The 61,149-nt window shown below is 44.2% G+C and overlaps 1 protein-coding gene across 1 annotated transcript; it reads right to left on the bottom strand.

Moving 5' to 3' along the window:
- Positions 1 to 10,905: 10,905 nt before the first annotated feature.
- On the bottom strand, positions 10,906 to 46,217 carry LOC126291860 (uncharacterized). Its single transcript, XM_049985581.1, has 4 exons — positions 46,149 to 46,217; positions 27,219 to 27,386; positions 14,867 to 14,959; positions 10,906 to 11,047 (listed from the first exon to the last, which is right to left on the bottom strand). Exons 1-4 carry the CDS (start codon positions 46,206 to 46,208, stop codon positions 11,015 to 11,017), a joined length of 354 nt encoding a protein of 117 aa, XP_049841538.1. The 5' UTR covers positions 46,209 to 46,217; the 3' UTR covers positions 10,906 to 11,014.
- Positions 46,218 to 61,149: the final 14,932 nt, after the last annotated feature.

Below are 61,149 nucleotides of genomic sequence, written 5' to 3'. Positions count from 1 at the left end.
GTGAATATTTTAATTACAAGAACTGTTTTACCATTGTATTAGTCGCCGTTGCTGACGTAAAATATAACTATTGATAGATGGAAAGGAAGAATATCAGATAGGGGATGGGTGGGTGTGGTGTTTAGCAAGCATGTATTGAGCCATAAAATCACAAATAAATCATTGAAGATTCCTGAACCAAGACTGTTATCGTACAGAACGCAGAAAGTTACGTATTATTTATTCGGCGTTGGAGCATTCGTCCATCAGGAAGTATTATGAAAATTTATTTATTTAGGATATCATGAAAAAGGATCTGAAGAGAGAGTATAGGACTACTGATTCCGCAGAGCGAGATGATCAGTGGAAAATCTATTTCGTAAACTATCTTAAGTTTCTCGGGTTATGCTGTGAAACAAGTCTCTTCTAGTGCAAGCATTTTGTTTTCTATATTTTGGGAGGAGCTAGTATGGACCATAATAAAAAAGTCTATCCGGCATGGGTGGCCGAGCGGTTCTAGGCTCTACAGTCTGGAACCGCGCTACCGCTACGGTCGCAGGTTCGAATCCTGCCTCGGGCATGGATGTGTGTGATGTCCTTAGGTTAGTTAGATTTAAGTAGTTCTAAGTGTAGGGGACTGTTGACCTCAGTTGTTAAGTCCCATAGTGCTCAGAGCCATTTGAATTTGAAAAAAGTCTAATAAACATGGGCTCTGAAATGTATGCCTTAAGTGTTATGCGCATTTGTTCAGTAGAAGAGATGTGTTTCACAGTACCGAAGATAAGCAATTGTTGATAGGTCTTAAGTATGCATGTTATACCCCATGTTTACTGGATATTTTTGCATATACTATAGTGTGTTTTCACTGTATCGTTTAGCCTACTGATTATCATACATCGTACACTACTGCCCATTAAAATTGCTACACCACGAAGACGACGTACTGCAGACGCTAAATTTAACCGACAGGAAGAAGATGCTGTGATATGCAAATGATTATCTTTTCAGAGCATTCACACAAGGTTGGCGGCGGTGACGACACCTACAACGTGCTGACATGAGGAAAGTTTGCAACCGATTTCTCATAGACAAACTGCAGTTGACCGGAGTTACCTGGTGAAACGTTGCTATGATGCCTCGTAGAACTGACATGTGGTTACATTTTCGCGCAATTTGGGTGCATATATCCTGAGAAATCAGTACCCAGAACGACCACCTCTGGCCGTAAAAACGGCTTGATACGCCTGGGCATTGAGGCAAACAGAGCTTGGATAGCGTGTACAGCTGCCCATGCAGCTTCAACACGATAGCACAGTTCATCAAGAGTAGTGACGACGCATTGTGATGGGTGGTTGCTCGGCCACCATTGACCAGACGTTTTCAATTGGTGAGAGATCTGGAGAACGTGCTGGCCAGGACAGCAATCGAACATTTTCTGTATCCAGAAAGGCCTGTACAGGACCTGCAACATGCGGTCGTGCATTATCCTGCTGAAATGTAGGGTTTCGCAGGGATCGAATAAAGGGTAGAGCCATGGGTCGTAACATATCTGAAATGTAACGTCCACTGTTCAAAGTGCCCTCAAAGCGAACAAGAGGTGACCGAGACGTATAACCAATGGCACCCCATACCATCACGCCGGGTGATACGCCAGTATGGTGATGACGAATACACGCTTCCAATGTGCGTTCAAAGCGATGTCGCCAAACACGGATGCGTCTATCATGTTGCTCTAAACAGAACCTGGATTCATCCGGAAAATTGACGTTTTGCCATTCGTGCACCCAGGTTCGTCGTTGAGTGCACCATCGCAGGCACTCCTGTCTGTGATGCAGCGTCAAGGGTTACCGAGCTGATAGTCCATGCTGCTGCAAACGTCGTCCAACTGTTCGTGCAGACGGTTGTTGTCTTGCAAACGTCCACATCTGTTGACTCAGGGATCGAGACGTGGCTGCACGATCCGTTGCAGCCATGCGGGTAAGATGCCTGTCATCTCGACTGCTAGAGATATGAGGCCGTTTGGATCCAGCACGGCGTTCCGTATTATCTTCCTGAACCCACCGATTCCATATTCTGCTGACAGTCATTGGATCTCGACGAACGCGAGCAGCATTGTCGCTATACGATAAACCGCAATCGCGATAGGCTACAATCCGACCTTTATCAAAGTCGGAAACGTGATGGTACGCATTTCTCCTCCATACACGAGGCATCAGAACAATGTTTCACCAGGCAACGCCGGTCAACTGCTGTTTGTGTATGAGAAATCGGTTGGAAACTTTCCTCATGACAGAACGTTGTAGGTGTCGCCACCGGCGCCAGCCTTGTGTGAATGCTCTGAAAAGCTAATCATTTACATATCACAGCATCTTCTTCGTGTCGGTTAAATTTCGCCTCTGTAGCACGTCATTTTCGTGGTGCACCAATTTTAGTGGCCAGTAGTGTATGTCTGTGATGCTATCTTTTTCCACTAAAAGAAACTCAGTGGCGGTTCTCTGCTTGAAACACATCTCCTTTGCAGACGCCATTTTGAAAGCTAGTTATAGCGTCGGTACCTACTGGAATTTCATGTAACTATAGGCAAGGAAGTGGGAGTATTCAACAATGTTGCACAACATATTCCACAGTTTTTCAAACGAAATTAGCCCAGGAGAAAATGTTTTGCATTACTTATTGAACTCACGTTGTGCACACATCAAAAAAAGTTTTGCATCACCTCGGCACCGTGAGTTCCGGAACCTCTACTGAAAATTGGAATAGACATCGAGATAACACATCATTTCCGCCCTTTTTATTGCTCATGAAAGTCACACATTGTATTTGTACAACCATACAGTGAGACCTCCAGAGGTGGTGCTCCAGATTGCTGTACACACCGGTACCACTAATACCCAGCAGCACGTCCTCTTGCATTGATGCATGCCTGTATTCGTCGTGGCGTACTACCCACAAGTTCATCAAGGCACTGTCGGTCCAGATCGTCCCACTCCTCCACAGCGATTGGGCGTAGATCCCTCAGAGTGGTTGGTGGGTCACGTCGACCAAAAAGAGCCCTTTTCAATCTACCCCAGCCATGTTCGATAGGGCTCATGTCTGGTGAACAAGCTGGCCACACTAGTCGAACGATTTCGTTATCCTGGAGGAATTTCACAAGATGTGAGGGCGCGAATTGTCGTCCATGAAGACGAATACCTCGCCAATATGCTGCCGGTGTGGTTGCACTATCGGTCGGAGGCTGGCATTCAAGTATGGTACAGCCATTAAGGCTCCACATAATGCCACCGCAAAACAGCAGAGAACCTCCACCTGGCTGCACTCGCTGGACTGCGTGCCTAAGGCGTTCAGCCTGATCGTGTTGCCTCCAAACACGTCTCCGACGATTGTCTCCTTGGAAGCATATGCGAGACTCATCGGTGAAGAGAACGTGATGCCAATCCTGAGCGGTCCATTCTGAAAGTCGTTGGGCCCATCTTCACCGCGCTGCACGGTGTCGTGGTTGCAGAGATGTACCTCGCCATGGACGTGAAATTGTGCATCATACAGTCTTTTGCGTACAGTTTGAGTCGTAACACGTCGTCCTATGGCTGTAATAAAAGCATTATTCAACATGTTTGCGATGCTGTCAGGGTTCTTCCGAACCATAATCCCTAGGTAGTGGTCATCCACTGCAGCAGTAGCCCTTGGGAGGCCTGAGCGAGGCATGTCGTCGACAGTTCCTGTCTCTCTGTATCTCCTCCATGTCCCAACAACATCGCCTTAGTTAGCACCGAGACGCCTGGACACTTCCCTTCTTGAGAGCCCTTCCTGGCACAAAGTAACAATGCGGACGCGATCTAACCGCGATATTCACCATCTAGGTATAGTTGAACTACAGACAATCCGAGCCGTGTACCTCCTTCCTGGTGGAATGACTGGAACTGATCGGCTGTCGGACCCCCTCCGTCTAATAGGCGCTGCTCATGCATGGTTGTTTACATTTTTGGGCGAGTTTAGTGACATCTCTGAACAGTCAAAGGGACTGTGTCTGTGATACAATAACCGCAGTCAACGTCTGTCTTAAGGAGTTCTGTAAACTGGGGTGATGCAAAACTTTTTTCTATGTGTATATAAATTTTTCTGTGGCACTGAAAGACGCTTACAAAATAACTTCAGCGACATACCATGTATAGTACACAACTTGGTGTCAAGATAACAGCGCCAAAAACCACAGTCCCGCCACCAGGAGACGAAGTTCCACGAACGCCTGGCCTGTTATACCAAATGTAAGTGTGGTGTGCGTACTGTAAGACCTTCGGTACACACATCATCAGATTATTTGACTTGTCGCTCTAACGAAGTAGGCGAGTGTCAGCAATATGTCTCGTGGTCTTTTCGTGGCGTGTTTATCTTCTGGCGTTAGGTCAGACAATAGAAATGCCACTTGCACACATAGAGTACCAGATTGACGGTGACCAGCTTTAAACAGAACTTGATTAATTTTCACACACATTTATTAAAATAATAAAAAGCACAGACATTACGTAACTTGATTCTGGATGCTGTTTACAATTGACCATCTGAAGTTCGTTTGGTCTTGGTACGTAATCTTATTCTCACATATCTCTGATGCTTGACAAAGTGTCTATACATTTATCTTCATGGCTATGTACAGGAATATGATAATCTTTTAGGTGCAGACTGAAACTTGAATATAGACTGGTACAGACTAATGCAGACTGGTGCAGACTGATGCAGACTGACTAATCGGAGGTCTGTACACTCGTTACAATACCTCGCGCGTTCTGGTATCACTGCCCGAGTGTGATCCGCGAGGAGAGAAGGTTCTACGTTAGCAGCAATCTCATTGGCTGCGTTACATATTAATACGCAGATCGATGGAAGCAGAATTTGGTCCGTCTCTAAGGCAGCGCCATCTCGTAGTGCAGAGACGGACAAGCGCTGCGCCTGCGCTGTTGTGCTTAGCGGGGCGCGCTCTAGTGGGAAAGTTGTGTACGCGCTGACTACACGGGACTATGTACACAACAGTAAGTAAACACGTAACTCAGGTACGATTCTTCAGTTTATTTCACGACTGTCATACCAAGTGCTCAAAATGTTGACATTCAGCAGTGGCACAAGTTATAAACTGATTCTGGAGAAACAACACTCACGTTGAATTTCATATGGAATAAACGGCTGCACAGGATTATCTTACAGGGCATTTCTTTCCTCTCTGAGTCATCACTGTTTCCTATGAGACCTCTTGTTTTAAATTTCGCCACAGACAAAACCTCAGAAGTGTTAAGTTTTGTGAGCGTGGAGATTTTTTGTGTTACCTGAACGACGATTCCAATGCTCTCCAAATGGTCTCTTAAGAGGGTCTGCAATTACGTGTGCGTTATTGTGGGGATATGCGTCATGTTGGTACCACGCTTACTGCCTTACGTCCAGTGGGATGTCTTACAATACTTGCGGCAGCAGCGTATCTTAGAAACTCGAGATAAGTGATATCAACATGATAGGGACCAATGATGCGGAACAGGGACCAAACCTTGATAGCTGAAGAGCGTTATTTTTATACAGTTCTTTGTGTCAGCGCAGATTTTCACCTAACGATTAGTCCAGTTTGCGAAAATTGCCTTGCCAATGGTTTGAAACGATGCTCCTCCCTTAAACTTTATTTTGCATAGGTATGACGCATGATGTAGCACTTTTCATAGATAATATTCCGAGGATAATATTCTGGACGTCATTGCCATGAAGATTGAGCAAGCAGTAAAGGAAACAAAAGAAAAATTCGGAGTAGGTATTAAAATCCATGGAGAAGAAATGAAAACTTTGAGGTTCGCCGATGACATTGTAATTCTGTCAGAGACAGCAAAGGACTTGGAAGAGCAGTTGAACGGAATGGACGGAGTCTTGAAAGTAGGATACAAGACGAACATCAACAAAAGCAAAACGAGGATATTGGAATGTAGTCGAATTAAGTCTGGTGATGCTGAGGGAATTAGATTAGAAAATGAGACACTTAAAGTAGTAAACGAGTTTTGCTATTTGGGGAGCAAAATAATTCATGATGGTCGAAGAGACGATATAAAATGTAGACTGGCAATGGCAAGGAAAGCGTTTCTGAAGAAGAGAAATTTGTTAACATCGAGTATAGATTTAAGTGTCAGGAAGTCATTTCTTAAAGTGTTTGTATGGAGTGTAGCCATGTACGGAGGTGAAACATGGACAATAAATAGTTTGGACAAGAAGAGAATAGAAGCTTTCGAAATGTGGTGCTGCAGAAGAATGCTTAAGATTAGATGGGTAGACCACATAAATAATGAGGAGTTTGTGGCACAACTTGACAAGAAGAAGGAACCAGCTGGTAGGACATGTTCTGAGGCATGAAGGGATCACAAATTTAGCATTGGAGGGCAGCGTGGAGGGTAAAAATCGTAGAGGGAGACCAAGATATGAAAACACAAAGCAGATTCAGAAGGACGTAGATTGCAGTAGATACTGGGAGATGAAGAAGCTTGCACAGGATAGGGTAGCATGGAGAGCTGCATCAAACCAGTCTCAGGACTGAAGACCACAACAACAACACATGCCGCATGACGTAGCACTTTTCATAGATAACATTCCGAGGACTGTAAGCAATTCTGGACGTCATTGCCATGAAGTTTTCGATGCAGCCGATTGTGATGATGGTATGTTTGATGAAGTGTAGGCAGAATATTCGATTGGTTGATGCCTCTCGTACTTCCGACATGCCTCTTAGCGACGTTTACATTGCGCGTTACTGCTACTAAAATATTAGTTTCATTTATTTCATCAGTTGTTCTTTTTTGACATATTTTATTCTCCACGCTTCCAGTTTGTAGAACATTTTTAAAATGTCTGCAAAGACAGATCATGAGTGCTTGGCACGATCTCCACACGCCTCGGCATGCAACCGCACCGCTGTCCTAATACACTCCTGGAAATTGAAATAAGAACACCGTGAATTCATTGTCCCAGGAAGGGGAAACTTTATTGACACATTCCTGGGGTCAGATACATCACACTGACAGAACCACAGGCACATAGACACAGGCAACAGAGCATGCACAATGTCGGCACTAGTACAGTGTATATCCACCTTTCGCAGCAATGCAGGCTGCTATTCTCCCATGGAGACGATCGTAGAGATGCTGGATGTAGTCCTGTGGAACGGCTTGCCATGCCATTTCCACCTGGCGCCTCAGTTGGACCAGCGTTCGTGCTGGACGTGCAGACCACGTGAGACGACGCTTCATCCAGTCCCAAACATTCTCAATGGGGGACAGATCCTGCTGGCCAGGGTAGTTGACTTACACCTTCTAGAGCACGTTGGGTGGCACGGGATACATGCGGACGTGCATTGTCCTGTTGGAACAGCAAGTTCCCTTGCCGGTCTAGGAATGGTAGAACGATGGGTTCGATGACGGTTTGGATGTACCGTGCACTATTCAGTGTCTCCTCGACGATCACCAGAGGTGTACGGCCAGTGTAGGAGATGGCTCCCCACACCTTGATGCCGGGTGTTGGCCCTGTGTGCCTCGGTCATATGCAGTCCTGATTGTGGCGCTCACCTGCACGGCGCCAAACACGCATACGACCAACATTGGCACCAAGCCAGAAGCGACTCTCATCGCTGAAGACGACACGTCTCCATTCGTCCCTCCATTCACGCCTGTCGCGACACCACTGGAGGCGGGCTGCACGATGTTGGGGCGTGAGCGGAAGACGGCCTAACGGTGTGTGGGACCGTAGCCCAGCTTCATGGAGACGGTTGCGAATGGTCCTCGCCGATACCCCAGGAGCAACAGTGTCCCTAATATGCTGGGAAGTGGCGGTGCGGTCCCCTACGGCACTGCGTAGGATCCTACGGTCTTGGCGTGCATCCGTGCGTCGCTGCGATCCGGTCCCAGGTCGACGGGCACGTGCACCTTCCGCCGACCACTAGCGACAACATCGATGTACTGTGGAGACCTCACGCCCCACGTGTTGAGCAATTCGGCGGTACGTCCACCCGGCCTCCCGCATGCCCACTATACGCCCTCGCTCAAAGTCCGTCAACTGCACATACGGTTCACGTCCACGCTGTCGCGGCATGCTACCAGTGTTAAAGACTGCGATGGAGCTCCGTATGCCACGGCAAACTGGCTGACACTGACGGCGGCGGTGCACAAATGCTGCGCAGCTAGCGCCATTCGACGGCCAACACCGCGGTATCTGGTGTGTCCGCTGTGCCGTGCGTGTGATCATTGCTTGTAAAGCCCTCTCGCAGTGTCCGGAGCAAGTATGGTGGGTCTGACACACCGGTGTCAATGTGTTCTTTTTTCCATTTCCAGGAGTGTAGTTTGGCGACATTCGCCGCAGACGATATTCACTTTTTCGACTGTCGTTTACATAGAGAATTACAGGTCATTGGGTGTCACTTGTGTCATACGTCTGTACGCGAGATTTCCACACCCCTAATCATCCCTAGGGCCACTGTTTCTGATGTGATAGTGGAGTGGAAACGTGAAGGGACACGTACAGCACAAAAGCGTACAGACCGACCTCGTCTGTCGTCCGACAAAGACCGGCGACAGTTGAAGAGGGCCGTAATGTGTAATAGGCAGACATCTGCGCAGAACATCATACAGTAATTCCAAACTGCATCAGGACCCACCGCAAGTACTTCGATTTCATGGTCGAGTGGCTGTTCATAAGCCACACACCACGCCCGTAAGTGACAAACGACGCCTCGCTTGCTGTAAGGAGCGTAAACATTGGACGACTGAACAGTGAAACACGTTGTGTGGAGTGACGAATCACGGTACACAATGTGGCGATCCGACGGCAGGGTGTGGGTATGGCGAATGCCTGGTGAATATCATCTGCCAGCGTGTGTAGTGTCAACAGTAAAATTCGGAGGCGGTGGTGTTATGGTGTTGTCGTGTTTTTCATAAAGGGGGTTTGCACCCCTTGTTGTTTTGCATGGCACTATCACTGCAAAGGCCTACATTGATGTTTTAAGCACCTTCTTGCTTCACACTGTCGAAGAGAAGTTCGGGGATGGCGATTGCATTTTTCAACACGATCGAGCACCTGTTCGTAACGCACGGCCTGTAGCCGAAGGGTTACACGACAATAACATTCCTGTAATGGACCTGTCAGCTCGATGTCCAGACCTGAATCCTATAGAACACCTTTTGGATCTTTTGAAACGCAGACTTCGTGCCAGGCCTCACCGACCAACATCGATACCTCTCCTCAGTGTAGCACTCCGTGAAGAATGGGCTGCCATTCCCTAAGAAACCTTCCCTGACAGAACGTATGCCTGAGAGAGTGGAAGTTGTCATAAATGCTAAGGGTGGGCCAACACCATACTGAATTCCAGAATTACCGATGGAGGGCGACACGAACTTGTAAGTCATACGCAGCTGGGTGTCCGGATACTTTTGATCAAATAGTGTATGAAACGACCACAGAGAAAGGAAGAACAAGGAACTACTTTTATAAGCCAAAAGACGTTGTTTAAACATGGCTACTGTAAAAAATAATTACTCTATATGTAAGTTAGGTAAAAGTAATAACGCAAGAGACTTACCTTACACCAGACGCTTGAATAGCAGAAAAGTTTCACTAAATGGTAAAGCAATAGTCTGCTTCTGTGAAACTCACCGACAAAAATGATGATGTCTGTTAGAAGTAGTGTAGTTACGAAGGTCGTTCAATAAGTAATGCTCTCTTTTTGTTAAAGAAAATACCATTAATATATATAGGCAAACGTCCTTGTTGATGCTTTACATTTGATGTTTGTTCTGTGCGACGGTGAAATTTCGAACCGTTCAGACAGATGGCAGAGCCGTAGTACAGCGTCAAAATGGCGTCCATACGACTCACAAGCGGGGTTCTGTTACAGAATGCTTGTTTGCAGAAAAAGAAACCGTAGTGAACATCCATAAACATTTGTGTGTTGTGTTTGCGTTGCTGCAGTTGATAGGAGTGCAGTCGGGCGATGAGTGAAGAAAGTTACAGCCTCAGGAAATGCAGAAACAGAGCTCCGCGATCAGCCACGCTCGGGACGTCCTGTCACAGCCACTGCTCCAGACATGCTCTACATTTGTCGGTCAGCATTGGAAGTGCGTCTGCAACGATCGAGACTCTCGGATATTCAAAGACGTGCTCACGATGGGTTCCACGAATGCTCACAGCGAACCACGAGATTCAAAGAAAGGCCATTTCATCTGAATTGTTGGAGCGTTTTGTGGCCGACGAAGAGGCCTTTCTGTCACGGATCGTGTCAGTCATGCAGTGAATATCTGGCTACGCATATAGGGCAAGAGCTTTTACCAGCAGGGAATACAAGCTTTTCCACAACGTTGGCGCACCGCCATAGAACGTGATGGAGACTACGTAGAAAAATAGAACATAGACATGTTGACTTACATTGTCACCAGATTCTGACTTTTAACAATAAATATGTTCTGAGAAAAAATGTGGGGCATTACTTATTGAACGACCCTCGTATTTCTCGGAAGGCAGCTGCATTGTTCAGGGCAAAAAATACGTAATTGCCAGTTTTTCCACCTGGTCTCTTTACCCCACCATCCCCTATTGTTTTCGGCCGTTACGTGCCACATTCAGTGCTTTCAGCTTAATTACAATGTAACATGTCAATTTCGTCGCCATGTATCGCTGGCTCAACATTAAAATACCTTACTGTTACGTTCACGGCGACATAACAGACGTGTTACACTGTAACCTGGAAAGATATCAAGGTGGTCCTTCAACGTAACCGCTTGTACTAAATCTCAGTTGTGGCTATAATAAAGAATTAGTTATAAATCATCAAATGATCCAGATGCATTATTCGAATAGTCCATAATGATTTTACATCCAATCAGACTTTATTTCCATTATTCATGAAATTATTTATTTCCCTCCCATACGCAGCATCCCGCAAAATTTTATTTATAAACGTCACAGAACGATACGTTTCCACATCACATTTAATGCCGACCACATTCAGTATTGGTTACTCTGGATGTTGAACTCATAACGTTTCTATCTCGTAATCAGGCAGCACCTGAAAATGAAAGATTTGATCGTAAATTGCGTTAACACACTCCGAACCTTACAGTACATCTAATTTCGTAATTATATACTGTCATGTCCATTATAATTATCCGGGCTGTTATGCCGTGGTCGGTTGATGAAATCTGTGTCAAATCCCAACGTTTCGTCCCCGTCTGCGAAGGACACCTTCAAGCGGGTCTGTAGCTCTAGGAAGGTCCAACACACCCACTGGACCTTCCATAGAGCTACACACCCCCTTGAAGATGTCCTCCGCAGACGGGGACGAAACGTTGGGAATTGACACAGAATTCATCACTTACCACGGCATAACAGCCCGGATAATTATAATGGACATGACATTTCCGGCCGTGATAGTCTAAATTTTAGTATAATTATATACTGTACAAACGCATGGTCTCGCGGAGATATGAATTGATAAAACCTTCCCAGACTTTCACAAGTGTCATGTCGTTAATATCCCACGAGCTTTCCGACGAGCTCTTCTCGGCCGTTGTCAAACAATAAACGATTGCCGTGTTGTCCTTGCGTAGGCATGCTGGTAGCTGTGACGTCACTCGCTCTCTGTCCACGCAACAGCGAAATAAGTGGATATCTGAAACCTGCGACTGCGGCATACTGTTCCATACCTCGGTCTTCACTGAGGGCATTTTCAAAAAATTTAATTCCATTCACTTAAAGCTGTTGATCCTCGTACTGATTGATGTGTCGTCAAACGCAATTTGGAGTCCATTTTTTAAAAAAGAATTGTTTAATATTCGATTCCTCGGAATATCAAAATACTCTCGTGTTCTACCTACCGTTTCTCTACAGTGTGTAGTGTTTGACAGATCCAGTAACAGCCACAGTCACAGGTAGTCTGATCAAAAGTGCCAGACACCTCTATGTAATACCGAATTATCCACTCGAGCTGTGGCCGAGCAGCTTCAGTCCGGAGCCCTGCGGCAGCTACAGTCGTAAGTTCGAATCCTGCCTCGGGCATGTGTGTGTGTGATGTCCTTAGGTTAGTTAGGTTTAAGTAGTTCTAAGTTCTAGGGGACTGATGACCTAAGATGTTAAGTACCACAGTGCTCAGAGCCATCTGAACCATTGTTTCGGGGAGGAGACCAGACAGTGAGGTCATCAGTCTCATCGGATTAGGGAAGGCTGGGGAAGGAAGTCCAAAAATGTTCAAATGAGTGTGAAATCTTATGGGACTTAACTGCTAAGGCCATCAGTCCCTAAGCTTACACACTACTTAACCTAAATTATCCTAAGGACAAACACACACACCCATGCCCGAGGGAGGACTCAAACCTCCGCTGGGACTAGCCGCACAGTCCACGACTGCAGCGACCCAGACCGCTCGGCTAATCCCGAGCGGCGAAGGAAGTCGGCGGTGTCCTTTCAAAGTAACCATCCCGGCATTTGCCTGAAGCGATTTAGGGAAATCACGGAAAACCTAAATCAGGGTGGCCGGAGGCAGGATTGAACCGTCGTCCTCCCGAATGCGAGTCCAGTGAGCTAACCACTGAGCCACGTCAATCTATATATTGCGATTAAGAAAACGCTAATGTGGGATGGTATGGACATGAACACATTTTACAGAAATGTGTACTGAGTATAGTAGAGAAACAGTTCGGCAACGGTGACTGTTTTTATCAGCATGAGAATCGACAATGGACCCTGTCATAAAATAGCCTCTGAGGGAAGGGTTTGTGGACAGTAACATTCCTGAAATGGACTGTCCTTCCCAGAGTCCCGACCTCAACCCACTGGAACCTCATTGAGATATTTTGTATGTCCATTCTTGTGATTGGAGGTCTGGTGACTTCGGCTATTGAAACTCCTATAGCCGTCCTTATGACGTCATTCATTGGTTCAAATGGCTCTGAGCACTATGGGACTTAACATCTGAGGTCATCAGTCCCCTAGAACATCACACACATCCATACCCGAGGCAGGATTCGAACCTGCGACCGTAGCGGTCACGTGATTCCAAACTGGAGCGCCTAGAACCGCACGGCCACACCGGCCGGTCGTCATTTATTGTATGGCTAGCAGTTTCAGTGCTTCAATGTACGATCATCAGGCCTTAGCAGATGCTGAGAGGGTTAAGACCGTTCATATACATGATGCATCAGTGGCAAACACCTATAACTGGTTTTCGCAGACTACCAGTAATCGCCGTATTGTTTCTCCAACCATCAACTATAGTTGAAAATGGTTCACTGAAGCACCTAAACTGGTAACTATACAATAAAAGACATCATAAGAACGGCTGTAGGTGTTTCATTTCCTTACACCACTGAGATAAATTAGAAAATTAGAAAGTAAATTTACACTACTGGCCATTACAATTGCTTCATGACAAAGATGATGTGCTACAGACGCGAATTTTAATCGACAGGTAGAAGATGCTGTGATATGCAAATGATTAGCTTTTCAGAGCATTCACACAAGGTTGGGGCCGGTGGCGACACCTACAACGTGCTGACATGAGGAAAGTTTCCACCGATTTCTCATACACAAAAAGCAGTTGACCAGCGTTGCTTGGCGTTGTTGTGATGCCTCGTATAAGGAGGAGAAATGCATAACATCGAGGTCGGATTCTACTAGTTTCTCCATTCGTCTGTAAAGAATTCGCGTTAGTATTTCGCAGCTGTGACTTATCAAACTGATTGTTCGGTAATTTTCACATCTGTCAACACCTGCTTTCTTTGGGATAGGAATTATTATATTCTTCTTGAAGTCTGAGGGTATTTCACCTGTCTCATACATCTTCTCACCAGATGGTAGAGTTTTAATAGGACTGGCTCTCCCAAGGGCGTCAGTAGTTCCAATGGAATGTTGTCTACTCCGGGTGCCTTGTTTCGACTCAGGTCTTTCAGTGCTCTGTCAAACTTTTCAGGAAGTATCGTATCTCCCATTTCATCTTCATCTACATCCTCTTCCATTTCCATAATATTGTCCTCAAGTACATCGCCCTTGTATAGACGCTCTATATACTCCTTCCACCTTTCTGCTTTCCCTTCTTTGCTTAGAACTGGCTTTCCATCTGAGCTCTTGATGTTCATACAAGTGGTTCTCTTTTCTCCAAAGGTCTCTTTAATTTTCCTGTAGGCAGTATTTACCTTACCCTTAGTGAGATGAGCATCTACATCCTTACATTTGTCCTCTAACCATCCCTGCTTAGCCATTTTGCACTTCATGTCGATCTCATTTTTGAGACGTTTGTATTCCCTTTTGCCTGCTTCATTTACTGCATTTTTATATTTTCTCCTTTCATCAATTAAATTCAATATTTCTTCTGGTACCCAAGGATTTCTACTAGCCCTCGTCTTTTTACCTACTTGATCCTCTGCTGCCTTCACTACTTCATCCATCAAAGCTACCCATTCTTCTTCTACTGTATTTCTTTCGCCCATTTCTGTCAATTGCTGCCTTATGGTCTCCCTGAAACTCTGTACAACCTCTGGTTCTTTCAGTTTATCCAGGTCCCATCTCCTTAAATTCCCAACTTCTTGCAGTTTCTTCATTTTTATTCTACAGGTCATAACCAATAGATCGTGGTGAGAGTCCACATCTGCCCCTGGAAATGTCTTACAATTTAAAACCTGGTTCCTAAATCTCTGTTATACCATTATATAATCTGTCTGAAACCTGTCAGTATCTCCAGGCTTTTTCCATGTATACAGCACAACAGTATAGGTAGCTAATTTTCATAATTTACGACACACCACTTTTTGAGCTATGGTGAATTTTATGGTTTTATTCGCCGGTTCAATAAAACCAGTGTACTCTCGGTGTGGCCCTCCTGAGTGTCACTTACCTGTGATCCTGGTGCAGTGCGCGGCCTGTACACAGAGGGCGTCATGCTGTTGATCGTGTTTAGCTGGACGGTCTTCCAGGCTTCATTGTGCTCCTGCAACAGACAAATGTATACAGTGCACTTGGCGCGTAACTCCACATAAACTGAAAAGGACTCACAGGTACCAGAAACAGAGATAATAGACAGGGCATAAATGCAACTACTTTGTCAGGAATCACATCTGGATCACTTACGAAGAGCACAGTCCCAGTTGTCGGTATCCCATTTAACGCCTTTCAAGCTAAAAAATTTATGTCCAATATCTAACTGTATCTACACTGAAGAGCCAAAGAAACTGGTACAGCCTAACGTCGTACCCCCCTCCCCCCCCCCCCCCCCAAGTACACAGAGTTGCCGAAACAAGACTAATGTCTGAAGTAGTGCTGGAAGGAACTGACACCATGAATCCAGCAGGGCTGTCCATAAATCTGTAGGAGTACGAGGGGGTGGAGATCTCTTCTAAACAGCACGTTGCAAGACATACCAAATACGCTCATTAATGTTCATGTCTGGGAGTTTGGTGGCCAGCGGGAGTCTTTAAACTCAGAAGAGTAATGCTGGAGCAACTATGAAGCAAATCTGGACGTATGGTGTATCGCATTGTCCTGCTGGAATTGCCCAAGTCCGTCAGAATGCACAATGGAGATGAATGGATGCAGGTGATCAGACAGGATGCTTACGTACGTGTCACCTGTCAGAGTCGTATCTAGACGTATCAGGGGTACCGTATCACTCCAACTGCACACATCCCACACCATTAGAGAGCCCCTGCTGACATACAGGGTCCGCGGATCCATGAGGTTGTCTCCGTAACCGTGCAAGTCCATCTGCTCTATACAATTTGAAACGAGACTCGTCCGACCAGGCAACATGTTTTCAATCATCAACAGTCCAATGTCGGTGTTGGCGGGCACAGGCGAGACTTAAAGCTTTGTATCATGCAGTCATCCAGGGCATTCGAGTGCGCCTTCGGCTCCGAAAGCCCACGCCGATGATGTTTCAAATGGTTCAAATAGCTCTGGGCACTCTAGAACTCTAGAACTTAGAACTATTTAAACCTAACTAACCTAAGGACATCACAAACATCCATGCACGAGGCAGGATTCGAACCTGCGACCGTAGCGGTCGTCGATTCCAGACTAAAGCGCCTAGAACCGCTCGGCCACACCAGCGGGCGATGATGTTTCGTCGAATGGTTTGCACTCTGACACTTGTTTATGGGCCAACACTGAAATCTGCAGCAATTTGCGGAAGGGTTGCACTTCTGTCACGTCGAACGATTCTCATCAGTCGTCGTTGGTCCCGTTCTTACGGGATCTTTTTTCGGGAGCAGCGATGTCGGAGATTGAATGTTTTATTGGATTCCCGATATTCACGGTACACTAGTGAAATGGTCTTACGGGAAAATACCCACTTCATCGCTTCCTCGGAGATGCTGTGTCCCATCGCTCGTGCGCCGACTATAACACGACGTTCATACTCACTGAAATCTTGATAACTTGTCATTGTAGCAGCAGTAATCGAAGTAACAACTGCGCCAGACACTTGTCCTCGCATATAGGTGATGCCGACTGCAGCGCCATATTCTGCCTGTTTACATATCTTTGTATTTGAATACGCATGGCAATACCAGTTTCTTTGGCGCTTCAGTGCATGTCTCAATATATTACAAAATGGATGTTTGCAAGTATGTTCCACCTCACCTTCTAAATCACTGGTTCTGTTTCACCCAAACTTGTCACAACTATCACTTACTGTGTGGGGAGAACTGGTGTGAGAGTAAGAGCCCTTATCTCATATAGTGGTGCAGGAGAGAAAATATTTCTTGAATGAGATTTTCACTCTGCAGCGGAGTGTGCGCTGATATGAAACTTCCTGGCAGATTAAAACTGTGTGCCGGACCGAGACTCGAACTCGGGACTTTTGCCTTTCGCGGGCAAGTGCCCAACAACTGAGCTACCCAAGCACCACTCACGCCCTGTCCTCACAGCTTTACTTCTGCCAGTATCTCGTCTCCTACCTTCCAAACTTTACAGAAGCTCTCCTGCGAACCCTGCAGAACTAGCACTCCTGAAAGAAAGGATATTACGGAGACATGGCTTAGCCACAGCCTGGGTGAAGTTTCCAGAATGAGATTTTCACTCCTTTCTTTCAGGAGTGCTAGTTCTGCAGGGTTCGCAGGAGAGCTTCAGTAAAGTTTGGAAGGTAGGAGACGAGATACTGGCAGAAGTAAAGCTGCGAGGACAGGCCGTGAGTTGTGCTGGGGTAGCTCAGTTGGTAGGGCACTTGCCCACGAAAGCAAAGGTCCCGAGTTCGAGTCTCGGTCAGGCACACAGTTTTAATGTGCCTGTAAGTTTCATATCAACGCACACTCCGCTGCAGAGTGAAAATTTCATTCTGGAAACATCCCCCAGGCTGTGGCTAAGCCATGTATCCGCAATATCCTTTCTTTCGGGAGTGCTAGTTCTGCAAGGTTAGCCGAAGAGCTTCTGTAAAGTTTGGAAGGTAGTAGACGAGGTACTGGCAGAATTAAAGCTGTGAGGAGGGGGGGGGGGGTGAGTCGTGCTTGGGTAGCTCAGTTGGTAGAGCACTTGCCCGCGAAAGGTGAAGGTCCCGAGTTAGAGTCTCGTTCCGGCACACAGTTTTAATCTGCTAGGAAGGTTCAAAATATTTCTTTCTTACTGCACAGAACCGGAGTTCCTGCAGGAGTGTCATGCTGAGCAGGTAGTATCGCGGTGCATTGTAGGTGATGTACAGTGATGAGCCAAAACGTGAAAACCACTGCCCGCCACGACGTTGGATGGCGCCTAGAGGCGTTTCGGGCAAGTGATGCAGAAACAAAAATATATAAGCGCAGCAGAGAGGGACAGGTGATCACCCTATCGAGGATAAATATCTCGAAAATGGCGAACCTGGCTGAATGTTAATGTAGTGCTTTTGTGAGCATATACGGAAAGAAGTAGGACAGTGAAACTATATCTACATACATAATCCACAATCCACCATACGGTGCGTAGCGGAGGGTACCTCGTACCAAAACTAGCATCTTCTCTTCCTGTTCCACTTCCAACCAGAACTAGGGGAAAATGACTGTCTATATGCCTCTGTACGAGCACTAATCTCTCTTATCTTATCCTTGTGGTCTCTCCGCGAAATGTAAGTTGGCGGCAGTAAAATTGTACTGCAGTCAGCCTCAAATGCTGGTTCTCTAAATTTCCTCAGTAGCGATTCACGAAAAGAACGCCTCCTTTCCTCTAGAGACTCCCACCCGAGTTCCTGAAGCATTTCCGTAACACTCGCGTGATGATCAAACCTACCAGTAAGAAATCTAGCAGCCTGCCTCTGAACTGCTTCTATGTCCTCCCTCAATCCGACCTGATAGCGATCCCAAACGCTCGAGCAGTACTCAAGAATAGGTCGTATTAGTGTTTTATAAGCGGTCTCCTTTACAGATGAACCACATCTTCCCAAAATTCTACCAATGAACCGAAGACGACTATCCGCCTTCTCCACAACTGCCATTACATGCTTGTCCCACGATATCGCTCTGCAATGTTACGCCCAATTATTTAATTGACGTGACTGTGTCAAGCGCTACGCTACTAGTGGAGTACAGGATTCTTTTTCCTATTCATCTTCATTAATTTACATTTATCTATATTTAGAGTTAGCTGCCATTCTTTGCACCAATCACAAATCCTGTCCAAGTCATTTTGTTTCCTCCTACAGTCACTCAACGACGACACCTTCCCGTACACCACAGCATCATCATCAAACAGCCGCACATTGCTATCTACGCTATCCAAAAGATCATTTATGTAGATAGAAAACAACAGCGGACCTACCACACTTCCCTGGGGCACTCCAGATGATACCCTCACCTCCGATGAACACTCACCATCGAGGACAACGTACTTGGTTCTATTACTTAAGAAGTCTTCGAGTCACTCACATACATGGGAACCAATCCCATATGCTCGTACCTTAGGAGTCTGCAGTGGGGCACGGAGTCAAACGCTTTCTGGAAGTCAAGGAATATGGCATCCGTATGATACTCTTCATATATGGTTCGCAAGATATCATGTGAAAAAAGGGCGAGTTGCGTTTCGCAGGAGCGGTGCTTAGCACTAGGCGCTAAATGTTTGGACATCCTTGACTCTTCACAAACTACGGTACTTAGAGGCTTGTCTGCTCTGTAAAGTAGGACAGATGGTGATCTGTAGCACCTCTGTTAAAAGAGCACAATACTGATGTACGCACAAGTGTTTCAGAGCACACCATTCGTTGTACATTGTTGAACATGGAGCTCTGCAACAGCAGACCACCCCTACGTGTTCACATTTTGACCCATCTACATCGTCAATTCCAGTTAAAGTGGGTACAGGACCATCGGGATTCGAGTGTCGAACAATGGAAATGTGTCGCCTCATCGGTTGAATCAGATTTTTGCTGCACCAGGTCGATCGTCGCTCCACATCAGCCGTTATCGAAGTGAACAGTGGCTCGAAATGTGCAGTGTGCCACGGACGCTGGTTGGTGGGAGTAGTATATGCTACGGGAGACATTCTTCTGTTTTTTCATGGGGCATGTGATAGTACTCTAAGACACGCCGACTACTGGTAACCACCTGTATCACCTCATGTTCAATGTCTTTCCCGACGGTGATGTCATCTTTCAGCAGTATAATTGTTCGTGTCTAGGAGCCAGAACCGTGCTACAGTGGTTTGAGGAGCATTATAGTTAAGTCACGTTGATGTCTCGTCGACCAAACCAGCCTGATGTAAATCCTGTAGAAGCCATCTGGGCCTCTATCCGGTGTCATCATATTATTTATACGAATTACTTAACCTGCTCATAGACGTATAATGTCAGATGCCACACAAACCTCCCAATAAACTGTTGGATCCTTGAGACGCAGAATCAGTGCTATTAAGCAAGTAGTCGTAATATTTTGGCTCAACAGTGTATGAGTAGACGGCAACGTCTGTGCAGAGACAGGAGGGAGGAGGAGGAGACGCATATTGAGAGGGGGCAAAGGAAACAGAGGGGTGGGGGACATGGGGTTGTGACACTTGTGAAGAGCGACAGTTGTGAGGAGCGACATTTGTGAGGAGACCCGGTCAAACAAGTAGCAGGCGGTCTCCAGGGAGACCAAACAGGTGGCGCACCACAGCTCAGTACTGCATCGTCACATCACTGCCGTCACACAGGAGTGCAAATCGATCGCTGCAACGCCTCAGGCAAAGAGCATGGGATCTACACAAGATCCGACCAATGCTGCAGGAATATTTCTGCAAGAACATCGTTTGATTATGAATGATGGGAGCAAATTTGTACTTGCAGATGGCGACAGATGATCGAATGATAGGACATTGGCGTTCGCCAGCGAAAGGGGAAAATCCTGTTTAACAGACTGCAATTCGTTCTTTGTCAATGGAACGTTCAAAAGCTCCAGCAAGCAATTTGGACAGTTATTTATTGTTCATGCTGATATTTCTAGTTCTTAGGAGGAAATAAACACAGTTCCAATCGTGTACGCCTTGCTACCCAATAAAAAGCGAGAAACGTTCGATCGCTTTTTCACAGCTATTGAGAGCAGCGTACCTGGATGGAATCCTGCAGCTACCATGATGGATTTTGAAGCTGCAATCATTTAATCAGCAACACATTTGTTTCCTGATGCGAAGATTAATGGCTGAAACTACCTTTTCAGTCAGTGCTTGTGGAGGCAGAATTGAGGCCTTGTTGCTGCCTACAAGGAAAAGGCAGAAATTCGTTTCCACATAAGATTGTGTTCCGCTTTGGCTCACATTCCCCTGGACATGTTAGATGATGGGTGGCTATGCATTCAGGAGAGCACGCCAGATAATGAAAAACTGCAGGATTTTTACGACTATTTTGTTGAACAATGGCTGGATAATGAAGAGCCAAGAGATATATGGAACTGCGCAGGAAGGCGTCACCGCACCAACAATGTTTCAGAAGGATGGAATCGCAGGATAAATACATTATTTTCGAAGGTTCACCCAAATTTTTACTCCTTAGTAACAATTCTCAGAGAAGACGCAGAATATCTTGGGCACCGACTAGTTTTAAATGTAGGTGGGAAAAGAAGAAAGAAGTCCGCAATTAAGAGAGGTGAGATAGTTTCTAAGACTCCAAGTTGCCGGCATTATATAATCATTTCTTACTTGCGTGGCTTATGCACAGAAATTACAATAAAAAGGGAATGGCTGAAGCTACAGCAACACTTTTAAATATTGAAAAGGGGTTCAGTCCACGCTGATAGCCCTATTGTAAAAATTGTAAATAAATAATCATCCTGTAAATATGGAAAATAAATATAATGCAGGACCAAGAGAGACTACCTCCTCGTGGTGTTCCCTGGAAACGACACAAAGTCGGCTAAATGTCTCTTGAAAATTGTAAAAGATTCACTAATGAAGTCTGAAAAGTCATAGCTTTTCTAACAGTCACCTTCAGCATTTTTGTGTGGAAAATTTTAGAAACAAATTTTGGGTGAGGGGTTGGAAGAGGGAAAACATTTTTGGTTTCTATAGTTTCTGTAAAGTACATCGTCAAGTATGAGGTTGAGTGAAAATTATGCCCTATGGAAGATTAATCAGAACAAAAATTCCAATGAAAAAGGTCTTACACATAGCTGTGCTGCAATTAATGGTTGACGTGATGTCGTGGGGGCAAAATCAGTTCAGATTTCTAATTTGACTAAGGCTACTCTTCCTTGTTCCAAAAAATTCTGAAATAATGTTACCTGGCTGCACTGGAGGAGTGTGAATGTCCCTCGGTAGCTCCCCGGGCCGGCACAGGCCGAGCGCTCAGTCACACTAAGCGGCGGCAGGTAGTGGCCGAGCAGGTAGTTGTGCAGCATTTGCGACACACCCTGTGGCAGACCCTTAGCATTCCGGATTTCTCACAACTGACGCCACATTCCAGTTTCTCACAAGTGTCTATAACTCGGAGGGCATAGGTTGAAAATGGGAGAAGAGGAGATGGACAGAGAGCGGGAGGGAGGGGAGAGATAGGTGGACAGGCAGTGGAGGGGTAGGAGCGGAGGAGGAGGAGGAGGAGGAGGAGGAAGAAGAGTAGAATAAAGAGACACACGGAGAGTGTGGGAGGTGCTGAATTACACAGAGCGTAGGGAGTAGGACATCTACTAATAGAAGACGGATTCATAGATATCTGAGCAAAGTTGTGTTTCTCGGAATGTCAATACATACGCTATGTGATCAAAAGCATCAGGACAAATGTCTGTAAATGACTTACAAGTTCGTCGTGCCCTACATCGGTAATGCTGGAATTCAATACGGTGTTGGGCCATCCTTAGCCTTGATGACAGCTTCCACTCTCGCAGGTATGCGGTCAATCGGATGCTTCAAGGTTTCTTTGGAAATGGCAACCCATTCTTAACAGAGTGCTACACTGAGGAGAGGTATCGATGTCGGTCGGTGAGGCCTGGCACGAAGTCGGCGATCCAAAAGATCCCAAAGGTGTTCTATAAGATTCAGGTCAGGACTCAGTGCAGGCCAGTCCATTCCAGGGATGTTCTTGTTGTGCGTTATGAACAAGTGCTCGATCGTGCTGAGAGATGCAGTCGCCATCCCCGAATTGCTCTTCAGCAGTGAGAAGCAACAAGGTGCTTAAAACATCGATGGAGGCCTTTGCTGGTGGTGTCACAAGGCTTAGTCCTGTCCCACCCCTCATTAAATCGACCAAGAGTTATACGAATAATTGTAAGAACGGTTATTATTATTATGTTCTTTAAGTTTGTTTTTTGGGTTTTCAGAAATACTGTGCTAAGAAAGTTTAATTATGTTGCAGATAACGTGGATGACGTTGCTCAACGATCACCACGAAAGTTCGACGTAGCGGCAAGTGGGCAAGGAGGAATAAAACGAATGCTGCAAACTACCGCGAGCCATGGAAGAGCCTGGGCCGCGAGGGCGTCCAGCTTCCTAGGTCGTTGTTGGACAACGTCAAAGGAAGACATATTCTGCTTTCTCTTTGTAAACAGATCGATCGAGTCTTGAAAGGTTCATGTAAAACGTATAGGCGGGTGACACATTAGGTGGGACCCGATACCTGTAACACTTCCACAGTTATTAGAAAGTTGTTAAACGGCAAAACCAATAGTTCACCATTTATGTAGATAAAAAGTAGTTAAGACATAGGAAAGGAAGAGTTGCGGCGTCAGAACGAAAAGTGATACATCGCTCAGCAACGAAGAAGGACGTAAACAGCGGACGTTACGTGGTGAAAACAACTGATAAAATAGTAAGTCTGTAATTAAGCATAAAGCCACGTAACACTGCAGCTGTGATAGTGTCACGCAAAACAACAAGGGGAGCAAGGCCCCTCGATGAAAAACACGACCAAACCATAACACTACCGCCTACGAATTTTACTGTTGGCACTACACACGCTGGCAGACGCAGTTCACCGGGCATTCGCCATTCCCACACCATGCCATCGAATCGCGACATTGTGTACCGTGATTCGTCACTCCACACAACGTTTTTCCATTGTTAAATCGTCCAATGTTTTCGCTCCTTACACCAAGCGAGGCGTCGTTTGGCATTTACCGGCGTGACCGTGAAATCAAACTTTCAAATAACCTCCGGGAATTCAGCCAGGTAACACTTTCAGCGACCGCCGATATTTCGGCGGGGCAGCACTCCGCCATTTTCAAGGCAAACTGCAGCGGACAGGCGGCGAACGTGCAAATTTGAAACCTCGGTTCTCAGTCTGAAGCAGGAAAGATAATACACACACTGAACACTAGTGCCGCCAAAGATGACCAAAGTCAGAGATACCGATAGTGAGACTATGAATTCGCAGGTGATGTAGTATTGACTCTGTCCCTCTGTTTCTTGACAAGGGAGACAGCCGGATTACAGAGTTTAAACAGAAACCTCCATCCCTGTTAACGAGGTTGCCCGCTAATTTAATCTCAACTGTCTCCCTAGTAACACTGTCCCAATAGCTGGACGTGCATGCCAATATCTCGGTGTTATTATGTAACACGGGGTGACCAGTATCCAAGCAATGTTCGGCAGTAGCAGATTTACTTGGCTGCTGTAATCGTGTGTGCCGTTTGTGCTCAGTACATCGTTCCTCCACGGTCCTGATAGTTTGACCAATATATGCCATGCCGCAGCTACAAGGAATACGATATACACCCGCCTTACGCAGTCCAAGATAATCCTTAACGGAACTCAAAAGCGCTCTAATTTTAGATGGAGGTCGGAAAACACATTTCACATCCTATTTCTGTGAAATACGACCGATCTTGTTGGACGTGTTTCCTACGTAAGGCAAAAAGGCAGTTGACTTAGGTGTTGACTCAGAACTATCATTAATCACCCGAAGTACAGTTGGTCGATAGCGCAAAGCATGTTCAATCTGTCTATCACTTTAACCATTTTGACGAAATGTAGCTTCAACATGGGACAGCTCAGCTGGCAAAGTCTCAGCGTCAGAAACGACATGTGCCCTGTATACCAAGGTACGAAGTATCCCTCCACGCTGAGCCGGATGGAGACAACTATTAGCTTGTAAGTACAAGTCGGAGTGAGTACGTTTCCTGTACACTACATGTCCCAATGATCCATCATCCTTGCTCCTAACCAACACGTCAAAAAGCGGAAGGGAATCATCCTCTTCCACCTCCATCGTAAAACGAATGTTCGGGTGGACCGAGTTCCGATGTTCTAAAAAGACATTCAAATTCTCCCTACCATGAGGCCAAACAACAAAAGTATCATCAACATATCTGAAGAATCAGGTGGGTTTCAAAGGCGCCCACTCCAATGCACGTTCCTCGAAGCCTTCTATAAACAAATTTGCAATCGCAGGAGACAACGGGATATCCATCGCAACTCCATCTGTCTGCTCGTAATAGTGGCCATTGAATATATATAGTAAGTGGATGTCAATACATGTCCAAAGAGATTCGTTAATTCAGCACCAAAAGTAACCTCAATTAACGGTTACGAATTAGACTGAGGAACACATGTGAAGAGAGAGACCCCATTGAAACCCACTAAAATATCATTCATCCGCCGTCCCTCCAAACGACTTCAAAAATCAGCTGAGTTCCTGATATGATGTTCACACCGACCTACTTGTGGACTCAACAGAGAAGTAAGATGCTTGGCTACACGATATGAAAGTTGTATACGCCAGGAGAAACTCAGGTCTCACAGTGAAATACAAGTTTTCTCACATCCCGCTTACTGTCATAGTACTTGCAGTGGATCCTGATGCAGTTTGGAATTGCTGTGTAATGATCTGGATATATGTCTGCCTATTACACATTACGATCCTCTTCAACTGTCGGCGGCCTCTTGTCAGTCAACAGACGAGATCGGCGTCCACGCTTTTGTGCTTTAGGTGTCACTTCACGTTTCCACTTCACTATCACATCGGAAACAATGGACCTATGGATATTTAAGAGTATGACAGAAGTGACACCCAATCACCTCACCATGTTCGCAGTCCGTGAGTTCTGCGGAACGCCCCATTCTGCTGTCTCATGATGTCTGATGACTACCGAGGTCGCTGGTATGGAGTACCTAGTACCTGGCAGTAGGTGGCAGCACAATGCACTTAATATGAAAAACGCATGTTTTTGGGGGTGTCTGCGTACATACTTTTTTTTGCTAATGTTTGTAACATTTTAATTTTTTTCTTTAAATATTTGAATCTTTTATTTTTTCTTAATTTGATTAATTTTTAAATTTCTTATTTTTTTGTTCTTAAAAGTTTTATTCTTGCTTGTTTATTCACTTTTTCTTTGTGTTATATGTAAGTTTTGTTAAACTAAATGTTCTTTTTGCAGTAATTTGATTTAATTATCAAGTGATTTTGGATTTAGCAATTAATTTAGTATCGGCATAATTCGTGCCAGCAGGCACAGTTATACGATTGATACAAGTGAATATTATTAGTTAAAACAGTTGTTTGTATTATTAGGATTAAAATATAAATTTGTAAGGTGAAATGTTAAAATTTATTTGTAGCTCTTTCTATGAATCTGTGAAATTTAAATAATAAACTAGGATTAGTTACCCTATTATTTCAAATGTTAATTATATTTACCAGGGTACTATTAGTTAAGGTCTTTAAAGCCAAAGAATTTGGCAGTGTCTCATTCCATTCAGAAAAACCAACCCCGTGATTGATAATACACGATGTACTGTACTTAATTTATTTGTTTGTATATCTCCATTATCAGAGAATCTTTTTAGAGTTATAATTCTCAAGATTTATAATTATAAAATATTTCAGGTCAAGGTGCAGCTTATAGTTAAGAGGAGGTGGGTTACAATAGATTTTTGTTTATAACGGATTTGATGGTGAAATACTGTTAATGAAGGTGGATTTGATAGTAATTTAATTTATTTAACTGATATTGGCTCTGAGGTGTGTACACATCGCCCGTCGCTCTCATTATTGATTATTCTATTTTGATTATTTTAAGGTATCTTAAATTTAGATGAGATAAGTCATAACATAGTAGGTGTACTGGAAAGTGAAAATTTTTCTGTGCATATCAGGATATCTTGATTATTTATTTTATTATATTTATTTTTTGTTCATTTATTTTTATTTTTATTTATTTGTTTATTTTCGTTTATTTAATTATTTAATATAATTAATTATTTAATATAAATTAAAATTTAATATAAATTTAATATAAATTATATTAATATAAATTTAATATAAATTTAATTATTATAAATTTAATATAAATTAAATTAATATTAATTTAATTATTTAATATAAATAATAACTATAGATTTAAGTGTCAGGAAGTCATTTCTGAGAGTATTTGTATGGAGTGTAGCCATGTATGGAAGTGAAACATGGACGATAAATAGTTTGGACAAGAAGAGAATAGAAGCTTTCGAAATGTGGTGCTACAGAAGAATGCTGAAGACTAGATGGGTAGATCACATGACTAATGAGGAGGTATTGAATAGGACTGGGGAGAAGAGACGTTTGTGGCACAACTTGACTAGAAGAAGGGATCGGTTGGTAGGACATGTTCTCAGGCATCAAGCAATAGCCAATTTAGTATTGGAGGGCAGCGTGGAGGGTAAAAATCGTAGAGGGAGACCAAGAGATGAATACACTAAGCAGATTCAGAAGGATGTAGGTGTAGTGGGTACTGGGAGATGAAGAAGCTTGAACAGGATAGAGTAGCATGGAGAGCTGCATCAAACCATTCTCAGGACCGAAGTCCACAACCACAACAATGCACATATTATAGTAGGCCAGGGACTGGACTCACCTGCATGTCACAGTCTGAGACGAACAGCCGCCGTGCTGCTGACCGGAGGGTGATGGGAGGCGGCTCCGAGTAGACGGTGACGTCACGAACGGTGTGGTGCGGCCAGCAGGGGGACGGTTGCAGCAGCAGCAGCCGCATGCTCAGCAGGTTCCGCCACGGCACCACGCTCTGTCCACCAACACCAAAACCATCACTACTCCCACCCGCTATTCCCATTTCATTTATCTGTCAGGGTCTGTGGGATCAGCTGAGGCACAGCTACTTATTATTATTATTTATTTAGCGTATGGCTAATACAGACATATCATGAAATTAAATTACATCTACATATGTACATATTGACACACAAGAAACTTAAGTTTGTCTTTACAACTCAATATCCAGTCCTTCAATCCAGCGCACTGCATCTGGAGTTGCTGGCAGGAAGTCCTCTTTGGCACCGTGAATCCTGCATTCCCTGACATTGTGGTGAACAGTCTGTTATGGAGCCCAGCAGTCACAGGCTGGATCAGGCAGCTTCTTCCACTTAAAGAGAGCATCCCTGCATCGGCCATGGCCGGTACAGATTCTGTTGAGAGTAGTCCAGGTGGTTGATCGAATCCACTTGGAAGTTTAGCAACTGAGATGTTACTCAGGAGCACATCTGTCACTGCTTCCCACCGACCTTTCCATTCTCCAAGAGGTTTGAAATCCTTAGTAACCATGTCAGCAGCATCGCACAGAGTCGGATGGCGTGATTTCAGTCTCTTGCGATTTAAAAGTGGCAGGTAGGTTAGAAATCCTGGAGTTCTTGTGGAATTCTCTCATAATAGCAATACATCTGCGTAGATGAGGAATTGTACTGGTTAACAGTGTAAACCAATAAACTGGAGTAGATCTGATTCCGCCAGACGATATGCGCATTGTTGTATTCAGCTGGGTGTCAACAATGCTTATATGATGACTGTTCATCCAAACATGTGCACAATACTCAACACTTGAGTACACCAAGCCCAGAGCTGAAGATCGCAGGGTGGTTACTGAAGATCCCCAGGCAGTTCCGCATAGCTTATGGAGGATGTTGTTTCGAGTCCTCAACTTTTGAGCTAAGTTAAGAAGGTGTTGTTTGAAGCATAGTGTACGATGCAGGATGACACCAAGATATTTTGGGGTCCAATTATGACGAAAAATTCTGCCTCTGAAACTTACTTTCACTTTTACGTTCGTCAACCGGTTATTTAGATGGAAACAACACTTCTGTTTTACTCACACTGGGTTGGAGTCTCCAGATTTTCAAGTACAGTAGAGCGTCGATTATCGGAACGTCTGTCAACCGAACGACCGCTTAACCGAACTGTGTACTCGCTCGCACCTGTTACTCTCCCACCCTACCGTCCATCATCCCCCTCACTCCCAACACAAGTTTCCCACAGCAATCGCCGCACTGCGCCACCGCTGGCGGAACATTGCTTCTAATGGAGCGCTGCTGACCGGCCAAGCCACCAGTCGCTGTTTCAACAATCGGCACACTTCTGTCGGCTCGGCACTGGCAGTAGCAGCTGCGCCAGCTTAGAGTGGAGGCGTGCCGCTCAGAGCAGTCTGAAGGATTGCGCGCCCCGAGAAGAGCTTCTCACGGTGCAAACAGTCACCTTCTGTTCTATGTTACGAGCACTTGAGTGCTGCGTGAAGAAGTGAACTTGACGATACAAAAAGCTTAAACGTAAACGTGTTGTCCTTTCTATGAGGGACAAGTACGAGATTATTAAAAGGTTAGAAGAAGGTGAATCTGCAGCCACTTTATCCAATGAGTACAAGGTGGGGAAGTCGAAAATTATGGATAAAAAAAATACGAGCATAGCAAATATTATAGCTATGCTTGATTCTACTGATTGATCAACAAGCTGTAAAACTATGAAGCTCGCCACTAACACAGATCTAGATGATGCTGTTTACAAGTGGTTTACACAAAACAGATCGGAAGGTCCCATTCTGTGTGAGAAGGCAATGCAGTTCAATGAAAAACTTGGAGCGCCTTCGAACTTTAAAGCGAGCACATGATCGGCGCAGCATGGAATAGAGTAAAGGAAGAGAATTTGAAGAAGTCTGGAATAAAATTTTGGACAGAGAAGAAAATTGACAAGGTATGATTGGAAATGACGAACAGAATGATATGTCCGAAATTCTCGGTATGCTAAAAAAAAAAAGATTGCCACGAATGTGATGAAGAAGACGTTCATGAATGGATGAATATCGATGATGCAGATCCAGGACACCAAATCATGCAGGACAGAGAGGTTGTAAAGGCCGTCACTGATAAAGATGACGCCGCCAGCACCTCATCAATCAGTGCTCCAGAAAGTGAAGATGAAAGTATAACAACAGATTCTAAGGCGTTCGCTTGTCTAGATACTGCCTTGTGATGGTTTGAAGCCCAAGGTGAAAGTGACCAATTTCAGATACCTGTAATGAAAAATGGACGTGACTTAGCTGCTCGTAAGCGTGTAGGCTTGCTTAGACAGACCAAAATAAAGGATTTTTTTAAAACGTTAATTTTGTATACTGTGTGTGTTGTTCATGCAAAATGCGTATGTAATATGTACATATTTTTGTTTAATAAACTGTGCCACATACTATATATTCCTACTGAAGTTGCCTTTGTATGTTACTTTGTAATACTAAAAGAGATGGCTGTTTTTATGAATAAATTTACTGTACAGTACATCTTTTTGGCAAATAAACATGTACAGTTCGAACACCCATGTCCCCCAATTACTTCTGATGATCGACGCTCTACTGTAATTATCTAATGCAGACAGATCATTGGCTGTAATGTCTTCTGTTGTCTTCATTTCCTGATGTTTTACGGCTAGAGCCAGGTCATCGGCATAGCAGTATTTTCTGGACGAAGTGTCAGGTAGATCAGATAGATATAGGATGAACAGTAAGGGTGAGAGAACTGATCCTTGAGGCAATCCGTTGTTCAGCTTCGTCTCCTTGCTTATGTTGCTTCCACTGATTACCTGGAATTTCCGATCGCTTAGCATGCTGTTAATCAGTCAAGCCATTGTTCTGCAGGGAAATGATGCGGAGAAATTTGTAGATAAGGCCTTCAGCTACTTAGTCATGGCGCGATTTAATACAGAGTCACAGAATGCTATAAAAAGAATGGTCGTCTTCACTGACTTGTTTCGCAACCTTGAATAAATAAAATTTTGTTCTAACCAATCTTCTTCGTCAGTTTTTCATTTCAGACCCATGTCATGATGTTACTCACTACCCTGTTACACCGAACTCCATCCGAAAAGGTGTCTGTAGGCAGAATGGTACCGGCTGACCGCCGTGTCGTCCTCAGCTGATAGGCATCGCTGGATGAGTATGTGGAGGGGCATGTAGTCAGCACACTGTTCTCCCAGCCGTTGCCAGCTTTCGTGACTAGGACCACTACTTCTCAGCCAAGTAGCTAATCCATCGGCACCACAAGCCTGAGACCACCCTGCTTGCTAGCAGCACTCGGCAGACCTGGACAGTCACCCACCCGAGTGCTAGCCGAGTGCGACAGTGCTTAACTTGGGTGATCGTACGGTAATTGGTGCTACCACTGCGTCAAGGCTGTTGGCACTGTATTACTCTGCCTGACAATAAAAGTGTAGCACTAAGGAGATACGGTTGGACGTCAATGTTTACAGTGACAATATATTGATCACTGGGAAATATTGTGTACTTTGTGTTTACTGTCATTATCAGTATTGGGAGCCTGTATAATTAGTGATCATTGTGAAGGACATGGAGGTGTCACAGACTTGTGTGACACAGCGTTATCGTAACCTGACAGAGTTTGAAAGAGGCCTCATTATGGGACTTCAATGGGTTGGCTGGTCGAATCCAAATTTGTGCAGAATTCTGATTTGACAGTGGACCGCTGTTGGACTGCATGGGAATGTATGGGCATGCATATTCCTCATCAAGGTATCAGACGACCACATCTCATTACCACAAAGGAGGATCTCTGAACTGTGTACCATGGACATCTTAAACCACCCACATCAGTGTATGTAATCCGGGAACAAGTAATGGACTCCCTGAAACATACAGTGTCACCCTGTAGGCTTTTGGTTCCGGATTCACAGTAGGCAGACTATGGTATTAACGTCCCATGCTACTAACACAATAACACAAATGGCTGCATTTTGAGTGTTTCCGCGTTCCACTACCCTGGATGACCATTGTTGACAAGTGTGGTGGCGGCCCTGGTTTAATGTTTTGGAGAGTCGCAGCTGTGTTTCTATTGGGATCATGGAGTGGAGTGCCTTGAGGTATGGCTTAAGTAAAGGCCAGTAATGACTGAGGGAACTCCAGCGACACAGTTGTATGTCATGGACATTCTGAGTCATCATGTGTTACCTCTCAGGCGACAGAAACGTGATTCCATTTCTCAACAGGACAGTGCTCATCCACATATGCGGCGCGCCTCCATGAAGTATCTGCCTCATGTTGGTGTACTCCTGTGGCCAGCAAGATTCTCAGATCTTTCCTTGGTAGACCAGGTTGGACGTCAACTACGTCCCAAAGCCATTGTTCAGCTTATCAAGAGTCACTTCAAAAGGTTATGGACCAGTTCGACATACGTGAATGGAACAGGAAGAAACACTAAACCGATACAATGGGACGTACCCTCGCCGTGGACCTCACGGTGCTTTGCAGAGTATAGATGTAGATGCAGTCGTATATATGTAGACGACGCAGTTGTACGTCTAAATGAAAGCTTGAGTGGTTTTTTCCTCCAGGGAGAAAAAAAGTAGAAGAGCCTAGAATGGGGGGCAGATTGGAAATGGAAATGAGCTTGCGGCATTGTGGGCCAGGAGTCCCCCATTTGGGGAAGTTCGGCCGCCGAGGGCAAGTACTTATTGCATTCGACGCCATATTGTGCTACTTGCGCGTCGGAGATGGGGTTGAAGTGATGATGAAGACAACACAACACCCAGTCCCTGAGCGGAGAAAATCTCCTACCCCAGCCGAGAATCGAACCCGGGCCCCTTGACGTGGCATTCCACCGCGCTGACCACTCAGCTAACGGGGACAGGCATATTGGAAGACAGCTAAGGCAGCAGCGGTAGCCGGCCGGGGTGACCGAACGGTTCTAGGCGCTACAGTCTGGAACCGCGCGACCGCTACGGTCGCAGGTTCGAATCCCGCCTCGGGTACGGACGTGTGTGATGTCCTTAGGTTAGGTAGGTTTAAGTATTTCTAAGTTCTAGGGGACTGATGACCTCAGAAGTTAAGTCCCATAGTGCTGAGAGCCATTTTTGAACCAGCAGCGGTAACAAAATCCTTCGCGGTAAGGGGGATGATGGTGGTGGTCATGGTGAGAGTCTTTATACTCTTCCTTGAGACATGTCGGATGTTGTGAGCGTGTGCTGAAAAGTAATGTCTCTGAATTTTTTATGTGAAAAATCTGAAAGCTGTTTAAATAAAACAGACGATATTAATATTCTACATTTTTATTTTTCATGTCGATATATTTCTCAACATTGTCCCCTCGCGATGAGCAGATTTCCCCCAACGAGAGACCAGTTTATTGATATCGTCACTTTACGATGTTTGACTTTGTTGACGGAGCTTCGACCTCACCTCTCTTGCGCCGCCTCATTACTATCAAGGTGAAGTCCTCGAAGGTCTTCTTTAAGCTTTGGAAACAGACAAAAATCAAATGGGGCTACGTTGAGGTTAGCACCACTGTTTCCTCCATTAAGAGCACGAACGGCTCAACGTCGCACGTTACTGATGTCGAGATAATCATCGCCGTACACAGCTTTCATTCCTGTATGGATTTCAACCGGAGGCACCTTTTCTGCGGTTAGCTGTTTTTCATGCACCGACGTTACACTCCGCCATGTTATACGGTACGCTTGGGAGCCCGTATGGCAAAGGGTGGGAACTTGCGTTAGAGAAGCGAGAAAGTCGGATGAGTAATATGCATGACTTGGTATACCTCAACCGATATTGAGCGAATAATAAAAAAACGGGAGGCATTACTTTTCAGCAAGGCCTCATAATTTGGTGTCAGTTGAGCAAAACTCATATTACGCACAGTGGAAGTCCAGGATTATTATTATATAACCACTAACAGTTAAAATTTGACTTTTCTTAAACTCAGACATGAATATGATTCAAATGGTTCAAATGGCTCTGAGAAGGGAAACTCCCCATCGCAGCCCCTCAGATGTAGTTATAAGTTGGCACAGTGGATAGGCCTTGAAAAACTGAATACCGATCAATCGAGAAAACAGGAAGAAGTTGTGTGGAACTATGAAAACAATAAGCAAAATATACAAGCTGTGTAGTCCATTTGCAAGATAGGCAACATCAAGGATAATACGAGCTCAGGCGCGCCGTGGTCCCGTGGTTAGTGAGAGCAGCTGTGGAACGAGAGGTCCTCGGTTCAAGTCTTCCCTCGAGTGAAAAGTTCAATTTTTTATTTTCAGACAATTTTAGTGTGGGAGTAGACGTGATTACCATTCCTCCAGGTTGTACATCTCTTGTGCAATCGTTAGATGTGTTTGGTTTTCGGCAAGTGAAATACTTTGTGAAAAGATTCTATGATTTTGTGAAGCTGCACAGATACACAGAGAAGTATTGTTTACGTGATCGTGTGTGAAATATCAAATTTCAGGGACTCACATATAATCAACTTCGCTCTCCAAAATTCCAGGACATGTTCAGATTTGCTTGGACATATGCAGGATTTGACGGTCTACACACGGAAAAATTTAAAAACGTTAAAAACATACGTTTTGACAGAGCACAGGGAAAACTGTGCGACTGTGAAACTGTTGCATTCAATTGTTGCAGTTTATGTGACAAGCTCATGTTTTCATCACTTTTTTGGGAGTGATTATCACATCCACAAGAAAACCTAAATCTGGCAAGGTAGAAGAATCTATTTAGCCATTTGCCAAGTGTACAAGTTAGGTGGGTCCACAGCATATTCCTGTCATGTGGCGCACATACCGTCACCAGTGTCGTATAGAATATATCAGATGTGGTTTCCTGTGGAGGAATCTGTTGACCTACGACCTTGCGATCAAATGTTTCCAGTTCCCATTGGAGAGGCACGTCTTTTCGTCTACTAACCGCACGGTTTTGCGGTGCGATCGCAAAACACGGACACTAAACTTATTACAGTGAACAGAGACGTCAATGAACGAACAGACAGATCATAAGTTAGCGAAAATAAAGAAAGTAAACTTTTCACTCGAGGGAATACTTGAACCAAGGACCTCTCGTTCCTCAGCTGCTCACACTAACCACGGCACAACGGCGCTCCTGCGCTCACACTATCCTTAATGTTGCCTATCTTGCGCATGGACTACTCAGTTTGTATATTTTGCTTATTTTTGTCACAGTTCCACACAACTTCTTCCTGTTTTCTAGATTGATCTGTGTTCAGTTTTTTAGCCTATCCACTGTGCCAACTTACAACTAAATCTGAGGGGGATGCGATGGGGAGGTTCTCTTATGAGCACTATGAGACTTAACTTCTGAGGTCATCAGTCTCCTAGAACTTAAAACTACTTAAACCTAACTAACCTAAGGACATCACATACATCCATGCCCAAGGCAGGACTCGAACCTGCGACCGTAGCGGTCGCGTGGTTCCAGACGGTAGCGCCTAGAACCGCTCGGCCACTCGGCCGGCGAATATGATTCATTAACATAACTAAACATTTTTTCTTCACTCGTGTGTCAACCAAGGCAAATCTAATTCCTAAATGCCACGCGGGATTAGCCGAGCGGTCTCAGGCGCTGCAGTCATGGACTGTGCGGCTGGTACCGGCGGAGGTTCGAGTCCTCCCTCGGGCATGGGTGTGTGTCTTTGTCCTTAGGATAATTTAGGTTAAGTAGTGTGTAAGATTAGGGACTGACGACCTTAGCAGTTGAGTCCCATAAGATTTCACACACATTTGAACATTTAATTCCTAAACACTGGAGTTTTCTTTTTTTTCAAGTTCTTTTTCGAGGAAAAAATTGCATCTTGTGTAAGGTTTTGTGGCCAGATTTTAAAACTGCTCAGTAAAATAAATCTTAAGAAGCAGGGAAGCACCGGTCTGCTATTCCATATTATAAGATTAATAATACTTGTTGGTAATGGAAGCCTACGATTGTTAAGTTCTGAAAGGAATTGTTCTCTGCGTTGATCTTGCTTCAGGCAGGCGACGATTAAATGGTTGATTTCCCCCTCACCAGAGCTCTTGCAGTGGCGTGTGTCAGCATCTCTTACTTGCAGACGAAATGAATGCGAAGGAAACCTGCCGTGACTAAACCTCTTCCTCATGATTATAGAGGTAGCTCTGCTGAATCCAGACATGTTATGAAACCATGGTAAAAAAAGCTGGGTACGTGGGGTAGTATCTTTGTTTACAGATTATCTTGTATCTTTGTTTACAGGTGATGTTTTCCAGTCCTCTTCCTACTGTGCTCTGACATCCATTTAAATTCTAAGTAATAAGTTGATGTTAGATAACTTGATATCTAAGAGGGTTACGGATGTGGCAGGTTCCTTGGCCAACATGTCTACAGTTTTCTTAGACAGAATGCCGACGTGAGCTTTAATCAGAAGTAAATAAATATAATTGTTTCTTCGTGAACATTGCATTGTTTCGTTAGTTACCCCAATAAGAAGTTTATTGCTGTGTTTACCCCAATTTCTACTTTCGTTGGCACTAAGTATGCTCTTAGAATCAGAGATAATCATAATCCTAATCCTTTCTTTATTCCGGTTTAGAGAGTACTTAATGGCCTTCATGATTGCTACTGCCTTCATCGTATATGAAGAGCTTAACGAAGGAAGCTTACATTGTTCAAAGCGGCCTGTTTTTGAACATAACACACCACACCTGTCGTTAGCTTCTCAGGTGATTCTTCAACCCTCCGTGTAGATATACAGGGTGAAAATTATTTAAACCGACAAACTCTGGGAGGTTGTAGGGCACATCAAAACAAATATTTTTCCCTAATATTATTATTTCATATGAGGGTTATTTAAACCGGTGGAGGTCGTATTACGATCTTCAGTTGTTAGAGGGCGTATTACGCTCTTCAGTTGTAGGCAACTGCTGTCCACCAGTGTAGTAGTGCATTGTCTCTGTTTACTAATGGAGCGATACACCTGGAGTGAGTAAACTGATATGGTTGGTACGTACTACGTAGCGCACCACAACGGACGAGCTGCACAGCGGGATATCAACAACAATATCCTAATCGCCATATCCCGCGTCATACGAATTTTGCTTCTGTGTACCAATGTCTGCGTGAGACCGGGTCATTCAGCAGATTGCCTGGACAGGAACGCCGTCGCACGGTAAGACTGCTGAAATTTGAGGAAGCTGTCTTGTAGCATGGGGAGCGGGATCCTTCAATCAGCACTCGTGCAATTGCACGTAACATGGGGACGGATCAGACGAATGTAAGAACAGTCCTTCGAGAGGAATTCTTACGTCCATTTCGCTTACGGCGTGTCCGCAACCTGGAACCAGTTGATTATCCACCCAGAGCACAGTTTTGGCAGTGGTACCTGGAACAGTGTGAAATGCATCCTACATTTCCATCCTCTGTCTTGTTCAGCGATGAAGCAATGTTCGGGCGTGCTTGAGTCTTCAACTTGCACAATTCACATGTTTGGAGTGAGGATAACCCACATGCCACAGTTACTAGCGCTCATCAAGTGCGGTTCTTCGTTAATGTGTGTGTCGGTGTAGTTGGGGACTGTTTAATTGGGCCGTATCTACTACCTAGGCCATTAAATGGTAGGCACTATTACAATTTTCTCGCCAGAGCATTGCCAGAATTGCTGGAAGACATTCAGCTCCCTACAAGACAACGCATGTGTTTCCAACATGACGGGGCGACGTCATATTTCAGTCGTCGTTTGCGTCGATTCCTGGACCTACGGTTCCCAGAAACGTGGATTGTCAGAAGTGGTCCTGTACCATGGCCTGCTCGATGTGTCCCCTCTGGACTTTTTTGTGTGGGGAGAGATGTGCAACCTTGTTTACGCAACTCCTGTCGCATCAGAAGAGGATCTGGTTGGCCAGATGGTAGCAGCAGCAGGAACAATTCAGAATACTCCTGGGGTTTTTGCCCGTATCAGACAGAACATGATCTGACGGTGTAACCTTTGTTTACGTGTCAACGGAAGCATTTTTGAAAATCTACTGTAATTAAAACTGGGCTGTGTTAATGTGTTATCTCTTGGTCATAAAAAATGGAAAAGTGTTTGTTGGTTTAACTAATTTGCCGCCAGAGAAATCTTCCTCTACCAGTTTAAATACTCCTCATAGAAAAAAAATGACATAAGGGAAAAATATTTGTTTTGATGTCCCCTACAACCTCCCACAGTTTGCCGGTTTAAATACGTTTCACCCTGAAACTCCCTGGCAGTTGGGCCGCGAAAGACAAAGGTCCCGAGTTCGAGTCTCGGTCCGGCACACAGTTTTAATCTGCCAGGAAGTTTCATATCAGCACTCACTCCGCTGCAGAGTGAAATTTCACCCTGTATAGAGCTTCGCTCCATTTTTGATGAAGATACAATCATGTTCACAACACCTTGAACGACTGGAGACAGGGCGTTCATATTCACAGGACATGTGCATTAGTATGTTCTACAGAAATGATTAACATTTGAATGATATCGGCATGAGGGTTGAAGGTCAACATCAATATCGCTGCGGAATACCATCTACCGGTAAAATGAGCCTGCGGCTCTTGTTGTCGCTACAAACCGAAGGTAATGGATCAGTGTGAGTTGAGCAGACGTGCAAGATGCCTTGCTGACGTATGCGCGAACCGTGCCGTCAAATCAGTGAGTTTCAAAGAGGGCGCATTATTGTCATGAGAGAATGTGATGCATCCATTCGGGAAATTGCTTCTTGTGTGGCACGTAGTGTTTCGCCAGTGCACAGGTGCGTGCAGAATGGTTCACGGAAGGCTGTAGAACACGAGGAGATGGGTCAGGTCGCACCACCCCCCGAGAAGAGCGATACTTCATTCGAATGGCATTGCAGGCTAGATCTGCGTCCTCCTTAGATTTGGCGCAACAACGGAGCAGGTGAGGGGTGACAGAACGTCGCCGTTCATTACAACATCGTTTACGTGCGTGTCGTCCACTTCTTCGTCTACCCGTACTTGAATTACGTAACCATTATGCCACCTCACCTCAACCTCTCGATATCAGCAATATTCTACTGTTTCTGTGAAATAGTTAACATATTTCTGTGACAACATTCAGATTTGATTTAATTGATGTAGAGGTACTTCGATACATCGATATGTATGCAGGGTGTTACAAAAAGGTACTGCCAAACTTTCAGGAAACACTCCTCACACACAAATAAAGAATAGATGTTATATGGACATGTGTCAGGAAACGCTTAATTTCCATGTTAGAGCTCATTTTAGTTTCTTCCACGTACGCTCAATGGAGCATGTTATCATGATTTCATACGGGATAATCTATCTGTGCTGCTAGAACATGTGCCTTTACAAGTACGTCACAACATGTGGTTCAGGCACGATGGAGCTCCTGCACATTTGAGTCGAAGTGTTCGTACGCTTCTCAACAACAGATTCGGTGACCGATGGATTGGTAGAGGCGACCCAATTCCGTGCCCTCCACGCTCTCCTGACCTCAACCCTCTTGACTTTCATTTGTGGGGACATTTGAAAGCTCTTCTCTACGCAACCCTGGTACCACATGTAGAGACTCTTCGTGCTCGTATTGTGGACGGCTGTGATACAATACGCCATTCTCCAGGGCTGCATCAGCGCATCAGGGATTCCACGCGACAGAGGGTGGATGCATGTACTCTCGCTCACAGAGGACATTTTGAACATTTCCTGTAACAAAGTGTCTGAAGTCACGCTGGTACGTTCTGTTGCTGTGTGTTTCCATTCCATGATTAATATGATTTGAAGAGAAGTAATAAAATGAGCTCTAACATGGAAAGTAAGCGTTTCCGGACACATGTCCACATAACATATTTTCTTTCTTTGTGTGTGAGGAATGTTTTCTGAATGTCTGGCCCTACCTTTTTGTAACACCCTGTATGTTGCAATGATATTATTCTTATGTGAATTCTTTCTTTTGTCACTATGATCTTTGACGTACTTGTAACTCTGATTTTTGTGTGCGTAAGCTGTTATTAGAGAGTCTAGCTTTGGTCATTATGTTAAAAAGACGAAAATTTTAGTCAGTTTATGAAATGTGAACTTTAACAGTGAGGAAGATATCTTCAAGTATGTTTTATATTGTGAAGTGATGTTTTGGAACGAGTTACGTGATATTGCAAAAAAAGCAGTAAAAAAGAAGTATAACTTAAATTTGGAGTGCTGATTACTTTTATACATCACCATTGTCGTAACTTGCAAAAATTTAATCTTCAAGAATGGTTTATGAAACACATCTATAAAACTTTTGAATATCGCAGAACAACACCTAGGCCTCTTTGCAGCCGTACTTGGAATCATCACTACCTACATTTTCGACGATTGAGCCATGAATTATCAACGAGACCAGCGTGGAAAACACGAAAAGATGAGTGCCTAGTTTATCCATTATTTCAAGAAATGACTTTATTAACTGTGTTGTAATGACACCTGCCACATAATACAACTTTGTTGTTGCCCGAAAATGCAATATTTAGCAGCGTGAGCAACACTACAATCATAATTAATTTTTGACCTTTGTTGTGGTAGGGTTGTTAGACCGTGGAGAAACACGTTAGACGGCAATGGTGTGTGGAAAGACGTCACTGGGGACAGGAATGGTATTTTTAGCGAATCCAGGTTCTGTTTGTTTGAAAATTGTGGTGTGTGTACTGTAAGACCTTCGGTACACACACCATCAGATTATTTGACTTGTCGCTCTAACGAAGTAGGCGAGTGTCAGCAATATGTCTTGTGGTCTTATCGTGGCGTGTTTACCTTCTGCCGTTAGGTCAGACGATAGAAATGCCACTTGCACGGTTAGAGTAGCAGATGGACGGTGACCAACTTTAAACAGAACTTGATTAGTTTTCGCACACATATATTAAAATAATAAAAAGCATAGACATTACGTAACTTGATTCTGGATGCTATTTACAATTGACAATCTGAAGTTCCTTTCGTCTTGCTACGTTAATCTTATTCTCACATATCTCTGATACTTGACAAAGTGTCTATACATTTATCTTCATGGCTATGTACAGGAATATGATAATCTTATTAGACGCAGACTGAAACTTGACTATAGACCGGTACAGACAAATGCAGACTGGTGCAGACAAATGCAGAATAATGCAGACTGACTAATCGGAGGTCTGTACACTCATTATAATATCTCGCGCATTCAGGTATCACTGCGTGAGTGTGATCCGAGAGGAGAAAAGGTTCTACGTTAGCAGCAATCTCACTGGCTGTTACCTATTAATACGCGGATCGGTGGAAGCAGAATTTGGTCCGTCTCTAAGACAGCGCCATCTCGTAGTGCGGAGATGGACAAGAACTACGCAGAATTATGTACACAACAAAAATGATGGCCACATTTTGGCAGACAGGCGGAACAGCATCCCTGTGGCTGCATTTGCACAAGGCATACAGCGCCAACTCGAGGCCTTATGGTGTGGGGTGCTACTGGATACAGCCACAATCACAGCTGGTGCATGTCCAGGGCACTGTGACCAGTGTGACTTATGTGAATGACATACTGCGACCTGTAGCCATACCCCTTCTGCACGACACACCAGACTCCAGCTTTCAGCAAGACAATGCACGACAACATGCTGCAAGAACACGTCCCTTCCTGGTGTCACAGGATGTCACCCTTTTGCCTTGGCCCGCCAGATCACCAGACTTGTCGCCAATCCAAAACGTCCGACATATGGTGAAACGGCGAGTGCAGCACTGTGACCCAATACCAACCACCACACATGAACTTTGGAACCACATGAATGCAGCACAGATGGCTGTATCACAGGACGCCATTCGTACCTTATACGCGTCGATGCCATTAGATTAGATTAGATTAGTACTTGTTCCATAGATCATGAACACGACATTTCGTAATGATGTGGAACGTGTCAGGTTAATAAAAGGTGTCCATACAAGATATTACTTTATACAAAATATTACATGACTTTAATGTTTTTAATTTTTTTGGGGTGGGAGGTTTGGGAAATTACCCACTTGCTATATCCTAAAATTCATCTAATGAGTAGAAGGAGTTGCTATTCAGAAATTATTTTAATTTCCTTTTAAATGCTATATGACTATCTGTCAGACTTTTGATGCTATTAGGTAAGTGACCAAAGACTTTTGTGGCAGCATAATTTGCCCCCTTCTGAGCCAAAATTAGATTTAACCTTGAGTAGTGAAGATCATCCTTTTATAAGTAGGCTGTTTAGGTTTCTATGTTGGTAACGCCACGTAGCTCTCTGTATGAAAATCACTGGCTGTGCTGTGTGAAGTCTGTGGCTGGTTTGCATTGTTGGAATTTGCTATTTTAGTGTTGGGTAGTTGGCTGTTAACACCGCATAGCGTTGCACAGTTGGAGGTGAGCCGCCAGCAGTGGTGGATGTGGGGAGAGAGATGGCGGAGTTTTTAGAACGGATGATCTGGACGTGTGTCCATCAGAGACAGTAAATTTGTAAGACTGGATGTCTTGAACTGATATATATGTTATGACTTTTGAACACTATTAAGGTAAATACATTGGTTGTTCTTTATCAAAATCTTTCATTTGCTAACTATGCCTATCAGTAGTTAATGACTTCAGTAGTTAGGATCTTTTATTTAGCTTTGAAGTATTGACGCTCGCTGTATTGCAGTAGTTCGAGTAACGAAGATTTTTGTGAGGTAAGTGATTCTTGAAAGGTATAGGTTATTGTTAGTCAGGGCCATTCTTTTGTAGAGATTATTGAAAGTCAGATTGCGTTGCACCAAAAATATTGTGTCAGTTTACTGTTGATCAGAACAGGTAAAGAGCGAAATGTCTTAGTACGTTCAGTTCTCCTCAGCTGTTTGAAGATCAAATAATGTAAGAGGTTTATCAGTATAGTAATTCATAAATTTTTGTAAGGGGACGTTTCACTTTCTCAAAGTGTTGTAGCCATGTACACTGCTATTACTTTTGAATTCGTTTGGATTGTTAATAACAAATTTCATAAGTGAATATATATATTGTGAGACTACAGTGAAGATCCCAAGCTCTTTAAATAAGTCTCTGCAGGATGATTTGGATGAGCTCCAGCACTTATTCTGATTACACGCTTTTGTGCAATGAACATTCTTTTACTCAATGAGGAGCTACCCCAGAATATGATGCCATACGAAATCAGAGAATGAAAATAGGAGTGGTAAGCTAATTTACTGAGATGTATATCGCTCAAATTTGCAATGATCCTAGTAGCATAAGTAGCTGAACTCAAACGTTTCAGCAGATCTTCAGTGTGTTTTTTTCCATTTCAACCCCTCATCAATGCATAAACATAGACATTTTGAATATTCTACCTTAGCTACCGAGTTCTGCTCGAAGTCTATATTTATTAATGGTGTCATTCCATTTACTGTGTGGAACTGTATATGCTGTGTTTCGTTAAAGTTTAATGAGAGCCCATTTGCAGAAAACCAGTTAATGATTTTCTGAAAAACATCGTTTACAATTTCATCAGTTAATTCTTGTCTGTTGGGTGTGTTAGCTATATTTGTACCATGGGCATCTTCGTGAATATAGAAAGAGAAGTCATTAAAATATATTAAGAATAGCAGAGGACGCAAGACCGAACCTTGCGGCACCCCAATCTTGATTGTTTCCAAGTTTGAGAAATCACCAGTTTTTCATATTATGTGAACTGCTTATTTCAACTTTCTGCACTCTTCCAGTTAGGTATGATTTAAACCATTTGAGCGCTGTCCTATTCATACCCCAGTAGTTGAGCTTATCTAGAAGTATTCCATGATTTACACAATCAAAAGCCTTTGATAGATCACAAAAAAACCCAACAGGTGACTTACGGTTACTCAGAGCATTTAATATTTCATTAGTGAAAGTATATATAGCATTTTCCGTTGAAAAACCCTTCTGGAAACCAAACTGACATGTTGTTAAAACTTTATTCTTACAAAGGTGTGAAGCTACTGTACAATAGATAACTTTTTCAAGGATTTTGGATAAGGCAGTCAGAAGAGAGACTGGGAGGTAGTTGTTGACATCAGACTTATCCCCTTCTTTATGCAGTGGTTTAACAATGACATACTTCAGTCTGTCTGGGAAAATACTCTGGAACAAGTTATTAGAGCTGATGGCGGACCCTGTACCTACTAGACAGCAGGACTGAAATGCTAATCATTTCTGCAAAATATACTAATGTACATGTCCTGTGAATATGAACGTCCTATCTCCAGTCATTCAAGGAGTTCTGTTTCCTCTGAATATGAGCGTAAGTGCTGGTTATCACATTAAGGTTACTATCAATGTATGCACTAAATTTCGAATAAAGAGCTATAGGAAAGGATGTGCATGCGGCTGCGCGGTTCTTTCCGTCCCTTTACGACGAACCTGCACCTACCTGTGAACATTGTCTCAGAAGATCATCAGTAGGGAAGCCGAGTGAAACCTACTGTACTTCGACGTGAACCAGGCTGCAATTTAAGTCACTAATCTACGTTTCGGGAGAAAGTTTTCACACGAAATGAAAGGTTGGAAATTTTGTCTTCAATTAATATATTCTGAAACTTAGGTGAACAAGTATCACTGCAAAGCCCGTGCTAGTCTTAACACTGTCCCTCACAATCCCTTTCACTCACGTTAGCAAGTTGATGGTGTTGCATTTCCCGAAAACGTAATAGCTACAAAGATACTCATTGTTATTGATTGATAATATTCGCCAAATATTAAGTCTGTCGGTACCAAATGCAGTCACAGTTTTTAGCCACCGACCTGCTCCATACGCCATGTGGAAAATATGTCTTTTCTTCTCACAAAATTCACTTAAAAATTCCGAGTTTTCTACACACACATCGGAATAATTATGCCTTCACTTTCCAACACTTTTGATGTATGAAACACTGTTAGATCCGACAACTTATCATTTCCATCGGAACTACTACTGCACACGTCCGATCTCTTTCATGGCTAGGCTTCGACTCTTTCTCTAGAATACTCTAAGTCTTCTCTACCAGCAGATAAAGGCGCGCGAAGAGTATTGATTTACCATTGGTCAGTTCACTCAATGGCCAATAGCAAAGGAACATTCTCCCGCGTCAGTCCGCGCTGTTCATCCATACCCAATCGCAAAATAGTAAACCTAAAGACCGCACTTTTCTCCCACGTAATTATCTAATATACTGAAGTTTTGTTTATGCATAAAGTTATTTACTATTGTTATTTATACCTGAATTAACTTTCCCTTTACCATAAACTTACTTTACAAATCTATTCCACAAAACTTCCCTTTGTTCATATCCATACTTCTTCGAAATGCTCCCACACTAAATCCTACTACATAACTCGTTAAACACTTATCCTCGCATTAACATTAATCCACCCTCACGCATCATTCATACTGCTAAAACACATTTATAACATTTTACATACACAAAAAGACATAATAACACTTTATGAAAATACTAGAACAGTTTTACTTTAGTGCACTCTAGTGGACACAATCGGAACTAAATCAGACCCCTATCCAATACTGTCCTGTATCGGCTGATGCATAAACTACGTGCGCATCCATTCTCGCGTCACCATCTGTCACTATCCAGCTCTGAGACATATCTCCCACTTAACCGCCTCCAAGGCAGAATCGTTTATACGGCGCTACGCCTAAAGCACAGGCGAAACGGTCCTTCGTACACCGGAAGTCTTCTTGTTATTAGACGTTTTGCAACATGATTCAGCGTATGAAAACTTCTAAAAAATTCCGGAGGTCAAAATAATATCCTGTTGTGCAAAATAGTGCGTAGCGTTTCGCATTTCTTAAGTGCTGGATGAGTCGTAAATGCTATCCTTTTCGGTTTATATTTGCTGGCGAACCATTGTCTCGTAAAATAAAGTGGCATTTCCAGTTCCTCTACTAAGACAGCATTTTCTTTGGTTATTTCAACAATTATTCAGAAAGTTTCCCAAACCTACATTATCTTTAACAAATTAGTTACAGTATTGAATAAAAATTATCTTCTTTTTGTCCATGGCGGTAGGTTTTCCATTTTTCATTGTAAAGTATATGAGAAGAAACATTGCCTTTTTAGTCAGAATAACAAAGTCGATTGGGAAACATTCAATTTTTATACATATAATAATTATAAACAAGACCCGCAGTGGTAATTATCGTAGAAACAAACGAAGCAATAATTTTTGCGACTACTTGCGCAACATATAAAAGCGGATTTTTTTACAATGACAGGGCGTTTGCAATAAATCTGTACAAGCACATGCATGTCTCGCAGGAGAGCTTCTGTAAAGTTTGGAAGGTAGGAGACGAGGTACTGGCAGAAGTAAAGCTGTGAGTACCGGGCGTGAGTCGTGCTTCGGTAGCTCAGTTGGTAGAGCACTTGCCCGCGAAAGGCAAAGGTCTCGAGTTCGAGTCTCGGTCGGGCACACAGTTTTAATCTGCCAGGAAGTTTCATATCAGCGCACACTCCGCTGCAGAGTGAAAATCTCATTCTGGAATTAATTGAACTGTTTATGGTGGTTTTCGTCATCAATAACCAGACTTAGGGCATTTACGGCTACTGGAAAAATGGAAAAAACTACATAATTTTTAGGCTAAGTTATGAGGAACCGGGCTCTTTCAGCACTGATTCTTCCCTCCCCATTCCCCTAGCCTGGATCCCTATGTGGTTAAGTGTACTGACTGATGGCATGTCACGTTTCGTGGCGACGGCAGGAGAGTACGATTCGAGGGAGACACATACCTCGGTGAAGAGCAGCGAGTTGTAGTCTTGTGCGTGGTTCTCGAAGTGTGGGTCTTCCATGAGCACCCTGCAGGGGATCGACATCTCCCACGGCCACTCCTCGCCGCCAACTCCGGCCGCGCTGCACACACACACACATACACTCAGTCGCAAAAGTATTCGGACAGTGGGAAGTTTCACAATGAGTACTCGAGAAACATTGACTATGAAACCCAAACATATTTATTAGCAATATACATGCGTAACAACATTAATTACAAAAGAATTATTGTATTATTTCGTTTCCAAAACATAAATAGCAGAAAAATTAACAACAAAAATGAAACATCCTGCACACCCTGCTGCTACAAAAGTATTCGGGCACTGTCCAATAAATGTTCATAAGTTATACGACGAAAATGTCGATACCTTGTGGGTCCACTTTTCATTTTCAATACCTCCTCCAATCTACTAGTCATACTTTCTACGAGTTTTTTCGTGAAATCTGGGCCTATATTTGCCCATTCTTGGCGCAGTTTCTTTTTCAAGGTCTCCTTCGTATAGATGTTGTCCGCGCGGAGGGTGAGTTCAATCCACAAATGTTCGATTGGGTTAAGGTCTGGTGATTGGGGAGAGGGGTGCAATACTTTCGGGCAATTGAAGAGCAACCACATTTGTACAACATGCGCGGTATGCTTGGGATCACTATCCTGATAAAAATGAAGGTTGTTCGCAATACCTAGATGTCGTGCACTCTGCTTCAAACGTCCTCGCAGGATGTTCAAATACGCTTCCTTGTTCATCGTATCTTCAATGAACACTAAATCACCCACACCATTCCCGGACATGCATCCCCACACCATGATGCTCCCACCTCCAAACTTTACTGTTGGTTTGAGGTTCCTGGGATTCAGCTCTTCATTGGTCTTTCGCCACACGTTTGCCTTTCCGTCGCTTTGCCATAGTGTAAATTTACAATCGTCGCAAAATATCACCCGATTCCACCAAGCCTGATCGTATTCGGCGTATTCCCTCGCAAACTTCACACGTTTCTTCTGGTTCACTGCATTTATGAATGGCTTTGCCGTGCCACTCGACCATGGTACTCCGATCGTCGTAGTACTCTCTGCACGGTTTCGGGATGAACTTTTATACCAAGGTCTGCCTCCACCTCACTTGCAATTCGTGTGGCAGATATTTTCGGATTCTGTTGTACCTTTCGCACAATCACACGTTCATCTCTCTGTGAAAATGTCCGTGGCCGACCTGTACTGCAACGGAACTCCAATCGGTCTTCTTTCTCGAACCGTTTAATAATGTCGTGAACTGTGCTGTTCTTCATGTTCACTATTGCGACAATTTCCCTGCAGGTTTTCCCCTTCGCGTGATGATAAACGACAAGTTGCCTTTGCTCGAACGTAGAACACTTCCCTCTGCGTCCCATCGTCGACCTGCACAGGCTCACGATTCGTGTTTGCTAATCATCGCTATCGTCTCGCGAAAATGTCGGACACACTGCAGTCGTTTCGCCCTCTGTGCGTCTCGGAATGAACTATTCTCTCACGGTGTCTGCCTTTGTCCGAATACTTTTGTTGCACCTTCCCATCCCGTTTTCAGGAAATATTACGTAACAGACACATGTCCAACAACAATTCTTCGTATTTGACGCGTGTTTCATGTTGCGACATCGTACCCAGAGTCCCAAACACATTACAAAGTGCAATTTCTGTATTTGTTCGTGCGGTAAACTGCAAAATTATGCGCCGTTACGTGCTGTCCGAATACGTTTGCGACTGAATGTAAACATACACCGCATCCGACTTCATTACTACCGAGAGAGGCGGCTCCGCACCTACCTAAATCTGTCATCACACGGGACGTGTTTGCTAACGTTAATGTGGTGCTCTACCAGTTTTTTGACGCCACTGGCTGCTATTTCACGTTGAGGAGTCATGCCCTCAGGTTAAACACAAAACAGGTTCTGCGATATTTGACAACATGTCCAGCAATGTAGAAGCAAAAAGAAACACCAACGATCCCAATGTCACAAGCAGAACTGCGAGACGCCATATTGTTACTGAGCGTATTTTCGTTTTGTCGTTGCAACTACAAGAAATTAGCGTGTTCTTTTCGCCAAATGCGTTTCGCTTTATTGGCCTGTAGTTATAAATATATTTACAATTTAATTTGTTTTACCATCGAGAAACAGTTCTTTAACAATATGTTGCTTTTTACTTGCACTGTTATCCGCTTCGTTTCTCGCCGACATCGGGAAATGCCGTCTGCTGGCACATCTCTGGTGTTTTTTGTCGTTAAGAATGCAGCGGAGTGTGCGCTGATATGAAACTTCCTGGCAGATTAAAACTGTGTGCCCGACCGAGACTTGAACTCGGGACCTCTGCCTTTCGCGGGCAAGTGCTCTACCATCTGAGCTACCGAAGCACGACTCACGCGCGGTCTTACAGCTTGGAGAGCTTCTGTTAAGTTTGGAAGGTAGGAGACGAGATACTGGCAGAAGTGAAGCTGTGAGACCGGGCGTGAGTCGTGCTTCGGTAGCTCAGATGGTAGAGCACTTGCTCGCGAAAGGCAAAGGTCCCGAGTTTGAGTCTCCGTCCGGCACACAGTTTTAATCTGCCAGGAAGTTTTTGTCGTCAGACACTGATTGTATTGTATTGTATGTTAACCAGGGGCCTAGAAACGACGGAGAGGCTCCACTCTTTCGAGAGGTTATTGTGCGGTTCGGCCCTCAGCGCCCCCCCCCCCCCCCATCCCCTCTTCCAGGGAACGTGTCACACTAGACAAGTGTAACTCCTATGTTTGCGTGGTAGAGTAATGGTAGTGTACGCGTACGTGGAGAACTTGTTTGCGCAGCAGTCGCCGACATAGTGCAACTGAGGCGGAATAAGGGGAACCAGCCCGCATTCGCCGAGGCAGATGAAAAACCGCCTAAAAACCGTCCACAGACTGGTTGGCTCACCGGCCCTCGACACAAGTCCGCCAGGCGGATTCGTGCCGGCGACCAGGCGCTCCTTCCCAAGCCGCAAAGCCCTGCGTTAGACCGCACAGGTAACCGGGCGCGCTAGACACTGTTATGAACTACTTACGTTTTACACGGCACACTTTTAGTTGATGTGCAGAACTGTGCATTTCTTGCGCTTTACAAATGGTTCAAACGGCTCTGAGCACTATGGGACTTAACTTCTGAGGTCATCAGTCACCTAGAACTTAGAACTACTTAAATCTAACTAACCTATGGACATCACACCTATCCATGCCCTTGGCAGGATTGGAACCTGTGACCGTAATGGTTGCACGGTTCCAAATTTAGCCCCTAGAACCGCTCGGCCACTCCGGCAGCCTGCGCTTTACAGAGCGCATGTTTTCGCACACTACTGTTTTTTGTTTATTTGTATACTTATATATTGTGGTTGCCGTTTTGTAGTGTTGTTAACGTAACAAAGCCACTAGTTTGTCTTTGAGCTACTCTTTTTTTGCGGGGGAAGGAGAAGCCATGATGACATACGTGTATTTGTCGTGTTCAGTTAAAACCCAGATCAACTGGGTTTTATATTTTACCTCACACGGAACGAATACATGCTATTTCTAAGCGCTAGAACATTGTCTAGGATGTGTCGTGATTGGTACGACATAGTGTAATAAAGTGATGCGGAACGTCAAATCGGTCATTAAAGAAGTTTCGTATTTGGCTATTAGCGTTATATTACTCAAGTGTTATGAAAGTACACTGTTTTAAGGAAACATCAGGCACACTAAAGATTCGTTAAAAACGGTCGTTACTTGTAAGATTTATTATAATTAAATATCAATTCATAATATATCCGCGAATGAATCCTTCAGTAGATCGTAACGTAAAATACAAAGTCTCTAATTACGGAACTTCAGCGTCCCCCTGCGAAACGGTGTGTGTTGGGTTCACACCTTGCTATGTTCAGGTTTTTCCTTCATCTTCGAGTTTTTTAAGAGGTTGTGGGACACTAAGTTAATGAATACTTGATGTTATGTATTTATACACGCAAGTGAGCTCTCTCAGGAGTGACTTTGTTCGATTTTGTGAACTTTTATTAGCTGATTGCCTCACAGAATGGACATGGAACTTTCCTTCTTGTCTTATTACATGTTTTATGGATACTGGAGTTTTTGTGCATGTATACTAGAGACAGAGCAACATGACTAGCACATGGACAAGGAGGAAATGTGCGTGTTAATAAAGCTAACATACGAATTTTAGGCGCGTTCATTTTCGTAACCAAACTATATGTCTTATGAGCCAATAAAGCCGACAACTGCCGCTAGAGAGCGCTGAGAGCGCAGTTTACTTTATCCAGCTCGTGCCGTGTGCCGAAGGCTCTCTCTCATGACCATAGATTTCCCGTCAACGTTAGCTGCGACGTTCCACGTTACGATGACTAAAGACGCAGAGCATGTAGTAACAGCGTCACGCGAACGTCTGGCTTCGGCGTGGTGGGCACATGATGATAAACCACATGGAACGGCGTTACCAGGTGGTGCGAGATGGTCGTACTACAAAACAGTGGCAAATATGCGTCTGAATCAAATCTTGATAGCGATGCACTCGATGTTTTGCAATTCGTAGTTGTTCGGCAGCGAAGAAGATATTGGATGCTTCCATTATACAGGGTGATACAAAAAGGTATGGCCAAACTTTCAGTAAACATTCCTCACACACACAAATAAAGATAAGATGTTATGTGGACTTGTGTCCGGAAACGCTTAATTTCCATGTTAGAGCTCATTTTAGTTTCGTCAGTATGTACAGCACTGCCTCGATTCACCGCCAGTTGGTCCAATTGAAGGAAGGTAATGTTGACTTCAGTGCTTGTGTTGACATGTGACTCATTGCTCTACAGTACTAGCATCAAGCACATCTGTACGTAGCATCAACAGGTTAGTGTTCATCACGAACGTGGTTTTGCAGTCAGTGCAATGTTTACAAATGCGGAGTTGGCAGATGCCCATTTGATGTATGGATTAGCACGGGGCAATAGCCGTGGCGCGGTACGTTTGTATCGAGACAGATTTCCAGAACGAAGGTGTCCCGACAGGAAGACGTTCGAAGCAATTCATCGGCGTCTTAGGGAGCACGGAACATTCCACCCTATGACTCGCGACTGGGGAAGACCTAGAACGACGAGGACACCTGCAATCGACGAGGCAATTCTTCGTGCAGTTGACGATAGCACTAATGTCAGCGTCAGAGAAGTTGCTGCTGTACAAGGTAACGTTTACCACGTCACTGTATGGAGAGTGCTACGGGAGAAATAGTTGTTTCCGTACCATGTACGGCAGCTGATTGGCCTCCACGGGTACACTTCTGCGAATGGTTCATTCGACAATGTGTCAATCTTCATTTCAGTGCAAATGTTCTCTTTACGGATGAGGCTTCATTCCAACGTGATCTAATTGTAAATTTTCACAATCAACATGTGTGGGCTGACGAGAATCCGCACGCAATTGTGCAATCACGTCATCAACACACATTTTCTGTGAACGTTTGGGCAGGCATTGTTGGTGATGTCTTGATTGGGCCCCATGTTCTTCCACCTACGCTCAATGGAGCACGTTATCATGATTTCATACGGGATACTCTACCTGTGCTGCTGGAACATGTGCCTTTACAAGTACGACACAACATGTGGTTCATGCACGATGGAGCTCCTACACATTTCAGTCGAAGTGTTCGTACGCTTCTCAACAACAGATTCGGTGACCGATGGATTGGTAGAGGCGGACCAATTCCATAACCTCCACGCTCTCCTCACCTCAACCCTCTTGACTTTCATTTGTGGGGGCATTTGAAAGCTCTTGTCTACGCAACCCCGGTACCAAATGTAGAGCTCTTCGTGCTCGTATTGTGGACGGCTGTGATACAATACGCCATTCTCCAGGGCTGCATCAGCGCATCAGTAATTCCATGCGACGGAGGGTGGATGCGTGTATCCTCGCTAACGGAGGACATTTTGAACATTTACTGCAACAAAGTGTTTGAAGTCACGTGGTACGTTCTGTTGCTGTGTGTTTCCATTCCATGATTAATGTGATTTGAAGAGAAGTAATAAAATGAGCTCTAACATGGAAAGTAAGCAATTCGCGACACATGTCCCTATAACATATTTTCTTTCTTTGTGTGTGAGGAATGTTTCCTGAAAGTTTGGCCGCACTTTTTTGTAACACCCTGTACACTGAAGAGCCAAAGAAACTGGTACAGTTGCCTAATATCATGTAGGGCCCCCGCGAGCACGCAGAAGTGCCCGAGCACGCAGAAGTGCCGAAACATGACGTGACATAGACTCGACAAATGTTTGAAGTATTGCTGGAGGGAACTGATACCATGAATCCTGCAGGGCTGCCCATAAATTATTAACAGTACGAGGGGTGGAGATCTCTTCTGAACAGCGCGTTTCAAGGCATCCCAGACATGCTCAGTAATGTTCGTGTCTGGGGAGTTTGGTGGCCAGCGGATGTGTTTAAACTTGGAACAGCGTTCCTGGAGCCATTCTGTAGCAATTCTGGCCGTGCGAAGAGTCGGATTGTACTGCTGGAATTGACCAACTCGCCAGAATGCACAATAGACATGAATCAGATCAGACAGGATGCTTACGTACGTGTCACCTGTCAGAATTCTCAAAGTCGCATCTAGATGTGTCAAGGGTCCCATATCACTCCAACTGCACACGTTCCACATCATTACAAGCCCTCCACCAGCTTGAACAGTCTCCTGCTGGCATGCAGGGTCCATGGATTCATGAGGTTGTCTCCATACCCATACACGACCATCTGCTCGATACAATTTGAAACGAGAAACTTCGGACCAGGCAGCATGTTTCCACTCGTCAAAAGTCCAATGTCGGTGTTGACGGGCCCAAGCGCGGCGTAAATCTTTGTGTGGTGCAGTCATCTCCGAAAGCCCAAAAGATGATTGATTCGTTTTCCTTTTCTTCCCCTGACACGTTTGTTTGATATGTTGTCTGTCATTAAGTGGCTGCTTGGTTTCCTTTTCCCTCTTCTATCGATATCTGCGTGTTGCTTCCAGGAAACTGCTATGGAGGAAGTGAGATCTTTGACCGGTTGTAATCTCGTGTGGTGGCGCGCAAGTAGGGGAGGTTGCGCGCATAGAGTGTGGTGGAGACGGGAGGGCAGTGTGGCTCTCCAGCGCGAAGCAGGCGTGGTCGGTTGTACCGAGTCGCCACGTGATGTATGTGGGTTGTGTGTAACGAGCAGTTCGAGTTGACGGAAGAGCTCCTCGTGTGTTGTTTGTATACAGAATCGCTCCACGAGTAGTTGCTGTTCATTTCGCCTTGGTGGGACTTTAACAAGCTTCTTTAAGTCCTCCGTTTCAACACTGGAGTTTAAAACGAGACACCTAACATGAAGGAGCGGTCACTTGCAACGTTGCAGAGAAGACGTGAACTCCGGTGACAGAGCGTGTTGTCGCGTGACCGTGGCGTGTTGGGTGCGCTGGCGACGCGTGCGCGGTCGGATGTGTGGATCCTTGCCATCGGCGGTCGTGTACTGCCTGTTCGAGCATAATTGCAAGTTAAGTTAGTGGAAGGTTTAATCATTAAGCAATAAGTTTGCGTAACCAGTGTCTCTTCTGCCTTGTGGCCTCCGGCGACCAGGTTTCCTGTCCCTGGCACCGGTGTAATTGAAGACAGTGATCTTGCCTGCTCCTCTCGTTACTGTCCTATGGGAGGCGTAGTTTTGGCAGTTTAATTGTTTCGCTATTCTGTCGTGGGTTATGAGTAAATTCATGCTTCTTGTTGGTTGATCATGTGGTCGTTCACTGAGGACTGTGTGGTCTAATGTTTCCTTGCACGAGGTTAGCTCCAATTCTGTCAGCAAGTTAAGCCATCTTATAACAAGTTTTCGCTGGCTAAAAGTCGGTGCAGTGACCAGCCTGTTGAGTGGCAATTGTGTTTACGAGCGTATTTAAATTGGTCAGTATTCTGTCTAGCCTGAGCATCCCTGAGTGGGTGATTTGTGGCCGCCTTTCACGGGTCCGTCATATGTTATAATGATATTCCAGGACACTTCTGCTCAATTTTTTTTTAAATTCCTCCAACTTTGTAAATTCCTTTTATTGCCATTAATCGTGCGTTTACTGAGAACTGTTCAATTTTTTTTAATGGCGGCGTTGGTAGCTTCACTACCTCACCGTACTTTATTAACAAAATTTTGTATTCACTTTAGTAGCCTATTTACTAATGTTCTTTAAATTTTTTAAAATTGTTGTATTGCTATAAATTACTTGATTGCCGTTAGCAGCGTGTTTAAAAGGCTGTTTATTGCCGTACTGCTAGTTTCTGTAAGATACGAATAAAACATTTGTGAAAATGTCAACTGGACAGTAAACTACTATAAATTTGGCCCCGTTTCACAACTTGTGGTGTGGTTGTAGTAACCGTAACCACTGTGTGTGTCAATGATGTTTTGTTGAATGGTTTGCATGCTGACGTTTGTTGGTGGCCCAGCAGTGAAATCTGCAGAAATTTGCGGAAGGGTTCCACTTCTGTCACGGTGAACGATTCTCTTCAGTTGTCGTTGGTCGCATTCTTGTAGGGTACTTTTCTGGCCGCAGCGATTTCGGAGATTTGATATTTTACCAGATTCCCGATATTCACGGTGCACTCGTACTTCATCGCTTCCTCGGAGATGCTGTGTCCCATCACTCGTGCACCGGCTATAATACCACGTTCAAACTCATTTAAATCTGGATAACTTACCACTGAAGCAGCAGTAATCGATATAACATCTGCGCCAGACACTTGTTTTACAGAGGCGTTGCCGGCCGTGGCGCCGTATTCTGCTTCTTTGCAAACTCCTGTAAAGCATGCCTATACCAGCTTCTTTGGCACTTCAGTGTGGTTAGAAAAGGAGAAGAAATAGAGGTAATAGCTTTTTGCCAACAGCTTCGCCCACATATACGTTTGTCACATGTACAGTGAAAGGCCTCTGTTGGATTCCTTTCATGTTAATTTCTTAAATCTGTTGTCATTTACGGCATAAATTCTAGTTCTAAATTTACTGTGGTGTTTCTGAATCTATCTGGGAGGAGACTGAGCAGTGGAACGTGTTACTTTTACACATGAACAAGAACGATCTGTCACACTACTACACTTTAATACACAGTTTATATGTAATTCACGTCACACAGTCTCATACGGAACCTACATGCGCTTACTTTTATATAGTGTATATGATAAGATACTGTCATCCCCCTTGCCTTCTGTGTGAAAGGATGAATGAGCAAATGTATTTCTAGTTGAATGCTTGATGGTAGAAGACAAGCCTGTCTGCTAGAGGACAGTAGGACCAACGTCAGAACAGGTAGCTACGCTTTCTAAAAGCAAAGAGGTTTCTATTCTCAGTATGGTCCTGTCCGTCCCTTGTCATGTTGGTATAAGAAGCTGCCTCTCTGGTCACTTCCGTTTGTATCTGTGAAGCACCCTCGGCAGGGGTCCACGGCAGTCTGTCCACGGCGAGCGTCTGTAGTGGTAAGATCTCCGACTAAGCGCGTCTCTGCTAAGTCCGTAGGGCAATTGATTTCTTAACTTCAGCCTAACTGAAAATTTAATCACCTTTGTGTCAGGTTTAGATCTAAAATATCTTATGTTATCTTAAATTGCATCGCAGTGTAATTCGAGTGTGAAGTTCAGAATATCTTCCAGTAGTTGCTTTGTCACTACTTTGTGAGTAAAGTGGAAACACGTGTTGATGATCCGTAACTCTAACTCAGATCGTCAATCTTAAATGCGAATGTGCGTGAGATTATAACGTCTCGTCCTGCCAATATTTTTCAATATAGCAACTTTTCTTTATGTTCAACTCCCGTGGCGCGTACTTTGTGAGACCAGTACCACGTGCTTATACATTTGTTTGGCCCATCTTGTTTATGTGTGAAAGTAACACGTTCCACTGCTCAGTCTCCTCCCAGATAGTCAGAAACAGCACAGTAAATTTAGAAGTGGAATTTATGCCGTAAATGACAACAGATTTAAGAAATTAACATGAAAGGAATCCAACAGAGACCTTTCAACAGGGTAGTCAAAAACATTCCGAAAAGGTTGAGAAGGTGTTGCAAGTGCTAGGAAATAATTAAGAAAAAATTTCGCATGTTGTGCCGTTTCCGAGTTAATTGGCATTGAACTTAGTCAATCAGAACGTTGCGCGCTCAAATTCAAGCTGCCGTCCAGCTGCCAAACGTGTTCTTGGTTTGGTTTCCTCAAACCGAACAAGAGAACGATAGCGATGCTGGACATGAAGTAAGGATCGTACCCGAGCGGAGGCTGAGCAGTCTCGTGCGCTATTGTCTACGGCATGAGAACCACCGCCATTAATTGTATTTGGCACGTCGCTTGAATTTTCACGCGCAAGAGCCTGATTGGCTATTTTCAATGCTAATTAACTCGGTAACGGCACAACATGCAAAATTTTTTCTTAATTATTTCCTAGCACTTGCAACACCTTCTCAACCTTTTCGGAATGTTTTTGACTACTGACCTCAATTCGCAATATGATTTTGGAGCATATACGGTACTCGAGCATTATGAATCACCTTGAAGAAAATGACTTATTGATACATAGCCAAAAAGGATTCAGAAAATATTGTTCTTGTGCAACGCAGCTAGCTCTTTATTCCCATGAAGCAATGAGTGTTGTCGACAAGGAATCTCAGATTGATTCCATATACCTACATTTCCAGAAGGCTTTTGATACCGTTCCTCACAAACAATTATTAATCAAATTTCGTGCGTATGGAGTATCGTCTCAGTTGTGTGACTGGATTCGGGATTTCCTCTCAGAGAGGTCATAGTTCGAAGTTATAGACGGGATATCATCGAGTAGAACATAAGTGATATATAGCGTTCCGCAAGGTAGTGTCATAGCCCTCTGCTGTTCCTCATTTACATAAATGATCTAGGTGATAATCTGTGCAGCCCCCTTACATTGTTGGCAGATGACGCTGTAATTTACCGTCTAGTAAAATCATCAGATGATCAATTCCAGTTACAAAATGATCAAGGGAGAATTTCTGTGTGGTGCGAAAAGTGGCAATTGGCACTAAACAAAGAAAAGTGCGAGGTCATCTACATGGGTACTAAAGGAAATGCGATAAATTTTGGGTATACGATAAGTCGCACAAATCTAAGTGCTGTCAATTCGACTAAATACCTAGGAATTCCAAATGCGAGCAACTTAAATTGGAACGACCACATAGATAATATTTGGGGAAGGCGAAACAAAGACTGCACTTTGTTGACAGAACACTTAGAAGATGAGACAAACCCACTAAAGAGACAGCCTACATTACACTTGTCCGTCCTCTGCTGGAATATTGCTGCGCGATGTGGGATCCTTACCAAGTAGGATTGACGGGGGACATCGAAAAAGTGCAAAGAAGGGCAGCTCGTTTCGTGTTATCGCGCAATAGGGGTGAGAGTGTGACTGATATGATACGTGAGTTGGGGTGGCAGTCACTGAAACAAAGATCGTTTTCTTTGCGGCGAGATCTATTTACGTAATTTCAATCACCAACTTTCTCTTCCGAACGCGAAAATATTTTGTTGACACCCACCTACGTTGGGAGAAATGATCATCATAATAAAATAAGAGAAATCAGAGCTCGAACGGAAGGATTTAGGTGTTCCTTTTTCCCACGCGCCATTCGAGAGTGGAATGGTGGACAAGTAGTATGAAAATGGTTCGATGAACCCTCTGCCAGGCACTTAAGTGTGAATTGCAGAGTAACCATGTAGATGTAGATGAATGAGATTCCAGGCCTGAGTCGTGTCTGGAGACGCTAAGGACAATGACGTCTGGCTTCTGGAGCCGCCTTTTTCGAATTCTTTAGCTGTTTCCTTACCTGAGCTGCGAGTGAGAGCGAAAGCTATTCTGCAGGCTTGTCCTGCTTTGCTTCCTCGTTTACTATATTCCTTGTGAACTGATGAGGCCTCACTCAGCTGCTGTTCCGTTGTAGCCTGTTGTGTTCCTCCTCCCTTCGGTTGCTGTTTACTTTCCTCAGTAACACGACTCGGGACGTCTGTTACGTCTGGTGGTGACTCATTTACCACAGGTACTTCCACAGGTACTACTGTAAGTGCATCCGTCTCAATTCCGACAGGTAAACTGATTACTTTATCGGATTTCTGTTTCCTTGGTGTTTGTGAAGAATTTTTTTCATCATTACTAACTGTAAGACAGGAGCGGGTATACAATGTAAAAGGCATATTACTATATACATAACTAGGTCTAGATTGCGTCTTAGCATCTATTTCACAATGCCAGGGTAACAAAGTGTTATATTGAATGGACCGATTTTTTCCCGTGGATGTCGAGCTAATTTCAGTCTTGACGTTGCCACAGGAAGTACTGGAAGTGGATGATTTACTCTCGCCATCGTCCGATGTGACAATGCCTCTCTAACTGGATTGGAATCATTCGCCGACTAACATGTCATCGCTTACAGGACCTGGCATTGTGGAATAGATGCTAAGACCCAATGTAGACCTAATTATGTATATAGTAATATGCCTTTTACATTGTATACCCGCTCCTGCCGTAAAGCTAGTAATGATGAAAAAAATAAATGTATGGATGACAGGACTTGGTGTACTTGCTCAGAATGTAGCTGTAACTGGTGATGCATCCCTGTACTATAATTATTAATAAAGTCTGATCTGTAGCGTCAGCCGCCAATCGCTAGACGTACATCTGGTGAACGGGGACTCAAGAATGCAACAATTGGAAAAAATCGAAAACATAGTGCCGCGTTGGCCGCTGAGCGCCTGCGAGGTTACATGAGGCAACCCGCTAAAGCCATTTCGCCATCGGGTACCCCTGCTCCTGAAGAGACTAGAGCGTACGGGATAACGATCCCGTCCCGGAACTCGCAACGGTTAAGTCCGTTATCAGCGCTCTTATGTAATCAAGGTCGTGCTCAGTATAAAAGCGACCAACGCAGACCAGCGGAATCACTGCGGTGTGGGGTATATCTGCAATAGCATTGAAGCTTCTGAGTTCGAGTTTTCCTTCCCCACTGGTCGTGTTTTGCTCTTCTGAGATTCAGTGGTAATGAGATGTTCATTCGCTATCATTTAGGAGTCGCATTATTTTGGATAAATTACCGCGTCACCTACGGGTTTTTTGCGTAGTAATTACAAGTTGACCGTCGGTGCTAATTCCACTTCTCCTCCCCACCTGTCTGTACGTTCAGCGACCCTTTTCTTGTTCCTTTCATCAAGGGAAGGAAGTTGTGAAAAGTGATCAGGGGTGGTTCTGTATCCGCCATTTGGGTAACCGCAGTACTATCTCGTACAGTACCGATGGGTGTCAAATCCAGTAACTGCAGTCTGCCAGATTATTGTACATTGTTCCTTGAAACAAACACCCACTTGCGGACAATTTTCGAGACCGTGCCCTGGTTTGTTACAAACATGACACGTTGGTTTCTGATTGGAGCATATAACGTGTGCTTTGTAGCCAGATACGGTAATGTGTCAGGGCATGCCTAAACATCTGCATTGATCTTATGCCATTATAACACTGAATTTTGTATTCGCTGTCCACTTTTCCAATTCAATGTATTTAAACTGGCCATATTTAGGAAGTACCTGTACTAAGTTGTTATTTCCTATTTCTGAGGGAATATTGGTTCAAATAGCTCTGAGCGTTATGGGACTTAACATCTGAGGTCATCAGTCCCCTAGAACTTAGAACCAATTAAACCTAACTAACCTAAGGACATCAAACACATCCATGCCCGAGGCAGGATTCGAAACTGAGACCGTAGCGGTCGCGCGGTTCCAGACTGAAGGGCCTAGAACCTCTCGGCCAATCCTGAGGGAATATTCAAAATTCTAATAATCTTCAGCTCACTGTTAGAATTAAAAATTTCAGCCACACTAACGCAGTCATCACGGTCACGAAATTGAAATTGTTCCTCAGTTTTCATTAAGACTTTGTCCAACTAAATAGAATTATAAAAATGGTTCAAAAGGCTCTGAGCACTATGAGACTTAACACCTGAGGTCGTCAGTGCCCTAGAACTTAGAACTACTTAAACCTAACTAACCTAAGGACATCACACACATCCATGCCAGAGGCAGGATTCGAACCTCCGACCGTAGCGGTCGCGCGGTTCCAGACTGAAGCGCCTAGAACCGCTCGGACACTTCGGCCGGCAATTTCGAACATTTTGCACCATTTGGAAGGTAGGAGACGAGATACTGGCAGAAGTGAAACTGTGAGGGCGGGGGGTAAGTCGTGCTTGGGTAGCTCAGTTGGTAGAGCACTTGCCCGCAAAAGGCAAAGATCCCGAGTTCGAGTCTCGGTCCGGCACACAGTTTTAATCTGCCAGGAAGTTTCAGATCAGGTACTGACTGAAGTACAGTTGTGACGGCGGCTTGTGGGTCGTGCCTGGATAGCTCATCGGTAGAGCAGTTGCCCCTCCCCCCCCCCCTCCCCCCAGGCAAAGGTTTCGAGTTCTAGTCTCGGTCCGGCACACTGTTTTAACCTGCCGCAAACCTTTAGATCCACTTACACTTAGCTGGAAAGTGAAAATTTTATTAGAGAATGACAGATGGTTCCCTTGATAAGCATGCACGACCTGTATTTATTCATTCCGAAACGACAGGAAACAGTTTATGCGGATTTTTTTCCTACAGTGTATTAGGCGTGGTGACATGTTATGGTTTTGGTGTTTTTATATTTTTATATATACACAGTACTGGTGGCTAGTACAGTTACAACAAAGCAAAAATTTTTCGGAACAGAACAATTGATAAACTTGCTTCGCAACTGCAAAAGCACCTAAAATATTAAAGTTTTTAATCTGCTTTCAAATAAGCATATTTATTTCTGTTTAATAAAAATGTAAGATATCTAATTTTCTAAAAGTGATAAGTATTCAGTATACATATCACAATCCATTATCGCATAAGGTAACACCGGCACGCCAGTCGGGAGCGAAAGAGAAAAGACGGCT

The sequence above is a fragment of the Schistocerca gregaria genome, chromosome 9 (assembly GCF_023897955.1).
Source record: "Schistocerca gregaria isolate iqSchGreg1 chromosome 9, iqSchGreg1.2, whole genome shotgun sequence".
In the NCBI taxonomy this organism is placed as follows: domain Eukaryota; kingdom Metazoa; phylum Arthropoda; class Insecta; order Orthoptera; family Acrididae; genus Schistocerca; species Schistocerca gregaria.
Note: the sequence above shows the minus strand (reverse complement) of the source record. Positions and strands in the feature narration are given on the sequence as shown.

What these genes read in the sequence shown, in the direction of transcription:
- LOC126291860 (XM_049985581.1), bottom strand. Translation starts at nt 46,208, where the DNA reads ATGGAAGACCCACACTTCGAGAACCACGCACAAGACTACAACTCGCTG. An exon ending in TCTCAGACTGTGACATGCAG is followed by an intron (nt 14,960 to 27,218) that starts GTGAGTCCAGTC and finishes TGTCTGTTGCAG; the next exon opens with GAGCACAATGAAGCCTGGAA. An exon ending in GCACTGCACCAGGATCACAG is followed by an intron (nt 11,048 to 14,866) that starts GTAAGTGACACT and finishes TTTCATTTTCAG; the next exon opens with GTGCTGCCTGATTACGAGAT.